The following is a 52,429-nucleotide window of genomic DNA, read 5'->3' on the forward strand; positions in this document are numbered from 1 at the left end:
ATAACATTGAACCACATTCCGTTGATGAATGTGGACGTAGAACCAATTGGTCAAACTGGAAATAAGCAATCCAGGTTGAACTCGATTCTCTTGCGAAATGTAAGGTCTTTGTTCTGTAGCTCTCACTCCACCGCATGTGAAGCCCCTGGGCTACAAGTGCATTTTTGTAAGGAAGCGTAATGAGAAAAATGAAATAATGCAATACAAAGCACGCCTCATAGTGTAAAGCTTCTCTCAACACCCTGCGATGGATTACAAGGAGGCGTATTCCCCCGTAATGGACATCATAACGTTCTGTTACCTTATCATTTTGGTAGTTTCCGAAAAACTGAATATGCAACTTATGGACGTGGTAACCGCGTATCTCTATGGGGATCTAGATACGGAAATCTACATGAAATTTCTAGAAGGACTTCCATTAATTGGTTCAAATAGTTTTAAACCACGAAACACCCTCTCGATCAGATTGAGGAGATCACTCTACTGATTGAAACAATCCGGACAGATGTGGTATAACCGTTTGAATGAATATTTGACAAGTCAAGGTTATGTGAACAACGAACTATGCCTATGCGTGTTTATCAATAAGTCACATTCCGGATTTGCAATCATTGCAGTTTATGTCGACGACATGGACCTCATCGAAACTCTCGCAGAGTTTGAGGAAATTGATCTTCACTTAAAATCGGAATTTGAGATGAAGGATCTTAGGAAAAGTCGATATTATCTTGGCCTAGAGATCGAGCATTGTTGTGATGGAATCTTAGTACATCAATCAAACTACACCCAAAAGATGTTGCGACGTTTTAATAAGGATAAAGTGAGGTCGTTGTATGGTCGTTCGAAGTCTAGATGGTAAACGATCATTTCCGTCCTAATGAGGATGAGGATGAGATTTTGGAGCCTGAAGTTCCATACCTAAGTGCAATTGGTGCTTTATTGTACTTGGCTCAATGCACTAGACCTAACATCTTCTTCGCTATTAATCTTTTGGCTAGATACAGCAATGCGCGCTTACACGCAGACAATGGAATGGTGTTAAAGACATTTTCCGCTACCTTAAGGGTACACCAGATTTGGGCTTGATCTACACCCATCAATCCTCAAGAGGAGCTGCCACCCCCAGTCCTCGGGTTGATTCTCGCCTCGTCAATTACACAGATACTGGTTATCTGTCTGACCCACATAGTGCACGTTCTCAAACCGGGCTATGTCTTTACCGTTGGAGTCATCGCAATATGTTAAAGGTCTACCAAGCAAATGCTAGTTGTGACTTCTTTGAACCATGTTGAGATTCTCACCTTGCATGAAGCCTCGCATGAAAGCAGTTATGAACACATTCGAAGCACTGGTGGTCTTATTACCGTTGTTGACCTTTCTACAACGATCTTTGAAGATAATGCAGCATATATCGAGTAGTTAAAGAAGGGATACATCAAGGGAGAAACACCAAGCACATTGCGCCGAAGTTCTTTTATTCTCACCAGCAACGACATCATCAGAACATTGAAGTCAAGTAAATCTGTTCCTAGGTTAACCTGGCCAATCTCTTCACCAAATCATTGCCCAAGTCTACTTTTCAGAAGCTCGGCCAAAGAATCGGTATGTGTAAATTATCTAAGGTTAATTGCTTGTAGTTTTCTTATTTAGAAGTTATGTCTAACTCAGGGGGAGTATCTAGAAGCATACTAATTTGATCTTAATGTACTCTTTTGCCTACGATTAGGAGCATTTTTTCCAATGGGTTTTTGCTACCTAACGAGGTTTTGATGAGGCAACCATCCTGCGATGATCATACTCCGTTGAGTTCACTACTTTTTGACGTTTGTTTTAGACATTATGCATACTTCTCATTTTTCTCCTTAGTCTATGGGTTTTGTACCTATCTTAGGTTTTACCATAGTGAGGTTTTGTGAGTTTTACTACCCATGCATACTTTCTTTAAATTTGAGACTCGCATTCGCCCGTTGTGCCGATGACTTCATCAACTGTTATACCTCAACTATTTAAGACCTGATGCGATATTTTGTTTGAGTATTTACACACTTAAGGGGGAGTGTTGCACTCCTATTAGATTAGGAATGTGATCGTGTAAATCCTAGTGTATCTAGAGATATCTTGGAATATTCCCTAGGGTTAGATATTATCCTATTAGAGTTGTAATCCTATTAGGGTAAGAATTTAACCTTCTCTCTCTGTGCCGCTGGCTCCATCTCTCCTTAGTCCTAAATACAGTTTAGTAAATTAGACCTACAACACATATTAAATTTTAGACATACATATTTTTTAAATATAATTGTGTTTTGTACACCTCTGAGTAATTTGCATATACATTTATTTTAAATTAAATTATACATATTATACACGCACAAATATTTTTCATAGTTCTTTTTAATAATACATGTGAAAGTATACATATGTTAACACAATTTTGAAAAAATAAAAATAAAAATTTTGTAACAAACAATGCAAGTGTTTTCTCTCAAGGTTTGGAGGCTTTTCTCCTCGATGTTACTAGCTGGAGAGTGAATGCTAATGTTCAGAAGAAAACTTTGTGGAGTCATAGTAAGATCTGATTAGTTAATAGACCAAATCAGAATTAATGGTCCTCGTGATCGTGATGATGGTGTATTAAGAAGATAGTCCTCGTGGTAAAAAAATTAGAATTTAGACCCTTGTGGTAAAGACCATTAGTAAATTCAATCCAAATGTGAGATTTTTGTCAAACGTCCGTTAGATGCAGGGACAAAAATGTCTAGCCATCCTTTTTCTCGTGGGGAGTGGGAGGGCTTTAAGGTTTCCCTTCTTGTAGGCTTTGAGAGAATCCTTGGGCTGTGCATGCTTTTTGGGGGAAGCAGATTCTCTCCTGAGCTCTTACCAACGAAGTTTAAGGAGCAATTAATCATAGCATTTCAAATTGATCCTATGGTTAGGAAGTTGTTTTAGCTTACAAATTATTTCACACAAAACAAGGTGATTTTGTTTGCCTTTTGCAATTCCCGCGCTCCCCTATTCCCTGCTTTATCACTTCTTCTCCTCTCGAACTAATCTCTAGCATCCCCTTCCTCCGAAAATTTGGAAGCAAAAAAATTCAAATCCTGCATCTCTTTCCTCCGAAGTTCCGCATCTCCTTCCGCCAAAAATTTTGAAGGAAAACAAATCCAATTCCTGCATCTCCTTCCTCCAAAAATTTCAAAGGAAAAGAAATCATCGTCTCGCTTTGTCGATCATCGGGTTGCCACTGGTCTTCAATAATAAAGGTTAGGCTTCCATTACCGAATTTCCTTTTCATGATATTTCTGCAATTAGATTGGATTTGCTGCATGTTTATGTCTGAAAAAGAGGAGATGTTGCGTTGCCTCTGCAGAAAAGCAGTTTCAACTTATACACAATTTCCCACTATGCCAATTTGGAATAAAAATCGTTTTAACTAAAATTTGGTTTGCTTATGTAGAAAATTTGATTTTTATTGGTTGAAAATTTATTCTTTTTTGCTCAAGTTGTCTGAATCTTGGTATATTTTTGTGGTAGAATTGGATAGTGAATGATATAATGGATAAACCAAATGATGGCATAGAAGGTACTTTGGAATTGAAGCCTACAAAAAATATGGAGTTTGATACTGAACAAGCAGCATACGATTTCTACAAGTATGGTGGAATTATGGGGTTTAGTTTCGAAGAGAAAGTAGTGGCAAGAATAAAAAGACCCGTGAACTCACTTTAAGAATCTTTTCTTGTGCTAAAGAAGGGTTTCGAGCTGTAGATAAGCAAAATGATATGATTAAAAGACTAAGAGCAGAGATAAGGACTGGATGTGGTGCTCATATAGGTGTTAGGTTGGATAGGCATGGGGGAAAGTTTTATGTTTATACTTTTGTTGAACAACATAATCATCCCCAAGTAAAGAAAAAATAAGCCCATATGTTACCATCCCAACATAAAATGATAGCCTCACAAGCCACTGAAGTGGACTTGGCTGAAGAATCGGGGATTCCACTTAGGTTGGTTTATGAGTTAATAAGCAAACAAGTAGGTGGAAGAGAGTCTTTGGGATATATTAAGCAGGATCATCTTCGAACGGTAAGGCAAAAGAAAATGGCATATGGAGAAGTTGGAGTTGTGCTACAATACTTTTCCAAACAAATATTAGAAAACCCATCATTTTTCTATGAACTACACTTGGACAAAGAGGAGCAAATAACAAACATGTTTTGGGCAGATGCTAAATGATAATTGATTATAGCCATTTTGGAGATGTTGTAAGTTTTGATACAGCTTATAATGTATGATGAGACCGTTGCTTCATTTAGTTGGTTATTTAAGATATTATTGAAGGCAATGTCTAGCAAGGCTCCCAAGACTATTTTTACCGATCAAGATCATGCGATGGCTAAGGCTATTTAAGAAGTGATGCCTCAAACTTACCATAGACTTTGTTTATGGCATCTGATGTAGAATGTTTGTATAAATGTGAATACTCTGTTTAGAGGTGAGGAAGGAGTTCACAATCCTTTGACAAATTGTTTTTTATCACATTGAGGAGGAAAGTGAGTTTGTAGCTACTTGGAATTTTATGCTTGATGAGTATGATGCACATGAGAATGACTGGTTGGCCACCACATTTAAGATTATAAAGAAATGGGCATATGCATATGTGAGATCGGCATGCTTTATAGGAATACGAAGCACACAAATTAGTGAAAGTTTTAATGTAAGACTGAAAAAATTATTTGAAGATCTCAATATTGTTCAATTTTTCACAAACTTTGAGAAGGTTCTTACCGATACTAGGTACAAGGAGTTGGAAGCGGAGTATGACCTACAATGCAGAATTACACATGTCAAATTTGACATCAAAATGTTGAAACAAGCTAGAGAATTTTACACGAAAGCTATATGCAAATTGTTTCAAGATCAATTTGAAGAATCTATTGAATTGTCAATAACAAATTATGTTGTTGATGAGGATGACTTTGTATACACGGTTAAACTAGACGATAAGTATAAGAAGCGTAAGGTGAAAAGGGAAGGTGTATCTATTGTTTCTTGCAACTATAGACTATTTGAGATAAAAGGTATACAGTGAACAATATATACAGTGAAGAGGTGGAGTAAAGAAGCAAAAGTTGAGAGTGTGGTAGACTTGTGTGGGCGTGAGATTCAAGTGGAGCCTAAATTGTAGCAAGCTTTTAGATATAGGTCCTTGTGTTCTATATTGACTAGATTATCAACAAGGGCATTTGAAAATGTAAAGGCATACCAACTGGTGATTGAGCAAGCAAATAAATTGTTAAAAATGGTTGAAGACCTATTGCATCCACAAGTGAATGATGATGTGCATGAGAAAAGGCATACCAATTGTTATAGCCTTGGAGAATGTTGATGTTGTCATTCCAAAAAGAGCTTAAGAAGAAAGAAAAGTCTTGTCGAGGAAAACGAAGAATTAATAGTGCTTTGGAAAAAGCCTTACCAAGAAAAAAGAAGTCTAATCATGCCTCAGTGCTTAATATATATACTTATAGTTTAATCGTTGACATGTTTTAGGTTACAATTCCACAACATACTAGTGGTATCAATGTCTTTAGTCCTTATCCACTACCACCCTCTCATTCATCACAGGTGAAGCACTTTTGAATGCATTTCAATCTTCATAGCAAGACTTGATTAGTTGACAAATATAAACATGAAATTGGTATGTGATATACAAGTTCCAGTTCACATGTTTGGCAATAATACCTATGTGCCAATTCCATATCATCCTTTTCAAGTTTGTCATCTATTTGCATTCTCTGTTTGATATCTATCATATATATATATATATATATATATATAGTTGCAACCACATAATACACATATGCCGAACCCAATGCCTTGGCTGCCTTGTGAAGAATCTCAGTCGTCAGGTTCCCAACCTTTTCTACTTAAGCAAACCAAATTTTAGTTACCAAGTGCTTTTAGTTAAAACAACTTTTATTCCAAATTGGCATAGTGGGAAATTGTATAAAATTTGATACTACTTTTTCTACAGAAGCAACACAAACATCTCCTCTTTTTCAGACATAAACATGCAGCAAATCCAATCTAATTGCAGAGATATCATGAAAAGGAAATTCAATAATGGAGCCCTAACCTTTATTATTGAAGACCAGTGGCAACATGTTGATTGATCAAGGCGAGACGATGATTTCTTTTCCTTCAAAATTTTTGGAGGAAGGAGATGCAGGAATTGGATATTTTTTTACTTCAAAATTTTCGGAGGAAGGAGATGCGGAATTTCAAAGGAAAGAGATGCAGGATTTGGATTTTTTTTGCTTCAAAATTTTCGGAGGAAGATGATGCGGGAGACTAGTTCTAGAGGAGAAGAAGTGATAAAGCAGGGAATAAGGGAGCGTGGGAATTGCAAAGGGCAAACAAAATCGCCTTGTTTTGTGTGAAATAATTTGTAAGCTAAACCAGCTTCCTGGCCGTAGGATCAATTTGAAAGGCTGTGATTAATTGATCCCTGGGCTCCATTGGTAAGAGCTTGGGAGAGGATCTGTTTCCCTTTTTGGGATCTAAAAGGATTCAGGTAATCTCTTATCTATTTTATTGGGTAAAGTACAAAAAACTACCTCAACTATTGGTGTCACGACACTTTCATACCTCATCTTTTAAAATTAACAATGTCATACCTCATCTTACGAATTCGTGTCAATGTTATACCTTCTGTTGGCCTGCCGTTAATTTGTCAGTTAAATGCTGACGTAGCTTGATCCATACCCCTCTTTCTATTAAAAAAATAATAAAATATTAAAAAAAACTAAAAAAAATCATTTAATATTTTAAAATATTAAAATAATAATAAAAGTTAAAAAAAAAAAACAAAAATCAAAACCTTTCGTCCCATACACCCCCTGCCCCCTTCTCTCTCTCTCCCCATCTTCTTCTTCCCTACGTAATCTTCAACCAAAAAAAAAATTAAAAAAAATTGAAAACCCATCAACCCCCAACCCCCCCCCCCCCCCCCCCCCCGAAGAAGAAGAAGAAGAAGAAGGAAAAAAAAAAAAAAAAAAAACCCAGATCCCGTTCGCCAGGCCGATTCCGCGAGGGGTGGGTGCAAGGTTGGGTGGGTGCAAGGGTGGGTGTGAAGGGTGGATGCGGATGCGAGGGGAAGACGAACTGGGATTATTATTATTATTTCTAGGTTGCAGGTAGGGGCTTGGGTGGGGGAGAAGAGGGGATGGGGGTCGTGGGGGGAAGGGGGGGGGGGGGAAAGGGTGGGAAGGGATGAAGTTTTTCTTCTTCTTCTTCTTCTTCTTCTTCTTTTGTTTTCTGGGTTGCAGGCTTACAGCAGGTAGATAGGGGAGGAAGGACTCGGGGGGGAGGGATGAAGTTTTTTTTATTTTTTATTTTTTTCTTCTTCTTTTGTTTTCTAGGTTGCAAGCTTGCAGCAAGTAGACGGGGGAGGGAGGACGCGGGGGGAGGGTGGGAAGGGATGAAGGTTTTTTTTTTTTTCCTTCTTCTTCTTTTGTTTTCTGGGTTGCAAGCTTGCAGCAAGTAGATGGGGGAGGGAGGGGGGAAAGGGACGAAATGTTTTGTTTTGTTTTGTTTTTTTTCTTTTCTTTTCTTTATTATTTTAATATTTAAAAAATGTTAAATAATTTTTTTTAGTTTTAAATAATATTTTATTAATTTTTTTAATAGAAAGTGGGTCCTGAATCAAGCCACGTCAGCATTTAACTAAGAAATTCACGCCAAGCTAACGGAAGGTATAACATTGGCACAAATTCGTAAGATGAGATATGACATTGTCAATTTTAAAAGATGAGGTATGAAAGTGTCGTGATACCAATAGTTGAGGTAGTTTTTTGTACTTTACCCTATTTTATTTTATTGTTATAGTTAGCTATAAAGCAATACTCATAACCCAATTGTTGATAAAATCTCAAATTGATTGATGGAGTGGATGTTGTCGAATTGCAAGGGTCTTGGAAGGCGAGATTTTGGGGCTCAATTAAAATCGTTGCGTTGCTTAAATAATTTGGACCTTTTTTGCTTAGTAGAACCTAGAGGTAGTTCATCTAGAGTGCCTCAGAACTTCCATGATGGTTTATTTGGCAAGTCATTTGCCACCCCAATATTGGGGCAAGCCGGTGGTATTTGTTTATTTTGGAACTCCTTATCCCCCCAAAGCTAAATGTTTGATTTGCTCATGCTCGTTTTGTTTATTGCCTGGTGCATGATATTTTGCAGGATTTTTTTTGGTATACCACTTTTGTTTATGCTAATCCTCAGGAAGAGGACCAATTACAGCTTTGGCAGGAGATTGTTGTTTTTAATCCTGTTGATAAACCCTGGTCGGCATTTGGTGTTTCAATTTCATTGCTAGTTTAGACGAAAAAGTTGGTGGTAATCAGGTTGTTACTAACTACATGATGAATTTTGTACAATTTTTAAGTACTGGTAGCTTACTCTCTCTACATGATTCTGGCATGCCTTTTACTTTGACTAATGGTCATAAAGATCATACTGTCATTTTTGAAAAACTGGATAGAGCTACTACTAATTTTCTATTGATAAATTTGTTCCCTGATTTTAAAGTCCATAACTTCCCAATTTATGGTTCTGATCAGTCTTGTGAAATTCACCCTGTACCAAAATAAAATAAGAAGAAAAAGCTCTTTTAAATTTGAAGCTATGTCCTTACAGCTTTCTGGCTTTTAGGATGTAATGAAGCAAAACTAGTATTGTAACTTGACACAACTCGACCTGGATTTCAGTAGGCACCAAATCGAGGCGTGCTGGCCATCACTCAAATGGGTGACGAAGCCATAATATGCATGAAATCGTAACTAAAATTATGAACTAATATAATCTATCGAAAATTCGACAAAACTTCCCCTAAAATAGGGATGGGCCCAAATAATAACACTTGCAAGTAGTCACATTTATATCAAAACATCCCAAAGGGCCATACTTAATGGATTCCAACCCTCAGTTACGTGCATAATAATAGTTCAGAGCATAGTTGCCTAAAATACAACTTTTACTAATAATGCTGAGTAGATAACATACCTGGTAAGAATGTATCAGAGCTTTGGGAAGAGGCCTCAATGTCGAATAGGACCATTGCTACGTCTACTGAATCTTGTCTACACTGAAAGCTGATACACACCTATATATTGAGTATCATCCACTTACCGTAGCTAGCGAAAGTTGGATAACAAAATCATGTCATTGTCGAGTAATCTCTACGCAATGACAAGTTGAGAATACAATTGTTATCATGTCATTACCGAGTAATCTCGAGGTAATAACAAGCTGAGAATATAAATGTAATCATGTCACTATCGAATAATCTCAAGGTAATGACAAGCTATGAATATAATTGTGGTACCCCAACACACGTGTAAGCTGATATATATATATATATATATATATATATAATCATCCACTAACCGAAGCTAGTGGAAGTTGGAAATATAATCACATCGTTGCCGAGTAATCTCTAGGCAATGACAAGCTGAAATGACATGTCCACGATGTGGACAAGCTGGAAGTACTCATACACGTGCAAGCTGTGTCCTACGGCCATGAACGTAGTACAAGATGAGAATATAACTATGTAATCATGTTATTACAAGAATTCACATAAAATTAATATTAGTATACGATAATTTTTCTTGGGATGCGCATTCGAGATTCTGTTAGAAGGCCAATTATTGTTGGAGCTTGTTGAAAATATGGCGATGTGCATGCTGCTTCTCTACAACAAATCACATATAATTAATATTAGTATATGATAATTTTATTGCCACAATTTATTAAATAAAATAACAAAATAAGAAAAAATACTTATCTTTTGTAGGTAGATAGCGCTCTTTGTTGATCCTTGATTATAACAAGATTTTAGGTTGAGACGTGTAAGTTCACTGTCCTTAAGACTAGATTTCCCCCCTCTAAGACAATGTATTGGTGTAGCAGGTTATGGTGCCCTACTCTCTACGATACAACAAACCTATAATCCTCGTAAGAGTACACTTGTAGTACTTGGATCGGGTGAACAACTCAATTTTTTCATTTGATATGAGCGAGTGAAGATGAAGAATATAATAAAGCTTTCAAGAATGATGGATCAAAAAGATAGAAGAAGAAAGCAGAGGAGATGATTGTCATCTTCATTCTTGACAATGTAGATTAACAAGTATATATATAGGGTTAAAAACATTAGGAAGCGAATACCCTTTAATTCAATACTAAACAATAACGTTATAAAGTGATATTAACGGATGCAATATGAGTGTTGCCTGTTGGAAAGGAAACCGTCCAATAGGAATTAAAGACCTTCAAATACCTTGAATTTGATAATAATGAGTCAATATAAATACCATTTGGATAGCAATTAAGAAGAGGAAAATATCTATATGACTTATATGATATTAAACACTTGTATTTTGAAAATACCCTTACATATTCCAATTCTCCACATATTTCAAAATACAAGGAACTCAAGAACTATGAACCAGTCTTACGACGAGCTAGCAGTAACTCGCAAAAATTTGGTGAAAATTAAATTTTCTATGAACTAAGATTTCTTTGTGTAAATCATAGGACTAGCCACCCACATTGAATCCTCATAATTGAGCTTGTATGAGCCCGTTGAAGCGAATAGACCATGCGCCCACCTAGTTTTCATGAACACTCTAGATAACCTGCCTAAGCTCTCATAGGAAGCATCCCCATTCCCACACTCATATGGGTGAATCCATCAAGTGTGCACTGCAAGTCAAGCACACCACCCATATATAAGCTATGATATTAAGAAAATAAGTTCAACATTGGTCAATGCAGTACTTGCATATCTATACCATAAGGATAGACTCTCAACAATAATAACATTCGATATAAATTGATAGTGCACGGCCAACCAACAAGTGACTTGTTCTTACCCATATGAACCTATTTCCTGCTATCTCCATTCATATAGGTTGGGTTACCATCACTCTTGATTGATGTTATAGGCATAATGTCTTATCCCCCTTGATGTCATAATCATCACTAGCACTTAGCTTAGTGGATTTGTCAAAGGATTATCTAGAACCATTTCTGACTTCAAAATATTATATCGATGAATTATGCAAGATAAATTTATATTCAACTCAAGCTTCCATAACTAGGTTAGCGCCACATATAAACACAGATAAATTGGTATCTTCCACAAATAGTGAGATACCTCAATAACAAATATAGTAGGAACTAGTCTCTTACATATCAAGGATTTTAAGAACATTTGCCATCCAATGTTAGTCCTCTTTAAGACTACCAACTGGTATTTCATAGTGGACGTGCATGTCTAACTAGGATAGCTCTAGACATTGCATCTAAATATGTCGAGGTAAGTATCACAGTGGAAATAAATAGTATCATCATACATTTAACGTAAAACTCACCATACACTATCCATTAACAAAGAGTACCTCTCATATATTTTGTACGAAAAGTATATCTCTCTAAGACTTTTTAATGTACTCCAATTACGTGTTTCATCACATATGAATTCACAACAACTACATATTGCAGTTGTCTTGGTATCTTCTTAGCTATACCCCAGATTTTCAAGTATGTTATCACATGCATGAAGACTTTTCCGTACAAGGGCTCTCCATCCCCACAATTTAAATGGTATTGTGAAATTAACTTGCAAAAATTCATTAGTAATGACAATAGTCATATAGCTAAGTAAATGATTGTAGTCACCAATCAAATAAAAATCAAGCATTTAAAAGGAGGACAACGAGAGACAAAGTTTTAGGGCTCGTATGGATATGTTTTTAAAATGAATGAAAGTGATTTTAGAAAAAATATTTTTTGGTTCTAAAAGCCCTTAAAAATGCTTTCTGCAAGAAACACCAGTTATGTGCTTTTTCAGGAAGAAATTAAGTGTTTTTTTCAAAATTTATTTGCATTTTTACTAAGGATTGGTTCCAAAAACATTTTCAACAAAAACACTTTCAGTCATTTTAAAAGCACATCTAAACGAGCTTTTATGTATCAAACTACTGCTTCAATGTTCAGAACCACCACAAAAGAAATTCGTGTTAAAACTTTAGTTCAAACTAATGCATGCCAGCAACAAAATAATGACTGCCGTTTAGAGTTAAATAATGAACGCAAGGAACCCCACAACAAAATTGTTACTTGCAGTTTACCTGAGAAGGTGTATAGCAGCGTCAAGACCTCCAAAACACTAAGTAACGTAGTTCCACCATTGTCATAATCGGTGAAACGTATAACAGGCTTTAACAATGAATGGCTGCAAGTTAAATTAAATAGGCAAATGGTTTCGGATTGAATTGAATTTTTGCAAGGATAATCTATGATTCAAGACCTACAAAATAGATGGTTCGGATTTTGAAGTTCGATATGGAGTGGATCCCACACGTAATCCCCATTTTTTGGGGATCACTTTGCATAAAATGACCTATATATGTATGTATGTGTGTGTAATATATACATATACATATTGTATATATACACATACATACACACACACATACATACATATATATATATATATATATATATATATATATATATATATATATATATATATATATATATATATCTTCAAGTTAAAGTCCCCCCCTTCCCCCCGACGTATTTAAGCGTTGTCGACATTCTTATTTAAAGTTTCTGAAGTAAATCTCACATGCAGTGGCAGTAAGGGTGGGCAAGGTTTAGGTTGGTGCGGTTTTGAGTGAAACCAAAATTGAAACTTTTTGCAGTTCGGTTCGGTGCGGTTTTGAAGCTAGAATCGAAATGAAACCAAACTATTTGGTTCGGTTTGGTGCGGTTTTAAATGGTTTCGGTTCGGATTTTAAGAAAAAATATACAATTTAAAATACGAAATGCTCATTATCTCAAACTTTACATGAATGCAATCAACAAAGAACTTTTTTTAAAACAACTTATCTAGAAGAAAATTAGTTTCTAGTAAGATCATAAATCAGAACTTGAAATGAAAGACATCATATATTAGAACATATTATTAAGCATTTCCCATTATAGACATCTTTGAGAGTGCTCCTAAAGGGTACAAATTAAACTTAAGCAGTAGCTAATCAAACCACTACAAAATGTCATAATCCATATATAAAATGAAACTAATCCCTTATTAAAAACCAATAAAAAGTCCTCATAGAGCAACCTTATTAGCTAGCTAAGTACCAATTGCCACGCAAAAATTTAAGGCTTTGGAAGAAGAAATAAATGAACGGTTTGCAACTTTACATGCGTACTCTATGCAGTAGATAACATGTATGAATGATCCAATTTCTTGGACTCATGGCAGATATATATTATAATTGCCCAACAAACAGACTTGCATGGTTGCACCCTCAAATCTATGAGGAAGCTATGCATAATTTCCCCTGCAATTTCAATTTCTCAAAGTCCTTTGTGTGGAACATTTACCCGTTGATCACATATCCAGTGTAGGACAACGCATTCAAGTGCCCACCTCTACTAATGAGTGATGATATTATGTCTAAGAGAAAGAAAGTGATGAATGATGATATTCTAGTGTGGTTGAGTTCATACTAAATGCATGGACTCTAACAAACAACCAATTAAAACATTACATCTAATATGGACATTTAATTAAATGCTTATTAATATTTACTGTGCGGTTCGGTTTCGGTGCGGTTTTCAAAAGCTAAAACCGAAACCAAACCATTTCCTACTTTGCGGTTTGGTTTCAAAACCAAAACCGTTTCAAAACTGCAAAACCGAACCGTTCGGTGTGGTCCGATTTGGTTCGTGTTTTGGTTTCGGTTTTAAGTGCCCACCCCTAAGTGGCAGTATGGCACTACTCTATTCAATGGATTAGAACCATCTCGATATGTAGCTGTGACAAGGATCATCATATTGTACCACTCCTCCCTTATAGTTGCTCTGATTATAGTACTACAAGGACTCGCCAACAATATCATTAGTTCCATACAGATTAGAGTCATATCAAGCATAAATCAACATCACAGTTAAAAATGAATGAAAGTAACTCCCAATTAGTTCAAAATAGTGATGACAACCCCCCAAGCAGCCCAACGTCTTCCATGTCCCCCATGATGTGAAAATTAACTTGACACACAAATTAAACCCTATTTGTGATAATTGTAGTATATATGCAAGTAGGGATCGTTTTAACCGGGGATTAACTAGGGATGTTAATCTACTCTAAACTGACTTAAAAACACAAAACTAAACTTTAAAACACTTAACTAGACCTATATGACTCAAAACAAATTAAAAAGACTCAAAACAGCACAAAAAAATCAAATAAACTCAAACTAGACTCTGAAGGGTGATTTGAACGAAATTTAATTAACTTAGACTCAAAACGCTAATTTGGACAGATTCAAACACTTTTCTAACTAATCTAACACACTTAATAAAAGGGAGAATTGATTTGGACGAAATTAATTGAATTGGGCAGATTGTAAACTAAACAGATTGGGCACTAAATTAGGTGAATTGAATGGGAAAAAGGCTAGTTAGAGGGTCCTTCTCCACACATGCACATATGTAATACAAATTGATTTCCAGATTTTATCCCTTTAAACCGTGAATGACAATGCTCCAAATTAATTGTGAAAAGCACAAATTAACTTTCAGATTTTCCTATTTTCATTGAATTGGATGGAAAACGCATCGACAATCAAATTATTCTTATCAAATTCCCTACATGAACTGCATAATAGAGATAAAATCAAAGATCATTAAGCTTTTTGAAAACCCTAAGCATTGACTAGGCATTCGTAACTATGAATTGCATGATACTCTTGCCTAGAATTTACTTAATAAAATCATGACTAGTGTTTTTTACTACTTATGAATATAAGTTCATAACGATTAGATGAAATTCCCTTATATCCTAGCATCAAATTCATGCATGAAAACTAAGTATGCATCCTTAATCAACACACAAGAACAAGTTCTCAATAAATCAATTAAGTAAATCACATTCACAATTCAAGAAACAAAATCTGGAGGAAATCAATTCATATGAAACATAAGTCCATGGCTTCGAATTCACCTCTAACTAAGAAAAACTTAGTTACACATGTTCATAACAATTGAAAAGCAAATTAAAATAAACATGGAAACGAAAAGAGGGAAGAAAAAACTCTGAAAGTCTCCAAGGGTTGCAGATTCCTTGCGGCACAAGGGTCTCCTTCTCCTATGGAAGCCACGACACTCCTTCTCCCTAGGATTTGCGGCACAAGGTTGTATTTTCTGAATGGATGGTGTGTGGTGTGAATGAATGAATGAATTGAATGATGAATGGCTGCCTAAGGTCTGTAAAGGGGTGTGGCACATTTAATTTCATATATATATAGCATGGAAAAACCCTAGCAATCAGAATTAGCTTTAAACCTAGCAGATACAAGTGCTTAGGGCCCCTAGGGTGCGGCACATTGCTTGGAAATTAAGTCTTAGCCCAATTGGTTTCAGATATGGACTTATACAATCCAAATCCAAGAGGAAAAGGGCCAATTTAAATCAGAATCCCATCAGAAAAAGGTTTAGGAAATTCGTCCAAAATTGGGCCTTCTAGAAACTAAGTGTTTTGTGGCTGATTTTGGGTGTTCTAGAAAGCATAAAGGGGGAAAGGTGCGGCACCCTTTTAGGTCAGATAAGGCTTCTAGAAATTAGATTTTTAGGTCCACTTGCAGCTAGGATTAAGGTGGAACAAGATTAGGTTAGGATAAGATAGGATAAGGTTTTGATAAGATAAGGTTGTTAGGATAAGTTTCCATATTTCTTGCTCTTTTCTTATCTTCTTTGTCTTGAACTTTCCTTTTCTGATTTGTAGCATGTTCCTAGCCTCTTTTCACTCCAAATTCGTCCATCCACCTTGCTCCATATACAAGCTATCCATAATAAGCCCAAAACTGCTCTAAAAGGCTCAAAATTGCCTTTTCTTGCCAACTTTGTCCTTAGGACCTACAAACAAACGAAAATAGCTTAAAACACTATAATAAGTAGTAATTAGCTAACTAAATGCAAGGAAACAACATAACTAAGTAACATAAACATGCTCCTATCACCCCGATTCCACGTAGGCTTGATAACCTTCCATAACCATCCACACCACAATCCACTTGACAAGCCCTGAATACGTGACTTGTGCTTAGCATGAATAATGACTAAGGAAGCATGGCGTGATGAATAGGCATGAGCATGGCGTGAATATCTGGCTTAATCACCGTGACATGGCATGTTGGTAAATATATTTTTCGTCGATCCCTCGCCTTGGCATGTGTTTGGGCTTGAATGTAGGCTTTGCATGACAATTGGGCCTTGAGACTTGGTTGGATTGGTGTATGACATTTTTAGGCCCCAACACAAATCATACTCGATTTATTGTCATATGTATTTTTACCTGCTCCCACATGTAGTGTAGTAATCTTTATTCCAGTCTTCTCTAAATCAATATACGGGGCAAAGCTTTACATAGTGAGGAACAAATACAGTGACATAGTCTATTAAATGGGATCTGGATCCTCTCCTGAGTCCAAGGAGAGGATCCTCCTAACCAAGCAGTGTGGGCTGTTGGATTTTTATCCAACGGCTATAATTAATATAACTTTAAAGGGATCCTCCTATTTGTAGCCGTTGGATAAAAATTCAACGACCCACACTGTTTGGTCAGGAGGATCCTCTCCTTGGGCTCAGGAGAGGATCCAAATCCCAAACGAGCCTTCCTTGGAAGTGTTGGTCATCACAAGTACCTCACCATCATCTATAGATATCGCAGACAAGTCAAATATATATGTAACAAATAACAGTTCTCCATTAGAAATTTGGAAGGAATAATGTCTTTCATAACTAATTAAGGAGATCAAAACAACTCAAGCATGTGTGTGTATTAACCCTATAACGCATATATTTTCCAATTTAAGTTATCTAGTTAAGAAGTGTACCACGCAAGAAGCGCCAACAAGCGATGCAAAAAAAATAGCTCATGGAACCTCACAAATTGAGGGAAATCTCGAGAAAATGTAGGACTTACAAACCTTATAGTGCATGCTCATATCACAAGGCTGTCTTTAGCACATCACTGCTTTTCATCATAAGCACGCCAACATGAATGAAATTACAATAGAGTACTAATAATTAAAAAATTATACAAAGAAATAAATCAATAATTAATTAAAATAATGTGTCACTTATCTGTAAACTCTTTTACTAAATGAGTTCTGGGTGTTCCCTGAGATTCTCCATTTCTTAATTAGTTTATTTCCTAGCAAAAAAAAGAATAATAATTTTTTTTTAAATGACTGAATTTCTCATTGTTTTTTTCTTTTACAAAAGCTATCGAATCATACATGTACGTGTTTTTTACGTACGATATATGCGTTGTAAGTTTAGTAATTATGATTCGGATCAAAGTAGGCTGTGGCAATTGCATATAATCAACTTCAAAAATCTGCTAACACATTACTTTAGGCACCAGATATGTGATTGAAATCAGTAATCAAACTGCATGACAGTGATTTATAAGTGAAAAAGAACTATTTTAACTATTTAATGTATTATTGTTTTCATAAATAACAATGAATCAATGATAAAGGAGCTAGAGTAAACATACTACTCTAGCTCACACAACTCATGCCTGCGAGATCAAACAAGAAAGCATTTCTAGCAGCGGTAGGCAAAAGATCAATCCCACAAGTCAACTTCATATGCATAGCCTCAATCAGCTATAGCATCCGCTAAAACGTTAGCCTCTCTATAAGAACATGCCTCCAAGAAATATGATGAAACATTGAGCAGTTTGTTTGATATCTTGAATAATATACCTAAAATCTTCATGAATGACGTACTTTTAAAGGATCATTGATCACTAGTTTGGGGTCCCCGTCAATGCAAACTTCTCTAAAACTTTTCCTTGTGTCTAAGGATAAATCATGCTGCAGCCGGTTGGCCTTCGGCTGAGCATCAAATTTTATTTTGAAATGGCAGATTGAGAGTAGTTAGGTTGGAAAAACTCATCACCGCACAAAGCAGAATGGCATGCATGCAAAAAATGAAAAAGGATGTGCAAACATCACTCCATAAAATTTCTTTTTACCTACTTTGCCATGTCAGACAGTCAGAGTCCTTTTACTCTTTTACTTTACTTGATGACTCAGATGGAGAGAAATGTTAGTGTCTAGGCCAAATTAGCACAACATTATCTCCCAGCTCCAAGTTCCTAAAAAACCTAAGGCCTATATTAGATGCAAATTAACAGGGGAGAGAGAGTGAGGTTGAAATGGTGTTGGACCAATTCAAAGCGAGTCCAACCGTTAATCCAAAGTTAGTGTTAGTCCAACCGTTAATTATTTTTCAACTTCTAAAAAAAGCCACCAAAACAGAAAGCTTCCAAAAGCCAAAATCTTTGTCCACAAACATTGCCTCTGTCTTGGGGATTCACAGCCTATCTGGGTTGTCACCTCCTTCCCTCCACTTATAATCCAAACAAAACACCAACCACCCCTTTGAAGGGGAAAAAAAATGTAAAAAAGTAAAAAAAAAAAAAAAAAAAAAATACCAATTACAATTAGTTTTAGACCCCTTTTTCAAGTACATTTGCCAACTCTTTTGTGCTCGAACCTCCTCCTCGCCCAGGAGGGATGGAGATAGAAAAAAAACCAACCAAACAAAACCCAAACCTTTTTCTATCCTCCTTGCCATCACCATTTTCGACACCGATGGCTCTCCTCCTGGTCCTTGTCTTCTCCCTCCTTGTCTCCCCTGCCTTAGTCCTTTCTGCCTCCTCACCACCCTTTACTCCCCAAGACAACTTCCTCATCGACTGTGGCGCCACCAACAAGGCCACCCTACCTGATGGGAGAACCTTCAAAACTGAATCAGAATCCACGCAGCAGTTGAAGGCAAACGATGACAACAAGGTCTCTGTTGACAAGGCAGATGTGCCTTCCCCCCTGTATTTGACTGCCAGGATTTTCAAGAGCGATGCCACTTACACTTTCCACATGGCAAGGCCAGGATGGCATTGGATTCGCCTTCATTTATACCCGCTGAGCAACTCGGTGTTCGATCTTCAGAAGGCTACGTTCAATGTCATGACAGAGAAGTATACTTTGCTGCATAGCTTCAATGTCAACGAGAACAAGAACAACAACACCAAAAACCAAATTTTTATGAAGGAGTACCTTCTAAACATAACGGAGCAGCAATTCTTTATCAAGTTCTCTCCCATGAAGAACTCTGCGGCGTTCATCAATGCGATTGAGGTGGTTTCAGCTCCTGATAATTTGATCACCGACACGGCCAACAACCTTCAGCCGGCGAGCCAGTTTCAGGGGCTATCCAAATTCGGTTATGAAACTATGTATAGGCTTAACATGGGAGGACCTCTTGTCACATCCACGAATGACACATTAGGACGTACTTGGTTGCCTGATGATGCATACATTAAGTCAAAAAACATGGCCAAGGCTACATCTGTTGGGACTAGTACGATCAAATACCCTGATGGGCTAACCCCCCAAATTGCGCCTCCAACTATTTATGCAACAGTCGTGCAAATGGCTGATGCTGTTGTGAGCAATCAAAATTTCAACATAACGTGGAATTTCCAGGCGGAAAACGCATTCGCGTACCTAATTCGGTTACATTTCTGTGACATTGTAAGCAAGTCACTTGGTAACCTCTACTTCAATGTGTACATTAACGGGAACATGGCGATAAGCGATTTGGATTTGTCACACACTGTCAATGGTTTGGCAATTCCGTACTACAAGGACATCGTCGTAAATGCTTCCTTGGTATCCAACGGATTATCAGTCCAAATTGGTCCTTCAAGAATGGACAATGGTGCACCAAATGCCATTTTGAACGGTCTGGAGGTGATGAAACTAAGCAATTCCGTGGACAGTTTGGATGGAGAATTCGGGGTTGATGGAAAGAAAATGGAAACAGGCGGTGGCGGGCCTCACAGAGGTGCAGTGGCTGCAGTCGGGTTTGGTTTGATGTTTGGGGCCTTTGTGGGGCTCGGAGCAATGGTTTACAAATGGCGAAAGAGACCTCAAGATTGGCAAAAAAGAAACAGCTTCTCTTCTTGGTTACTTCCTGTCCACGCCGGAGATACTAGCTTCATGTCTAGCAAGACCTCGATGGGGTCTCACAAGAGCAACATGTACAACTCCACCTTAGGCCTTGGCCGCTACTTCACTTTCCAGGAGTTGCAAGAAGCCACCAATAACTTTGACTCAAGTAAGATCATTGGTGTTGGTGGATTTGGCAATGTGTATCTTGGCGTAATTGATGATGGCACTAGTGTAGCTGTTAAGCGAGGAAACCCCCAATCTGAACAAGGCATTACAGAGTTCCAAACAGAGATCCAGATGCTGTCCAAGCTAAGGCATAGGCATTTGGTGTCACTGATTGGCTACTGTGACGAAAACTCAGAGATGATCTTAGTTTATGAGTACATGTCCAATGGACCTTTCCGCGATCATCTCTATGGAAAGAACTTACCACCACTATCATGGAAACAAAGACTAGAAATCTGTATTGGGTCAGCTCGCGGGCTTCACTACCTTCACACAGGGACATCACAAGGCATCATTCACCGTGACGTTAAGACAACCAACATTTTGCTTGATGATCAATTTACTGCCAAGGTGGCTGACTTTGGTCTTTCTAAGGACGCGCCTATGGGACAGAACCACGTCAGCACCGCCGTGAAGGGAAGCTTTGGGTACTTAGACCCCGAATACTTCAGGAGGCAGCAATTAACAGACAAGTCAGATGTGTACTCGTTCGGCGTTGTTTTACTTGAAGCACTGTGTGCAAGGCCTGCTATCAACCCAGCACTTCCAAGGGAGCAAGTGAACTTGGCTGACTGGGGAATGCAGTGGAAGAGGAAGGGCCTGCTTGAAAAGATCATTGATCCTCTCCTTGCTGAATCCATTAACCCAGAATCAATGAAGAAGTTTGCCGAGGCTGCAGAGAAATGTTTGGCAGAACATGGTGTGGACAGGCCTACAATGGGAGATGTGTTGTGGAACTTGGAGTATGCTCTGCAGCTTCAAGAGGCATTCACTCAAGGAAAGGCTGAGGATGAAAGTAGCAACGCTGTGCCGCTTTCCACCGAGGCTGCTGCCGTGGTTCCTCCTCCTACTGCCCCCACTTCTGCTAGCCGCCCGGCTACTATTCCGGAAGGCGACGAGGGTTCGGTTGATGCTCACCCCATTAATGACCAATCAGGAACTGAAGTGTTTGCTCAATTCTCCAATCTAAATGGTAGGTAAGTTCAGAAAATTTGGTTCACCAAATGAAAGATGATGATCTAGTACTATTTGTAGCCATGGTGGCCTAATAATTTGATCCTTCCTCTTGTTCTCTCTCTAATTGTTTTGGGGTATTGGGGTTTCAAGATCATAACAAAACTCTAAACTTTTATACAATATGATGATGTACTGGTTGAGGAAATTATATACATATTTTAGTGTAATATTTTGTAATTTAATCTATTTGTAGCATAGATGCAAATTAGACTTTGAATATTTGTGTGATTACACAAGGCAAAGTAAAACTGTAGCCTGTAGGCTGCATAGCATTGATTTATATACCAAGAAATACAAGCCTCATGCTATTGCAAAGATGCAAGTAAGATCCAAACGTTGAAATGTAACAAATGATCAAAGAAATTCGAACAGCTCATAAGAATTTAAATAGGATAGTCTGACAAGTTGAATGGTCAAAAATTTTGACAAATAACCGGTTATGTCGTAAGTATGACAAGTTGAATAGCTAAGCACTCTCACAAATAACAATTCCCGCCGTATTCCAACACACGGTGCAAATGAACTTCTGTGTCCAACTTCGCCCTCCAGAAACAATCGCTTGTATAAAGAATAAGAAACCGTAGTGTAATACGCAATGTGTGAATTAGAGAAGGGAAAGCTTGGGAAAAATAATGGTTATGTATATATACAGGAAGCCTTTAACAAAACGGGGATTAGTTATGGTGCTCACATCACACTGAATTTTAACGATCTGAACCGTGTATTTTTCAAGTTGCAACTCATAGATCATCCTTGCAAAATGTTAGCCAAATCGGAAATATTTGAAGCATCTAATTGAGTTGAAAGAGATTGACGAATACTTTGATCTCTAAAAAACATTGAAATTTCATCGTGATAATTAAATAGGCAAATAGTTTCGAATTGAATTGAATTTTCACAAGAATAATCTATGAATCGAGATTAACAAAATAAATGATTCGGATCGTTGAAGCTCAATATGAAATGGATCCCACAACTAATCTCTATTTTTGAAGCAAAAGTGAGAATCGCTTTGGATAAATGGCATGTATACATGGAAGGGGGCAAGATGCTCGTTGCCACCTCTTTGGTTTCTCAAGACAGGGTTTTGACTAAACTACCCCTTATTTATGTTGACAACATTTGCACCCTCCAATTGTCATCAGATACAAAGTACAAGTAACTGAGTTCAAACAGAAGCAATGAAATCTTTGACCTGGTTAACCAGCTGGTTAGACTCAGGTAATTCAGGAAACACATAAAACGCGTGGACCATGTTTGGATACTCGATTAGCTTCGCCTCCTTCCCCGATTTCTTCAGCCACTGGTAGTACCTCCTCTGCCAGTCTTGTAGCGGATCCAATCCCCCTGTGAATACAAGCGTATTCGGATACTCCAGACCCGCAATGTCCACCGCGTTCGGCCCACTCGGGTTCGCCGCCTCGTGGTCCCGGTCCGACCCGTCTGGCAAAAACACTTTCCACAGCCAGTCCGTTCGGGCCACCGATACCAGAGGAGCTCCGTGGAGCCGGATCTCAGACTCGACCCGCTCTTCTCCCCCAAAAAATGGCTGTATCGATATCAACCCGACAGGTTTCACGACCCGGAATCGATCCTTCTCGCGGGCGGCGCGAACAGCCACGTGGTGGGCCAGGTTGGCTCCGGCGCTGTCCCCGGCGAAGAAGACTCTAGATCTGTCTGCGTTTTTGGGGAGGACGTCGTCGTTTTGGTCAAGGAAGGTAAGGACGTCGAACCCGTCGTCGTATTGGGAGGGGTACCGGTGTTCGGGGCAGAGGCGGTAATCGACAGATACGACGACGGCGGGAATTTTCCGAGCAAACTTGCGGCAAACGACGTCGTACGCGAATGAGGCGGGGCTGAGGAAGGTGAATCCGCCGCCGTGGAAGAATACGACGACGGGAAGATGGGATGGAGTCGGCGACGTCGTTTGGGGGACGAAGAGGCGGAACCGGAGTTTGCGAGCGGGGTCCACAGTGACGTCGGATGAGGTGACGCCTCTGACGGGAGCGGCAGGAGTGGCTGAGGACTTGAAGTCGAGTATGTTCATGAGACGGCGATTGACAGTGCCGTCCGCGCGGCGTGCGGCGTCGGTTACTTTTGAGAGAAGGGACAACGACACCCGCGTCCTCCAGGGGAGAGAAGTCCATGACTTTGCGGTCTTTTGAGTATTGGATTCCAACGACGTCGTCATGGATGCGAAAGTGGAGAGAAAGTTTGATAGTGCGGGCGGCTTTTCCAGTGAAAATATAGGAAGGCCGGAGGGAGAGTGAGTAATTGCGGTTCACCGAACAGGCCAACCAACAGCTAACTTTTATAGCTGGTGGGCCCACTTATTTTTTTACTTTAGTTGGGTTGTAATATGTCCACACCGTAATGGTGAGTATGACCCGAATCAATGGTGGTGGGGTTGGAGAAATTTTTCACCCTAAACACGAGTGATACTATACAAGTAGTTAGAAGTTTTATTTTTTAAGTTGTTAATTTTTTAAGCATAAATATTTTATTATTTATATAATAACACTTAATATATTACCTCATGATCCGAACATACTGAAATTCTTATTGAGAAGGGCTACCCACACTTTGTCTCTACTGCCCTAAATAATCTAAATTATAAGGCAGATTTATTGAGAAACGTAGTAGGTGTCTGCATTTAAAAATGTGGGATGGGGTCCCATCTCTTTTCGCATGTCGTTTACGTTATCATGAAAAGGGTAGGGTAGTGGAGGGATTGGGACCATTGCAAGATTTGTATTTAATTAACCACTATACAAGATTGGCAATTTGGTCAAACTAAATATGCTGGAATATTTATATGTGAATAGACTATTTAAAGAGAAAAGCAAGATATGGAAATGATTTGATGGTTACAAAGGGTCTTCTTAAAAGTTATAATAATTGTAGTCGTTGAATCAAATTTTAACGGCCCGAATTCATTGATTAGTGGGCTCAATTTTGATGGATCTGAAAGGGATCCGGTTCCTGATTCCATCACGCAATAAAAGTTAAAAATTAAAAAGTTATTGGACCAGTGGAGAAATAATTTTAGAGCGCTCAGTGACAGGCTTTGCATTAGACCTGGCAATTTTTTACACGATCTGTTAACACGACACAAAAATAATAAACTTCGGATCAACACGATAACTAATCGGGTCGTTATCAGGTCACACCATAAGAACCTGTTAATAACGGATTCTTAAAAAGTTTATACAAAGGTGACGCGCGGGTAATCCTTTTGATACATTAAGAAAAAAGTTATGTGATGACTTTAATTTTTTTAAACTACTAGAAAAACTTACTATAAAATACAATAGTCATGTGTATATGTATATATTGTATATTAAATATGTATTATTGTATTATTATTCTATATAAATCTAAAAATTTAAGTTATTGTTGTGACATATGTTCTAATACATATTGTGATTGTGTAAATCTTAAGTAGAACTTCTACATTTGGGATCTAGAAGTTCTTTCCTAATAGACTTTTTATTACTTGGAGAGCAAGTTTCTCTCATCTTTATTACTATAAAAAAAAGGCACAAGGACTGGGGAATTAACACACAATTCCTGAAGCCAAGTCTCCACCCTCTTTCTCTCTATGACACACCCCTCGGTTAAATATAAGCCACAACACATTATCAGCACGCTCATCTACTACGCTAAGGAATCTGACGTGGTTATTCTTCAATCAGGAGAGTATTACATTTCAATTATTCTTAATTGATTAAATTTTTTTTTTTCTTGAATTCATATACTTTTATTGATTCAATTTATTTTTCTTATGTTGAATGTGATACGAGGTTTGAAGATGGAAAACCGAAATTGAAGAAATAATTTTCTACATCAAACCACTTCATCAATATAATTACACAATCAAGTTCTTCCAAAACAACGGTTTTTATCTCGACATTTCTGCAGCCCTAATAGCATGAACATTCACCATAATGCATTACCAAACTTTACATTTTTCGAATTTTAGATTATACATAAATTGTCTATGCATTATATCCATAATTGTGGAATTATGTGAATTGATATTGCATGAAATTATATATATATTGGTATTAAATTATATATGCATATAATTGAATCTGAAAAAAATATAAAAAAATTACGGTTTTCAACCCAAACGAGCCACGACTTTAAGCCACTTAACCCTAAGCAGCCAAGCCACCAGCCTGCCAGGCCAATAGCCTGAGCCGCTGGAGCCGAGCCAACCCGGGAGCCAAGGCACGGAGCCATAATGGCTCATGCTCCCAAAACCCACCTCGACACCTTCCATGGCGTCACCACCACCAAAACCAACTCAACCATGGCCTGCAGTCATGCCCAACCATCGTGGCTGCCTCCCCGACAACCTAAAGTCGTCCCCATCTTAGTTTTTGACCGAGATTCACATAAATCTTGCCAAATTTTGAAATTTTGATTTTCAAATTCGAAGGTGCCCTAGGGTTCATAGACGTCAAGTTCTTCAACACTCTTTCGCTGGCTTAGTTTCTCCGATGAACCCCAATTCGAAAAGTCGTCTTTGTCCTCAAACACAGCCGCCAGCAGCAGCGGCGCTGGGTTTTCTTCCCCAACAGCCATACCCAGCATACGCTAGGGTGTTCTTGAATTGACCCAAATCCCTTATGGGCTTTACTTGTTACGGCTCGCAGCAAAACAAATTTTTGTTTTTGTTTTTGTTTTTGGGCCTGCTTGCAGCAACCCACTGTCTTTCCCTGCTTAGCCCGCATGACATAAGCCCGTAGGGCCATGGTGTCTCAGTGTACCGTGCAGCACACGATGGTGCATTCGTGCCTGTGAAACACACGATCGCTACCCCCGTTTGGTTGCTAGACCTTACCCGATTTTGGGCCTACTTCCTGACTCTCGGCCCATGACCGTTCCAACCCTTTTTTTTTTGGGCTTGGATCCCATTCCTTTTCACAGTTTTTAAAAGCCTATTAAGGCTTTGGTCCAATGCCTTGGGCCACCAATTATATTGCCTTTTTTTAGGCCTTATGGGTTTTAATTTTTTCGCCCAACTTATAATTCTAGACCTGAAGATCTATTTGCACATTTTCTTGTTCCATATTTTTTTTTATATAGTATGTTTGTTTACAGATATTATGAACTTGAAGTTCATAATTCTAAACCCGTAGTTTCGAAAAAGTGTCATATAAACCTAAAGTTTCTTAACGCACAACACTCATGTTGAAACCCGAAGTTCTCCATGCTTAAATCCGTTTAAATCAAACCATGTCTTAGAACCTGCATGTTCTAACTTCGCTGTTTATGGAAATTTTATTTCCTAAAACACCAATCACATTCTTGTTTCCACCATTCAGTTTATTATCTAACCTTAACAAGTTCAATTTCTCTGATTTGGAAGTTTCAGACAAGAAACTACTTTATGTGGATACAAGACGTGACACCCTACTTGACTACGACTAGTTGCGAAATCATTGTAACCAGTTATGGTGAGGAAAAGTTGGATAAGACTCTGCGATGATCTTTATTCGAAGACTTATGCCTGAAGCATATCAAATGGAAGTACCTCACTACCAAGGACACCATGGCCCTTTGACTCGCTATGGATCGTTTCAAATCATGCAAAGATGAATTCTTGCCCGAAGCAAAACATGATTGAAACCTTTACGTGCATGAATAGGTACAATTCTGAAGTTTATATCCGATCAAATTTTGACTAGAAGAAAATTTTTCTCGTCCTTCTATATCTAAATTGCTCTTAAAGTAGCAGTATAAAGAGCGGAAGTTTACCAAATTCTCGGATTTGATTACCACCACACCTGTGAGAGAAAGGTATCATAACAATTCGGATGGGAGGTACCGGACGATATAAACCCAGTTTCAGCTATAGTGTACCGAATGGTGGTGCCCTGCTTCAGCAGAGATGCACCGACTTGCATGCTCTGTTTCAGCATAGGTGCATCGAACGGTATTGCTCTGCTTTGGCAGAGGCTACGAAATAGACCCCTCTAGTTTCGACTGGAGCTTACCGAACCTAAGTCTAGGTCTGTCTCTTTCTTTCATACAATCCAATTTCGAGTTTGTTTTACAACTTATGGTAGAATATGGGTCTGCCAAGAGGTTGTATCATGCTCGAAGCATGATCATTGGCACTTAAGACCTAAAAACTTCAAGAATGCAGGATAGTACTCTCGAACCTCAACCCTGCAGAATCTAACTCCATTTTGATGGAATAGATCATTGGTTATGCACTTTTCTGTGCTTTTACCAATGTTGTTGAAGAGTACCATTCCCATAGTCAATTGGTGAGATTGATTTTGCTCCACCTAACACATTTGGCGAGCGAAATTTGACATGGAAGGCCTTACTAGCTGAACCCCCTTGTATATTTGGTTTACTTTGTGAATAATTTATTTTGTTCTTGGATTTAAGAATGGTGTTTGGATGTCACTATTATTCTCGCATAAGAATTAATTAACGAAAATAATAGTGACATCCAAGAATGGTGCTTGGATTTAAGACTGCTAACTACAATTAACTCATGCTTAGGTATGTTTTGTGGGGAAGTTAGCAGTCTAGTTTTATGCTAACTTCATACCTAAGCATCCCCTGATAACCTTTCAGGCTTATCCAACCTGATTTGTAGGGTATGACTCATGCCCATTTCATTCAAAGCATGTTATTGATTTGCATAACACATATTCAAGAAGAAGTTGTGTAGTGACCACCACCATAGCCAAATAGCCTTACTTCCCATACTTCGTATATGTTGTAAGTTTTAACCCCGTTGAGCCTTGTTTAGCCTTTATTCTTTGTTTACCCACATTTTCCTCACCTAGCCTAGTTTAGGACAATCCCCACCCTTGTTCTTAAAAGATAGTGAGCATGACTTAATTGAATTCCTTTTGAGTTACATTATGAAAGAAAATAAGTGTGGGGGAGAGAATGTTTAAGTGTTTATGTTTTGAGATTCAAAAGAAAAGAAAAAGAAAAGAAAAAAAAAAAAAAAAAAAAGAAAAAAATAAGAAAGAAAGAAAAAAGAGCTTAAAAAAAAAAAATGAAAATAAGTGAAAATGAACTCACGAGCGTTGATGGTTGAAGAAAGGGTCCAAAAAAAATGAATATGGCCCTAAGTTCTGTGTAATTCCCCCTTGGGTGATCAAAGTTGACTTCTGCATTCTAAAGGAAATTCTAAGTGCCTAATTCAATACTTTGCTCACTATTGCTTGAAGAACGTTTGTTATCCTTACCTTTCATTTTTAGCCAATTACCCCAAGCCCCGTTACAACCCTTGACTTCTATATTGAGTGTTATGTATTTCAATTGTGGAGTTTGAACTTGGTATGAGCTTATGGTGTCACTGGTTCTCGCGTCTAAGTAGTAGCATTCCATTCATGAGATCATATCTAAACATGCTTATTAACTCCAGAAAATGCTTTCCTTATTATAACATATGTGAGTGTTCGTCTACATGTTTACATCAATCTTCTCACATATACCTAGTGCAGGGTGTGTAGTCAGAAAATCTGTGTGAAAAACGAGAGTACATCTAGTAAGAAATTGAGGGAATTCTCTAAGGCATGTTACTACATTCAAAACATGGTTTTAAATGCTTAATTGTGAACTAGTATGTGGTGACTATGATTAAGAATGTACTTAAGTGTAAAGATGGCTCAAATCTGTGAGAATAATGATTTTTAACTTGTCATGTGCATTGGAAGTCCCTGATACGATTGTTGGAAGGTGTAGGTTGTGTTTTGTTCTTTTTGTTTTGTTTTTCTGTTTTGCTCGAGGACTAGCAAAAGCTAAGTGTGGGGGTATTTGATAGGAGCATATTTATGCGACTTAAATGGCTTGTTCTCGTACATTTACGTTATGTTTCTTTAGTTATTTTAGTACTTTAAGCTATTTTCGTGTGTTTGTAGGTCCAAAGGGCTAAAGGAGCAAAAAGATGCATTTTGGAGACTTTTGGAGCACTTTTGGGCTAAGGACGGATAGCTTATGCTTGAAGCCAAAGTGTTGGACGAAATTGAAGACCTAATTGGAGCCAAAGTGTTGGAACCTTGTTCTCTTTAGTTTTAGGACATTTAAACCTTTCCTAATCCCAATCATGCCATGCATAACACACATCCATTCTAACACATTGTCATTGCACATGCATTTCCTTCATTAGTTAACCCACATGCACTTATCACTTATCATCACCACATATCATATCACTTAATCACTTATCACTTATCATCACCACTTAACCACTTATCATATCATAACCACATATCATATCACTTATCACTTATCACTTAACATAACATCCACCTACTTCACCTACAACATCCACTTCACCTACAACATCCACCTACTTCACCTACAAATGACATAGCCATATGTTCCCTCCACTACTCCTATAAATACCCTTGCATTCATTCATTCATGGACATCTCATTTCATACACAACACACCATTTTTCCATTTCCCTTGTAATCCAAACACCATTTTTCCATTTCCCTATTAATCCAAACACCACTCCCCAAACCATTCACACCATCAAACTATCCTTAGACCTTGTGCTACAACAACGAGGAAGAGAAGAGTGCCTAAACGTTCATACAATTCAAGTTTGAGTTGTTGGAATGTTTAGGTGTTTCTTTGATTTCAATGTTTAAATTCAATTCTCTTTGTTTGTACGTATGAGGAATGGAAGAGAAGAGTGCCTAAACGTTCATACAATTCAAGTTTGAGTTGTTGGAATGTTTAGGTATTTCTTTGATTTCAAAGTTATAATAAACTAAACCCCCTTTAGCTAGGGGGTGATTCGAAATATATGTTTATGCTTGCATTTTGATTTGATTACTTCTAATTGCATTTCATAAGTTGTTGATTCAATTTGTTTAACCGTTTGATTGATAACTTATTTATGTATGTTTATTAAGAATGCGCGCTTAATTTTCATGCATGAATATGACGCTAGAATATAAGTGATTTTCACCTAATCGTTATGAACTTATATTCACAAGTAGTGGAGGTTGCTTATAAACAATCGCGTTAAATGAATTCTTGGCACGAGTTTCATGCTCATCATAGTAACGAATGCCTCGTCAACACTTATAGTTTTCATAATGCTTAATGATCTTTGATTGTATCTTTATTGTGCTGTTCACGTAAAGGACTTTTGGAGAATGTTGTGAATTGCGTTGCGCTAACCCATCCAATTCATTAACTTAAGGAAAACTTGACGGTTAATTTAAGCGGACCTAATTAACCCGGGGTGATGAGTTTCATAATTTATTGAAATGTAATTGGAAATCTTTTTATTATGCAAGTGTAACATATGTGGAGATGACCCCCTTAGCTAGCATTCATCCATTCTATTTCATCAATTTCATATTTACATTCTGTTTTAATTTGTTCATTTAATTTAATTTCGTATAAACTTAAATCCCCCTTTACTTTAATGTCAATTTAGTTAGAAATCATTTTAGTTTGTGTTTTTAAAAGCATTTTGAGTCTTTGGTTTGTCTTAGTGTTTTAAAGTTTAGTTTTACATTCTTTGAGTCTAGTTTAGAGTTTATTATTACGTTTTTACGTTTTTGAGTCAAATCCAAGTGATTAACAATCCCTCCTAATCCCCGGTCCAGAACGATCCCTACTTATACTTATACTACAATTGTCAAAAAGAGGGTTTAATTTGTGCGCGTATAAATCCCGCATCAAATTTTGGCGCCGTTGCCGGGGATTAGAAAATTTGCTAATCCCTTGGATTGTTTGTTTCTGTATTGTCTTTTAGATTTAGTTTTTTTTTTTTTTTTATTTGTGTTTTGTTTGTTAAGAACAAGATGGCACTTAATAATGCTTCTCTTTTGTCACAACTCATGGAAAGGTCCCAAATGCAAAGAGTTGATATATTTAATCTTCAATCAAGGAATAACGTGTTTTCCAATACTTACAATTCGGATTGGAGTGATCATTCAAACTCTATGTGGTGGGAACCTCAAAATGCTCAACAAGGAGGATATTGGCAGCCACCACAACCTCATATTCAATATGCCCAACCAAATTTAAGTTCGTCAATAAATTATAACCAAAAGCTTGATGAATTAATTTGTTTGGTGCAGGGCTTACAAAATCAAGACAATGAGGCTCAACAAGAAGGATATTGGCAGCCGTATGAGGAGTTCTATTCAACGCCTATGCAGCCACCACAACCTATCCATTTTGATGCGAAGATTATACGCACACAAATTAAACCCTCTTTTTGTCAAATTGTAGTATATGTATAAGTAGGGATCGTTCTGGACCGGGGATTAGGAGGGATTGTTAATCACTTGGATTTGACTCAAAAACGTAAAAACACAATATAAAACACTAAACTAGACTCAAAGAATGTAAAACTAAACTTTAAAACACTAAGACAAACCAAAGACTCAAAATGCTTTTAAAAACACAAACTAAAATGATTTCTAACTAAATTGACATTAAAGTAAAGGGGGATTTAAGTTTATACGAAAATTGAAATAACGAAACAAGTTAAATAAACTAGACAGAATGTAAATATGAAATTGATGAAATGGAATGAATGGATGATAGAATAGCTAAGGGGGTCATCTCCACATATGTTACACTTGCATAATAAAAAGATTTCCAATTACATTTCAATAAATTATGAATTCTCATCACCCCAAGTTAATTAGGTCCGCTTAAATTAACCGTCAAGTTTTCCTTAAGTTAATGAATTGGATGGGTTAGCGCAACGCAATTCACTACATTCTCCAAAAGTCCTTTACGTGAAAAGCACAATAAAGATACAATCAAAGATCATTAAGCATCATGAAAACTTTAAGTGTTGACGAGGCATTCGTTACTATGGACTACGCATGAAACTTATGCCAAGAATTTATTTAACGCGATTGTTTATAAGCAACCTCCACTACTTGTGAATATAAGTTCGTAACTATTAGGTGAAACTCACTTATTTTCTAGCGTCATATTGATGCATGAAAATTAAGCGCGCATTCTTAATAAACATTCATAAATAAGTTATCAATCAAACGGTTAAACAAATTGAACCACAACTTATGAAACGCAATTAGAATTAATCAAATCAAAATGCAAGCATAAACATATATTTCGAATCACCCCCTAGCTAAAGGGGGTTTAGTTTATTATAACTTTGAAATCAAAGAAATACCTAAACATTCCAACAACTCAAACTTGAATTGTATGAACGTTTAGGCACTCTTCTCTTCCATTCCTCATACGTACAAACAAAGAGAATTGAATTTAAACATTGAAATCAAAGAAACACCTAAACATTCCAACAACTCAAACTTGAATTGTATGAACGTTTAGGCACTCTTCTCTTCCTCGTTGTTGTAGCACAAGGTCTAAGGATAGTTGGTTTGGGGGAATGGAAGTGTGGAATGGAGTGAGGAGTGATGGAAATGGAAAGATGGTTTTTGGATTACAAGGGAACTCACGGCAAAGAGAAGGAATGGAAGTGTTTGTGGTGTGTTGTGTATGAAAATGAGATGTCCATGAATGAATGAATGAAAGGGTATTTATAGGAGTAGTGGAGGGAACATATGGCTATGTCATTTGTAGGTGAAGTAGGTGGATGTTGTAGGTGAAGTAGGTGGATGTTGTAGGTGAAGTGGATGTTGTAGGTGAAGTAGGTGGATGTTGTAGGTGAAGTAGGTGGATGTTGTAGGTGAAGTAGGTGAAGTAGGTGGATGTTGTAGGTGAAGTAGGTGGATGTTGTAGGTGAAGTAGGTGGATGATATGTTAAGTGATAAGTGATAAGTGATATGATATGTGGTTATGATATGATAAGTGGTTAAGTGGTGATGATAAGTGATAAGTGATTAAGTGATATGATATGTGGTGATGATAAGTGATAAGTGCATGTGGGTTAACTAATGAAGGAAATGCATGTGCAATGACAATGTGTTAGAATGGATGTGTGTTATGCATGGCATGATTGGGATTAGGAAAGGTTTAAATGTCCTAAAACTAAAGAGAACAAGGTTCCAACACTTTGGCTCCAATTAGGTCTTCAATTTCGTCCAACACTTTGGCTTCAAGCATAAGCTATCCGTCCTTAGCCCAAAAGTGCTCCAAAAGTCTCCAAAATGCATCTTTTTGCTCCTTTAGCCCTTTGGACCTACAAACACACGAAAATAGCTTAAAGTACTAAAATAACTAAAGAAACATAAAGTAAATGCACGAGAACAAGCCATTTAAGTCGCATGAATATGCTCCTATCAAATACCCCCACACTTATCTTTTGCTAGTCCTCGAGCAAAACAGAAAGAAAAACAAAACAAAACCAAACGAAACAAAACAAGTAAAACACAACCTAAACCTTCCAACAACCGTCTTAGGGATTTCCAAAGCACATGACAAGTTAAAAATCATCATTCCCACAGATTTTTGCCATCATTACACTTAAGTACATTCTTAATCATAGTCACCACATACTAGTTCACAATTAAGCATTTAAAACACATTTCGAATGTAGTAACATGCCTTAGAGAAATTGCTCAAATCCTTACAAGATATGCACTCGTTTTTCACACAGATTTTCTGACTACACACCCTACACTAGTTATATGTGAGAAGATTGATGTAAACATGTAGACGAACACTCACATATGTTATAACAAGGAAAGCATTTTCTGGATTTACGATAATGACATGAATATGATCTCATGAATGGAATGCTACTACTTAGAATGAGAACCAGTGATTCCATAAGCTCATATCAATTTCAAACTCCACATTATTGAACACATAACGACCAAGATAGAAGTCAAAGGGGTGTAACGGGGCTAAAGGTATTTGGCTAACAAAGAAGGTATATGGAAAACAAAGGTTCTTAGAGAAATAGCGAGCAAAGCATTTGAATTAACGTAGAATTCACTTTTGAATGAAAACTCAACTTTTGAACAACAAGGGGGAACAAGCTCTTTTTTTTTTTTTTCTTTCTTTCTTTTCTCTTCTTTTCTGTTTTTCTTTTTCATATGTTTTTCACAATTTTTTTTTTTTTTTCTTTTCTTTTGACTCTCAAAACATACAAACTTAAGAACAAACTTTTACTCCCCCACACTCATTTTCTTGCAAAATGTACTCAAAAGGAATTCATTTAAGTCATGCTCACTATCTTTTAAGAACAAGGGTACGGATGGTCCTAATCTAGGCTAGGTAAGGGGTGATATGGTTAGCAAAGAAAATAGGTTAAACGAGGCTCAACGGTGTTAAGACTTACAATATATACGAAATATGGGAAGTAAGGCTATTTGGCTATGGTGGCAACTACACAACTTCATCTTGATATATGTTATGCAACTCAATATCATGCTTTGAATGAAACGGATATAAGTTCTAGCATTTAGTTCTATCATGATACAATTGCATTCTAAGTAGCAACCAAGCAAGGAATAATGAGATCATTCAACAACTTTAGAAAACAAAGAATCACAGAAAATAACTCTCCAAAGAAGGTAATGGCTCGAGTCTCACAGGGTTGTAGCGTTTGTTTGAGTTCCTTCCTTCAAGCATGTTACAAAAACGAATTTTTCTTTTATGATTGCATGTGAAGTCATACATTATAACCATAACTAAGCATAAACCAAGAGTAAATCAAACTTTTCTCTATGTTTATAACTCTTTTTAACAGTCATGCAATTACAAACCAAATCCTTATCATTGTGTTGGAAGGTACCCTAAGACACAAACTCACAAAAACGACTCAAAACACTCTTTTTAGGCTTTTCAAAACAATTTTTCAAATTTTTATGTGCTTTTCGGAGTTATAAAAACAAAACATACTAAAACACTCTAAAACAACTTAAAAACACCTTAAAACAGCAAGGAACAACATTTGAAGTTATGGGTGATAAAATCCCACGAATTTGCATTAACAACATTAGTTACCCCCCCACACTTAAATCAAACATTGTCCTCAATGTTTTAAGCATAGATTCACACAAAACATAAGTAAACACACAAACAACAACTAAACATACTAAACATGGCAGAATGTAATTAACAAAGAGAAGAGTTTAGGGACGCAAATCTGGTTATGGAGTGTAAATTCCCTCTTCTCTTTGTTGATTGCATTGAGGCTTGATCTTGATGATTCCACAGGCTTACTCTCGAACTGGTTTCCGCCCATCATTGATTTTCCTTTGTGCTACTTCTTGAACTGGGCAGCAGGATGGTTCTTTTGGTCTCCCCCGAAGGTCTGAGCTTACCCTTTTGGTCTGTTTCTTTGTTCAATCTTTCCAATTCGTATTGAAAAGGGTTGGAGGATAACTCAGCCTATGTTTGTCTCCACATGCTTCAATGTATCATTTTCACTTGCCTTACTCGCTCTCCTTTGCAGAAGTGGTCCCTTCTCCGGAAGTGTATCAACCGTTGAAGATGACTACTCGAGAGCAACGCTAGGTAAGCAATCAGGAATAGATTCCAGGCAGTTGGCTCCAGATCGGAAGATTGACTCCAAGTGCCGGCTGATTGCTTCTTTTACTTTGCCATGCGAGTAAGAACAAGGACAAAGAAAAAGACAGGGAAAGAGCATGATATGAGATACTTTTGCTTTTGACCTTGATGATATGAGATACCTTTGCTTTGAAGAAGCGGTGAATGAATCAGCACATGCTTCAATCCGCCGTTTCCTCCTGGGTCATATGTACTCCAGGCATCTGGTATCATCTTTGGGGAAGAAGAAAGAATTGAGTATTTTGAAAGGCTTTGCTGGGAGTGCGCCCTCAGAGGTGAGGGAGAGTTGGGCATTTTCTTCAGGTTTGCCCTGCCATAAAAGACGAAGGTCGACATATATAGAGATAATATCAAGTGGTGGTACTTTTTACCCTTGTTGACAAACGTTTTGATCCCGCAATTCCGGCTTTTTGAAATAGTGGCGCCTCTTCGATCTTTGAATACGCCTCTTCGATTTCTGAGCAGGCGCCCCTTCGATTTCTGAACGACGCCCCTTCTCTTTCTGAACGACACGTGGTAGTGCAGATGCGGCTCCTTTTGACAAAGCTGCACGCGTTTTCTGAAAAGCAGAGAAAGCGTCGCCGAACTTTGCGCTTGTCGGCTAAAGACGTGTAGTTGCGATGATGGCCTCCACGTGTTTTCAGCTTTGTCAGAAATCTTTTGACAAAGTTGAACGCGTTTTCTGAAAAGCCGAGGGAGCGTCGCCTAACTTACGCCAGAAAATCCGGCTCTTTGAATCGGTGGACGCGTCGCCTTGGCATTTTATAGAGTTATCGATCACCGCCAACATACACACTCTGAAGATTTCCCATTCCTGAAACTCGACTCCGGCCCTTTGTGAAATTTTTAACTCCATCCACCCCTTCTCTTTGAACACTTTTGAAAAAAATGGCAAACTCATCGAACCTTAGCTTAGATTTGAGTCTCAGCAGCGATCCGGTTGCGCCCCGTCAAGGTAATGTATGGCGCCCTTCTTTTTTATCTTCTAACGGTCCTCTTTCAGGTGAAGACTCTGTGATGCAGGACGCCACAACAGCTACAATAGTAGCTAAAAACCTCCTCACTCCAAAAGATAGTAGGCTGCTGTCAGGACGGTCCGATGAGTTGGCCGTTCAAGAGTCCCTCGCACTTAGTGTTCAGTGTGCGAGCTCTGTGTCCAACATGGGCCTACGCCTGCTTGCTCGGTCCCGCCAAGTGGAATCGTTGATGGCAGAGGTGGAAAGTCTTAAGCAGGAAATCAAACAGCTTAAGTACGAGAATAGAAGTTTGCATGTGCTTGCAAATAACTATTCGGCGGGCATGAAGAGGAAGCTTGATGAGCTGCAAGAATCTGAGGGTCGAATTCACAGTGACCGTCAAAGGCTTGCGTCTTATCTCCAGAGGCACCTTTTTCCTGGGTCATCCAGCGCTTGGCCAAGTATTGAGGCCTGGAATGCTCTAGCTCCGATGCCTCCCGCTCCGATGCCTTCCGCTTCGATGCCTCCCGCTTCTATGCCTCCCGCTTCTGCGCCTTCCGCTTCTGCGCCTCGTAGTGGGACTTCATGCAAACAACCTTTGTGAAGCTCCACCTTTCTCCATGTTTAGTATCTTTCTTTTTTTCTTTTTTTCTTTTTTTTTTTTTTTTTTTTTTTTTTTTTTTTTTTTTTTAACATAAATAAAATCAAACGGCATGGAATTGGTCCTTGAATGGAAGGTGATACTTGAAGTGAACCGGCATTGGTTTGAATTCTAGTGTAGGTGCCTGATTCAAAAAAAATAGCAAGTTAGTATAAAATCTAATGGAATTTGGAAAAAAATACTTACTTGTTTTGTCCGACAAGAACTCAATGACAAATACCACTCCTTTGAAAGTTTCAGGGATATTGGACTTGGCCAGATTGCAAGTGATGGTTATTACTTGTCCAATGTCATCAAATTTAACTTTTTTGGATTTTGTGGTTTCAAGAACGTCCTCTTTGATGGATTCATGACATTCCCTACTTGTCACCTTTGGAAGGGCTTCCAAGATGTCTTTTTCACCTTCTTCTTCCTTGGAAGTCATGAATCTGCAAGGAATAGGGTTAAAAATAATGAAATTTGGAACAACCATACCTGTATTAGATGGCATAGGAGCAATAGGAGCCTCCGGTAAAGGTGTTTCCACCCTTTCCGTGGGTTGGGTGTATTCCTCTTCCTTGTGATTTGATTTTGATGGTTGAGGGTCCGTTCCAACCTCCTTGTCACTGCTCAACATGATTTCCTTGGCAGTTTCAAATTCTCCCTTCTGATTTGCAATGGTTGAACTAGGGAGTTCGCCTTGGTCGCAAAATTGTCCTTCGAACTCCGCTATCTGCCCAATTTGCTTTTCCAGAGTAGTAAGTAATTGAAAAATCGTATCATTATCATTTGAATTACCTACATTACTTTGGGCAGGTTGTGGTGGCTGCATAGGCGTTGAATAGAACTCCTCATACGGCTGCCAATATCCTTCTTGTTGAGCCTCATTGTCTTGATTTTGTAAGCCCTGCACCAAACAAATTAATTCATCAAGCTTTTGGTTATAATTTATTGACGAACTTAAATTTGGTTGGGCATATTGAATATGAGGTTGTGGTGGCTGCCAATATCCTCCTTGTTGAGCATTTTGAGGTTCCCACCACATAGAGTTTGAATGATCACTCCAATCCGAATTGTAAGTATTGGAAAACACGTTATTCCTTGATTGAAGATTAAATATATCAACTCTTTGCATTTGGGACCTTTCCATGAGTTGTGACAAAAGAGAAGCATTATTAAGTGCCATCTTGTTCTTAACAAACAAAACACAAATAAAAAAAAAAAAAAAACTAAATCTAAAAGACAATACAGAAACAAACAATCCAAGGGATTAGCAAATTTTCTAATCCCCGGCAACGGCGCCAAAATTTGATGCGGGATTTATACGCGCACAAATTAAACCCTCTTTTTGACAATTGTAGTATAAGTATAAGTAGGGATCGTTCTGGACCGGGGATTAGGAGGGATTGTTAATCACTTGGATTTGACTCAAAAACGTAAAAACGTAATAATAAACTCTAAACTAGACTCAAAGAATGTAAAACTAAACTTTAAAACACTAAGACAAACCAAAGACTCAAAATGCTTTTAAAAACACAAACTAAAATGATTTCTAACTAAATTGACATTAAAGTAAAGGGGGATTTAAGTTTATACGAAATTAAATTAAATGAACAAATTAAAACAGAATGTAAATATGAAATTGATGAAATAGAATGGATGAATGCTAGCTAAGGGGGTCATCTCCACATATGTTACACTTGCATAATAAAAAGATTTCCAATTACATTTCAATAAATTATGAAACTCATCACCCCGGGTTAATTAGGTCCGCTTAAATTAACCGTCAAGTTTTCCTTAAGTTAATGAATTGGATGGGTTAGCGCAACGCAATTCACAACATTCTCCAAAAGTCCTTTACGTGAACAGCACAATAAAGATACAATCAAAGATCATTAAGCATTATGAAAACTATAAGTGTTGACGAGGCATTCGTTACTATGATGAGCATGAAACTCGTGCCAAGAATTCATTTAACGCGATTGTTTATAAGCAACCTCCACTACTTGTGAATATAAGTTCATAACGATTAGGTGAAAATCACTTATATTCTAGCGTCATATTCATGCATGAAAATTAAGCGCGCATTCTTAATAAACATACATAAATAAGTTATCAATCAAACGGTTAAACAAATTGAATCAACAACTTATGAAATGCAATTAGAAGTAATCAAATCAAAATGCAAGCATAAACATATATTTCGAATCACCCCCTAGCTAAAGGGGGTTTAGTTTATTATAACTTTGAAATCAAAGAAATACCTAAACATTCCAACAACTCAAACTTGAATTGTATGAACGTTTAGGCACTCTTCTCTTCCATTCCTCATACGTACAAACAAAGAGAATTGAATTTAAACATTGAAATCAAAGAAACACCTAAACATTCCAACAACTCAAACTTGAATTGTATGAACGTTTAGGCACTCTTCTCTTCCTCGTTGTTGTAGCACAAGGTCTAAGGATAGTTTGATGGTGTGAATGGTTTGGGGAGTGGTGTTTGGATTAATAGGGAAATGGAAAAATGGTGTTTGGATTACAAGGGAAATGGAAAAATGGTGTGTTGTGTATGAAATGAGATGTCCATGAATGAATGAATGCAAGGGTATTTATAGGAGTAGTGGAGGGAACATATGGCTATGTCATTTGTAGGTGAAGTAGGTGGATGTTGTAGGTGAAGTGGATGTTGTAGGTGAAGTAGGTGGATGTTATGTTAAGTGATAAGTGATAAGTGATATGATATGTGGTTATGATATGATAAGTGGTTAAGTGGTGATGATAAGTGATAAGTGATTAAGTGATATGATATGTGGTGATGATAAGTGATAAGTGCATGTGGGTTAACTAATGAAGGAAATGCATGTGCAATGACAATGTGTTAGAATGGATGTGTGTTATGCATGGCATGATTGGGATTAGGAAAGGTTTAAATGTCCTAAAACTAAAGAGAACAAGGTTCCAACACTTTGGCTCCAATTAGGTCTTCAATTTCGTCCAACACTTTGGCTTCAAGCATAAGCTATCCGTCCTTAGCCCAAAAGTGCTCCAAAAGTCTCCAAAATGCATCTTTTTGCTCCTTTAGCCCTTTGGACCTACAAACACACGAAAATAGCTTAAAGTACTAAAATAACTAAAGAAACATAACGTAAATGTACGAGAACAAGCCATTTAAGTCGCATAAATATGCTCCTATCAAATACCCCCACACTTAGCTTTTGCTAGTCCTCGAGCAAAACAGAAAAACAAAACAAAAAGAACAAAACACAACCTACACCTTCCAACAATCGTATCAGGGACTTCCAATGCACATGACAAGTTAAAAATCATTATTCTCACAGATTTGAGCCATCTTTACACTTAAGTACATTCTTAATCATAGTCACCACATACTAGTTCACAATTAAGCATTTAAAACCATGTTTTGAATGTAGTAACATGCCTTAGAGAATTCCCTCAATTTCTTACTAGATGTACTCTCGTTTTTCACACAGATTTTCTGACTACACACCCTGCACTAGGTATATGTGAGAAGATTGATGTAAACATGTAGACGAACACTCACATATGTTATAATAAGGAAAGCATTTTCTGGAGTTAATAAGCATGTTTAGATATGATCTCATGAATGGAATGCTACTACTTAGACGCGAGAACCAGTGACACCATAAGCTCATACCAAGTTCAAACTCCACAATTGAAATACATAACACTCAATATAGAAGTCAAGGGTTGTAACGGGGCTTGGGGTAATTGGCTAAAAATGAAAGGTAAGGATAACAAACGTTCTTCAAGCAATAGTGAGCAAAGTATTGAATTAGGCACTTAGAATTTCCTTTAGAATGCAGAAGTCAACTTTGATCACCCAAGGGGGAATTACACAGAACTTAGGGCCATATTCATTTTTTTTGGACCCTTTCTTCAACCATCAACGCTCGTGAGTTCATTTTCACTTATTTTCATTTTTTTTTTTTTAAGCTCTTTTTTCTTTCTTTCTTATTTTTTTCTTTTTTTTTTTTTTTTTTTTCTTTTCTTTTTCTTTTCTTTTGAATCTCAAAACATAAACACTTAAACATTCTCTCCCCCACACTTATTTTCTTTCATAATGTAACTCAAAAGGAATTCAATTAAGTCATGCTCACTATCTTTTAAGAACAAGGGTGGGGATTGTCCTAAACTAGGCTAGGTGAGGAAAATGTGGGTAAACAAAGAATAAAGGCTAAACAAGGCTCAACGGGGTTAAAACTTACAACATATACGAAGTATGGGAAGTAAGGCTATTTGGCATGTTGGTTCGCTTGAGGCCTGTCACGACCCAACCTTATAAACCACGTGTTAATTGGTTACTAGATATGAACCCGACATATTGCATCTACGAGTCTTTGGTTGTGCGGTCTATGTGCCATTTTGTGCCGCCCTTACGTACAAAATATAAATAAATAAAAAAGGGTCTTTAGGGAATGATGGAAATCTATGTCGGTTATGATTCTCCTTCTAATATTCGTTACTTAGAACCGTTTTTGGCAAGCAATCTCTTTACCACTCGTTTTGCGGATTGTCACTTTTATGAGGCAGTCTTCCCGTCGTTAGGAGGAGACAAGAACGTCAACGTTCTTAAAGAATGACGCGAATTATCATGGACGTCCCCATTATATGTCATCTTGACCCTAATCTAGATCGTCAGAGTTTAGCCAGACACTTCCTCTTATCTAGGAAAAGTGACGAGATCACATAAACTAGCTGCAAATGTGTCTGCAAAGATAAATGTACCAAATGTATGAAGAACCTTCGTCCTCTTCCCTTCTCTACACATTCCACTCCTTAAATCCACACCCATTGGAAAAGACTAGATCTGGGTTGCATGGAAATGGGGGATGAAGATGGCTTTTTTTTTTTTTTTTGCAGGTTGGGCTCGGGTTTTTTTTTTTTTTGAGGGGGGGGGGGGGAAGATGGGAGGTGGGTGCAAGGAGGGACGATGGATGGGGAAGATGATGAAAAGGGATGGGGTTTCGGGGGGGGGGGGGGGGGGGGGGGGGGGTGGGTGGGTGATGGGATCATCTGGGTTTAGTTTAGTTTTTTTTTTTTTTCTTAATTTATAATTTTAATTTTTTAATATTTAGGTAATATTTTTTTAGTTTTTAATAACTTTTTAATAAAAAGTGGGCTCGTCTCATGCCACGTCATTATTTAACAGAGGAATGGACAGATAATTGACAGAAGGTATGACATTGCAACAAAATTCGAAGATAAGGTATGACATTGAAACTTTTTATAGACGAGGCATGAAACTGTTAATGACCCAATAGTTAAGGTAGTTTTTTGTCATTTACCCTTAAAAATTTCATTAAAAAGTGAGTGGGGGATAAGATAATGGGTGGGAATAACAACACTCTAAAGTAATTGTTAATGTTTTTTTCCATAAAAGTGTTTTTAAAGTCAATTCTTTAGTAAAAATACAAGTCAATCTTGGAAAAACACTTTTTAAGTGCATTTTGAATGAAGTACTAGTTATGTACTTTGTAAAACCCCTCCCTAAAATTATTTTGTAATTTTACATTTCCCCTAAAAGTTTATGTAATTTTGCGTTTTGGTCCCCTTATCTTATACCCAATCCAAATCCACTTTTAGGATTCTCTCAATTTTTCCTCCTCTTATTGACTGGCATGCGGCAATCTCTCAACTCCCTCTATCTTCTTCTCTCTTTCCCTTCCCCCGAGTTAACACTTTCAGCTCTCTTTCTCTATCTCTCTCAGCTTAGTACTTTCTCTCTATCACACTCTCTCCCCGATCGAACCCGCACACCAGACACCCCCACACCCAAGGAGGTCCACCAAAGATGACGCCACCACACCCACCATCGTGGAACCCCGGCGAACCCTATGGTGTTCGAGCGAAAACCCGGCCACCTCCGGCCACCATTCGACTTTTTCAAGGTATAAATTCTCTTCCTCTCTGTCGTACCTTCCTTTTTGTAGTTAGATTGGAGGTTAGTGGGTTAGTTTGCCATTAACCGGAGCATGGGAGGCTTCGGCCTCCTTCCCCGGCAAGGAACAAAACTAGGCCTTTGGGCCTAAATCAAAAGCCCAGCCTTAGGGCAGCCCAAACCCAAACCCTTGTTAGATTAGGCCTTTGGGCCGTATAAGACCAGGGCCTTAGGCCCGTTAACCCCTTAAAGCCCAAACCCATCAACCCTTTTTATTTTTATTTATTTATTTTAAAAACCCAAAGGCACTTGGTATGAGCTTTCAAGCCCAGGCCTTTTGACCCAGAAATCTTGGACCCTAGGCCCTTAAGCCAATCTACTTAGGCCTTTGGGCCGATAGCCTCAAGCCTAAAACCCTTTGACCCGGGCCATGACCTGACCCGTTGACTTTGACTTTGACCGATTAACGGTCAACATTGACTTTTGTTGATTTTTTTCGGGTTTCGTCCGGGACCCCTCATAGGCTAATTTCGATGTCTTAGACCCGTTTTTTACGTCCGTTTTCCCAAATTCAATCATTTGAGTGTAGTTTTGTTAATTGTACCCTTTATGTGCTTAGGTGCAATTATTAGCAGCGTTTCCGTCCCACCTATTTCGTATGGCTCTTCGACGACATAATATATGTTAGTAGACCCCTTCTAAAATCCATGTTTTAATAGTAGAAATGCATACTTGAAAAGCATGATTTAATGATTACATTTTATGAAACGTTTTATGAGATATTATGCTTACTGAGAATATTTTGAAATATCATATTTTATCGAACTGATGTTCTTTGTAATATATATGATGGATGACTATATACTATTTATGAACATGCTTTTACACACTTCTTTGTAGTATATATGATGGATGACTATATGCTATGAAGTTGTTTTGAAATATATGTACCTATGTTTGGAAAGACTATATTCAATGTTTTTGTGTGTAACTAGTGGTCACTGTTCTGCCTACGGGCGATGATACTTATATTGGCTTTGGCTAGGCGTAGGTTGGTGCCTGTTTGGAAAATGATACTTATATTGGTTTTGGTCGAGCATAGGTTAGTGCCTGTTTGGCAGATGAAGTGTTCTAAAGGAGGTGTTCTAAATGAAGAGTTCTCTATGCCTTCAAACCATACTGATACCACTAGTTAGCACACTATATACAAGATATGTTTTATGAAAGGTTTTATGGCATGCTAGGGTTTTCAGAAAAAACCTATTACACATTATACTATTGATTTTCCATAAAACTTTGGGGGTTAGTATGTTATTGAATAACTGTTTCTGTATTTTATATATATATATATATATATGTATATATATATATATATATATATATATATATATATATATATATATCAACTTGGTCCACTCATGTTTGTTTTGTGCCCACTTAGGACATAAGGATGAGGATTACGAGGCTTTTCCCTACCAGTGATATCGTGCCATCATCTCTGCTTTGACATCATTGTAATATCACCTTCCGTTGTACTCTGAATTAGAATATGCTCTGAACATGTCATGCACTATCACTATTTTCATGCAGAAATGAATAGTCACATCTTATTATTTTGCTACCATTTGTATGCATGTTTCCCATGTTCTCAACATTTGCATTCATAAATGGCTTGCGTCGCTTTTGGGTGTCGGCCAGCACATGGCCATCCCAATGTCCCTCGAACATCGGGATCGAGGCGTGTCATATTTCTTGCAGAAAGTATTTCAAATACTTTTGGAATCCAAAAATGTTTTCATCAAAAGCATTTTCAGTCATTTTAAAAGTACTTTCAAATGAGAATTGATGTTGATTGAAGGGTTAAAAATTAGAAAGAGATATTTTATTGTCACCAATTTAACGTGACAAATGTTTATAGGACGAATGACACCACTAAAATGTTTTTAGTTGTAAGAGAACATCAATCGATATTAGAGGCCAGCCGTACATAACCTGAGAAAATAACCACACATTAAATGATCCCATATCACACGAAAATCCGTAGATACTCCAACTTGGAGTTACATAAATCTGTCAAAAGTCTTTCCAAAAATAAATAATAATAATCTGTCAAAGTTGAGTGAATGAGCCTCAAATCGTTCAACGTCCCTGATCATCAACAACTTGGAAAGCTTATATTATGACACAAATCTTTCAAGGTCGAGTGAATGAGTCCCAAAACGTCCCAAGGCTAAAGGTCGCAGTTAGAAAGGGAGAAAATTCAAACAAAGAAGGCCCCCAAAACGTACCATTAACGAAAGCCTAAGACAGCCTAAACGGAAACTTCGATTACAAGCAAAGGCTACGAGCGCTGGGCACCTTCCTTAAAATCAAGTGAAGCCCAAGCAAGAATCGATCGAGTACAAAACCCGTCGGCCTCCTAAGGCTCCGATGCAACCTGAGCAACCCTCACCGTCCCTCCCTTGTATACAATTTGTTCGGAACCATGACATTGCGATCACTTACAACTCTCGCGAGTCTCTAAGAAGGTGTGCATCCAAGCATCTGATCAAAAGGATCAAAATATGAGCCAAGTACACTCACTAGAATGTTGGCTAATAACATCAAATGTCAACCATGGCTCTGTTTGGTGAGCTGGTTGGGATATGTTGTGACCAATTAAAATAGACTTGAGTTCAATCTTTCGTTTGTTATGTCAAAATGTGAGAAGATAGGATTGGACATGATGGGTTATGAATCCATAATAGAGTGAGTTAAGTAACATATACTTGTACATGGATTACAAGTTATGTCTTAAATGTCTCTGCCAAGTGCCAATCTAATTCTATCCTTAATGCTTGATCTTATCCGTCCCACCAAACAGGCCCTCAATCGTCAGAAATCGACTACTCGCAAGATTGTGCACGAACACTTCAATACTTATGCCGCATGGAAGAGAAGTGAAAGGAAAGAACCTCTGGACCTGTAGAGGCATTAATGTACATTTTGCTTTCGATATACTTACTTCTAATTAGAAGCCTTTGCACTATCTACCTTTGAAGTGAGGATCTAACGTAGCCATCAGAGAATGTAGGCTAGCACCACACTAGCTAGTACCACTTTCAGGTCAACCAAACATTGACCTTAATTGATTCGTTGAATTTCGAGCATTAACAATCTTGCACTTCCATGTTTTCATTGAAAAAAAATGAGTGTTAAGCTTAAAGAACTGGTTAAATAGTTCTTCCACATTTTATACCGTCAACTTAAGGGCCTGTTTGTGATTCTAGTTTTTAGTATTCATTATGCTAGAGATAGTAGAAAGTATATAGATAGTAGAAAGTATATATATATATATATATATATATATATATATGTAAATGTGATCTTTAAAGTATTAGTTTGATTTTATCCGTGGCTAAATTTATAAAATTCAGAGCAAATGAGGTAACCATTCAAAACGGATCGGATGACAATAAACAGAGGCAGCGTTGGAGGCGTGCAAAAGGTGCACCGGCACTTGGTCCAAATTGCTGAGGGGTCCCCAAGATTTCATCCTCCTATATATGTAAGCTACAGATATGTATATTACATCTGTAAGAAAGTTAGAGAGTATATATGAATAGTATTCTCCTTCTTCCAACAAAAGACTAGGAAAAGAGAAAAAATAAGGGCACGTAGGATGGGCAAGGCCAACGAACAAGAGGGAAAGTAGATAAGGATGTGGTGAGGTCGGCGTCAATTAACCTAAACCAGACACGGTGTGAGCAGTTTTGAGAGGCTCCAAAACAACCCACTTTTATCGAACCCACAACATAAGTTTGAAACCCTAATCCCCATGACGTGTGAGCTCCTATATATCCCCACTGCCATTTATACATACCTGACCTTTATATACACATCCCATTATTAATTGTTTCTCCACATATATATACACTTAAAACACATTGCGGTACGTACGAAAAAACCTCATAATATTCTGAACTTCTTCTTCAACCTCATTTCTCTCTTCTTGTACTGAAAACCATGGAAGGCGAAAATATGAGAGCATTCGACATGGGCGCACTAAGAACAGGTCTCCCACAAAAGTAAGAACACAAATCAGTTTTTTCTTTCTAGATTTTCCATTTTGATTTTGCATTTTCAATGTTTCGGTTTCTCAAGGGAACATTTTTATCGATTATATATGATGTGGTACGTGTGTGCACAGATCAATTATGTATTAGTGTCGAATGCAATGCACCAAATGTACACAAACTTGGTTAATTGAATGCAATATGCACATGTGTGTTTCTCAGCAGGAGAGGGTTGTCAAGGTACTACTCAGGGAAATCAAGATCATTTACGTGCATGGCCGATGTAAGAAGCGTAGAAGATCTGAAAAAACCGGAAAATCCCGATGCAAAAAAGAGGAAGAAACATTCGGAGAGGAAGAACTTTCCTGTTCCAGCCTACCCTCCTTATCCATGTCGAAGAGTTTCTAGCACCACCCAATGTACTGCACCCTGCGTTGGTGTGTGAATAATATAAATCAACTGAAGACGAACATGGAAAAGCGCTTAACATTCTTTTCTGCAATAATTTGCTGCTTTCCAAAATCTTAAGAGGTGCCTTTTTCGAATCCCGTTCTAAGGATTCGTGTGGTTTTTGGAGGATCTAGCTACTGGAGAACCAGAAACGAAGAGCTAGCTTTCCCTTTCTCCCACACATTGTGTAAATAATCTAAGTACAACTTTAAACATATACATGTATTAGATCCTATATTTCTTACTCAATTTCGGTTTTTGTTTTCGATACAGAAAACAGACTTGTGTAATTGTATCTGTACTAAAATATGGTTTCGTGTAATATCTTTGTGATGAAATCGAACAGTTTCAAAATTTTAAAATGACACTACTACAAAAGGACCTAATAGTGTCAGTTGTTGCATCGGTTTAATATTATATAGTGGCGAAAAAGGGATTTGCGACACTCACTGAAGATGACATCGTATTTACTGTCGCTTATAAGCGTCATAAAATTTCTATGTCGCTTTTAAACCGACGTAAAAATTTAGTGTCGCTTATAACCGACATATATTTTAATATTTTTAAGTACTGGCGTCGCTTTAAATAAAATAGTGTCGCTTTTAAGCGACATAAACTATGGGTGTCGCTTCTAGGCGACACTAATTCTTGTTTTTAATATTTTAAATCATGCGTCGGTTTTGAACGACATATATTTTGAAAACCAGTGTCGGTTGTAAGCGACACATTGATGGTCTTTATATCCTCTCCCCCGTGTTTTCTTTTTCTTCTCTTGCACTTTTCTTATTCGTTCTTCCAATTTTTACAAAGTCTCCCGTGTTCTCTCTCTTTCAGCTTTCTCCCTTGGTTTTCAAACTTCATTTGTTCCTCTTCACAATAGTAAGTTTTTCTTGCTTATAATATTTTTATTTTCTCCTCTTATGTTTAATTTTTAGTTACAATTTATTTTTGTAGGAAATTTATTTGAGTTGGTTGAGTACATAAAGAATTGTTGACGTCGAAATTCTTCAACAAATCAGGTTTGTATCACTAACTTCTTTAATTTTTAAATTGTATAATACACAAGTTTATTTATTTAAAAATTATAATTTAAGCACTTAGATAAAATTCTACTATTTTTGTTAAATTAATAAAAATTTAGTCGAATTAATTAATTTTGTCACTCTAATTGTTATTTTAATTTGTTGTTATTTTGATAATTTTTTGTTGTTATTTACTAGAATGGATTAGATGAACATAATTTGAATTGTTATGAGAAAATGGAATGAATAATATTTATAAGCATTTATGTTAAATTAACAATATTAAATATAACATAAACTTATAATACTGAGTAATATAAGAATATATTATGTTAATTTTTTTTTTTTTTTTGCACTCTAATTGTTATTTTAATTTGTTGTTATTTTGATAATTTTTTGTTGTTATTTACTAGAATGGATTAGATGAACATAATTTGAATTGTTATGAGAAAATGGAATGAATTTATAAGCATTTATGTTAAATTAACAATATTAAATATAACATAAACTTATAATATTGAGTAATATAAGAATATATTATGTTAATTTTTTTTTTTTTTTTTTTGCACTCTAATAAGAATATAACCTAAACTTATAATATTTAGGAATATAAGAATATAAGAATATAACCTTTCATAAGAATATAACCTAAACTTATAATATAAGAATATCCTTTCATATAAGAATATAACCCTTCATATAAGAATATAACCTAAACTTATAATATTTAGGAATATAAGAATATATTAATTAATTTTTTTTGCACTCTAATTGTTATTTGAATTTGTTGTTATTTTAATAAGTTTGATAACTTTTGGTTGTTATTTATTAGAATGGATTAGATGAGCATAATTTTGATAACTTTTTGTTGTTATTTTAATTTGTTTTTACTATAATAGGTGTTGAAAATTAAAAGATTGCAATCGTGATAGAGTTCGAGGGGTGAAAGATAGAAATTGAAAATTTTGATAGTTATGCCTACATGATAGGGATTGAAAGATTGTAGGCATCTTAGTGTCAACGTAATATTTTACCGTCGTAAAGTGGTAAAATATGGACAAGAGTTGGTTGACAATACCCCGAAATTTTGAAGCGTATACAACTGGAATTAATTTGTTTTTGGATCAAGCAGTTGCAAATGGTGTTGGTCCTGATAAGTTTAGATGTCCTTGCAAAAGATGTTGTAATCGATATACTTTTGTTAGGAACACCATTGTTGAACATCTCATATTGTATGATATGGATAAAGATTATAAAAACGCTTGTTGGCGACATCATGGCGAGCAAAACATTGGAGAGCAAAATGTGGGAATTGGAGAAGAAGAAACAGGAGATGAGGTGATTGGCATGCATGATTTTCTTAATGATGTATTTGTCCAACCATTAACAGAAGAAGGTGTTGGGCCATCTACTGAACCCCCTATTGGGGAAGGGCGTCCAGAAGAGGTGCAGACTTTTTTTAAGTTGCTTGAAGAGGCAGATCAAGATTTGTGGCCAGGTTGTAAGGAGTTTAAGAAATTGGAAGCAGTTGTAAGATTGTATCAAATCAAGTGTTTAGCGGGAATGCCTGACGAGATCTTCACCACTTTACTGGAGTTAATTAAAAGAATGTTGCCTGAATGGGATTGTTTGCCTGAATCTTGTTATAAGGCAAAAAAACTTATAAATGACTTGGGGCTATCGTATGTGAAAATTGATGCATGTCCCAATGATTGCATGATCTATTGGAAAGATACTTCAGATTTGACCGTGTGCTCAGTTTGTGGTAAATCAAGATATAAAATTACCAATGCAGAGGATAGCTCGAGGAAAAAGGTCGCAGCTAAGGTTATGTGGTATTTTCCTTTAAAACCACGATTGCAACAATTTTTTATGTCGAAGCATATGGCTGAACATATGAGATGGCATGCAACTGAATGTCCTAAGGATGAGTTTATGAGACATCCTTCAGATTCTCCCGCATGGAAGCATTTGGATAATTTATATCCGGATTTTGCGTCAGAAATTCGAAACATCCGATTAGGGTTGGCCAGTGATGGATTTAATCCTTTTGGGAAAATGAGGAATGATCATAGCACATGGCCTGTGGTGCTTTCTGTTTATAATTTGCCACCTTGGATGTGCATGAAGCAACCAAATTTGTTATTGTCCTTGTTAATACCAGGACCGCGCAGTCCTGGTAAAGAGATTGATGTATACATGCGTCCATTGATTGACGAGCTGAATGAGTTGTGGGAGGTGGGCATTCCCACTTATGATGCGTATTCCAACCAAAGTTTTACGATGAAGGCTGCTGTGTTATAGACTATAAGTGATTTTCCGGCTTATGGAATGTTGTCAGGATGGAGTACACATGGCTATAAAGCTTGTCCACATTGCATGCATGATAAAGAATCTATTTACTTGCCAGCGAGTCGCAAGATTTGTTATATGGGGCATCGACGTTTTCTTGAAGATAATCATAGGTTTCGAAGGCAAACCATCACTTTTAATGGTCGTCGAGAGTATCGTAGTGCACCAAGGCAGTGGACTGGTTTACAATGTCTCGAAGAACTTTCTACATTGAGATTTACTTTTGGAAAACCAAACAAGGATGCTTCAGTTGGGCAACGCAGAAGAAGAGCTTCGAGCAGTACAAGTAGTAACAATCAGTGGAAGAAGAAATCGATTTTTTATGAACTACCTTATTGGAGGCATCTGTTGATTAGACACAATCTTGATGTTATGCATATCGAGAAGAATATATGTGACAGTGTGGTGGGAACATTGCTAGATATAGAAAAGTCTAAAGATGGATTGGCGGCACGTGCAGATCTTGAATTCTTGAACATAAGACATAGTCAACACCCACGTAGAGAAGGAAATAGAACATTTCGACCTCCAGCATTGTTCACATTGAAAAGAGAAGAAAAAACTGCGTTTTGTAAAGTATTGTCTACTATTCGGGTCCCAGATGGATATTCATCAAATCTGTCGCGATGTGTGCACGTGAATGAACGAAAAATACATGGGTTGAAAAGTCATGATTGCCATGTTTTAATGCAGCAGTTACTCCCGCTTGCAATACGCCCGGTTTTGTCTAAAGCTGTTACTATGGTTTTATTAGAGTTGAGTGCAATTTTCAGACAGTTATGTAGTAAGAAGGAGTCTAAGGAAGGATTTAAGCAACTGAATTCAAGAATTGCCTTGACATTATGTCAACTTGAGAAAATATTCCCTCCTGCATTTTTTGATATAATGGTGCACCTCCCAGTTCACTTGGCAGATGAAGCAGCTCTTGCAGGGCCTGTTCAATATGGATGGATGTATCCAATTGAATGGTAATGAATAAATTTTTATAATTTTTTTACAATTGTAATCATAACTTTAATTAATAATTATAATAATTTGTATTTCGTTTTATAATTGTAGGTATTTGCAAACACTGAAGCGCTATGTTCGTAATAAGGGTCATCCTGAAGGTTCTATTGCTGAAGCATATTTGGTGGATGAGTGCTTGTCATTTTGTTCCATGTATCTTAGAGACGTTGAGTCTCGTCGTACCCGTAGAGGCCGAAATGAAGATGGTA

At 37.3% G+C, this 52,429-nt stretch overlaps 4 protein-coding genes and 1 long non-coding RNA gene across 6 annotated transcripts; 3 read left to right on the top strand and 2 right to left on the bottom strand.

The window, feature by feature from the left end:
• Positions 1 to 2,883: 2,883 nt before the first annotated feature.
• LOC137727085 (uncharacterized) lies at positions 2,884 to 6,408 on the bottom strand. The gene is made up of 3 exons (XR_011067722.2): positions 6,133 to 6,408; positions 4,785 to 4,821; positions 2,884 to 3,361 (listed from the first exon to the last, which is right to left on the bottom strand). It is a non-coding gene; the product is annotated as an uncharacterized LOC137727085 (long non-coding RNA).
• An 11,862-nt stretch (positions 6,409 to 18,270) lies between these two features.
• Positions 18,271 to 21,510, top strand: LOC137726486 (putative receptor-like protein kinase At2g21480). Its single transcript, XM_068465422.2, has one exon. It carries the CDS (start codon positions 18,662 to 18,664, stop codon positions 21,305 to 21,307), a length of 2,646 nt encoding a protein of 881 aa, XP_068321523.2. The 5' UTR covers positions 18,271 to 18,661; the 3' UTR covers positions 21,308 to 21,510.
• Positions 21,511 to 22,329: 819 nt separating this feature from the next.
• Positions 22,330 to 23,627, bottom strand: LOC137726348 (putative carboxylesterase 18). The gene has a single exon (XM_068465265.2). It carries the CDS (start codon positions 23,532 to 23,534, stop codon positions 22,512 to 22,514), a length of 1,023 nt encoding a protein of 340 aa, XP_068321366.1. The 5' UTR covers positions 23,535 to 23,627; the 3' UTR covers positions 22,330 to 22,511.
• Positions 23,628 to 47,216: 23,589 nt separating this feature from the next.
• On the top strand, positions 47,217 to 48,203 carry LOC148697092 (protein OXIDATIVE STRESS 3 LIKE 3-like). Of its 2 annotated transcripts, none has more exons than XR_015962084.1 (2): positions 47,217 to 47,400; positions 47,614 to 47,746. XR_015962084.1 is itself a non-coding variant. In XM_088693297.1 (2 exons), exons 1-2 carry the CDS (start codon positions 47,339 to 47,341, stop codon positions 47,831 to 47,833), a joined length of 285 nt encoding a protein of 94 aa, XP_088549423.1. In that variant the 5' UTR covers positions 47,296 to 47,338; the 3' UTR covers positions 47,834 to 48,203. The 2 variants fall into 2 exon arrangements, 1 of the variants encoding a protein (XP_088549423.1); XM_088693297.1 differs by having other exon boundaries at positions 47,296 to 47,400; positions 47,611 to 48,203.
• Positions 48,204 to 49,913: 1,710 nt separating this feature from the next.
• On the top strand, positions 49,914 to 51,164 carry LOC137708987 (uncharacterized). The gene has a single exon (XM_088693447.1). The coding sequence runs from the start codon at positions 49,914 to 49,916 to the stop codon at positions 51,162 to 51,164; it is 1,251 nt and encodes a 416-aa protein (XP_088549573.1).
• Positions 51,165 to 52,429: the final 1,265 nt, after the last annotated feature.

This window comes from Pyrus communis, chromosome 5 (assembly GCF_041283825.1).
Source record: "Pyrus communis isolate YQ-2024b chromosome 5, ASM4128382v1, whole genome shotgun sequence".
In the NCBI taxonomy this organism is placed as follows: domain Eukaryota; kingdom Viridiplantae; phylum Streptophyta; class Magnoliopsida; order Rosales; family Rosaceae; genus Pyrus; species Pyrus communis.

What these genes read in the sequence shown, in the direction of transcription:
- LOC148697092 (XM_088693297.1), top strand. Translation starts at nt 47,339, where the DNA reads ATGGAAGGCGAAAATATGAGAGCATTCGACATGGGCGCACTAAGAACA. An exon ending in AGAACAGGTCTCCCACAAAA is followed by an intron (nt 47,401 to 47,610) that starts GTAAGAACACAA and finishes TGTGTTTCTCAG; the next exon opens with CAGGAGAGGGTTGTCAAGGT.
- LOC137708987 (XM_088693447.1), top strand. Translation starts at nt 49,914, where the DNA reads ATGGACAAGAGTTGGTTGACAATACCCCGAAATTTTGAAGCGTATACA.
- LOC137726486 (XM_068465422.2), top strand. Translation starts at nt 18,662, where the DNA reads ATGGAGATAGAAAAAAAACCAACCAAACAAAACCCAAACCTTTTTCTA.
- LOC137726348 (XM_068465265.2), bottom strand. Translation starts at nt 23,534, where the DNA reads ATGACGACGTCGTTGGAATCCAATACTCAAAAGACCGCAAAGTCATGG.